The sequence below is a fragment of the Panthera pardus genome, unplaced genomic scaffold (assembly GCF_024362965.1).
Source record: "Panthera pardus isolate Hobbes unplaced genomic scaffold, ASM2436296v1 HiC_scaffold_11, whole genome shotgun sequence".
Taxonomy (NCBI): domain Eukaryota; kingdom Metazoa; phylum Chordata; class Mammalia; order Carnivora; family Felidae; genus Panthera; species Panthera pardus.
This window is the reverse complement of record NW_026526666.1, coordinates 94319642-94372726: the sequence shown is the minus strand read 5'-3', so window position 1 is coordinate 94372726 and position 53085 is coordinate 94319642. Positions and strand designations below refer to the sequence as shown.

Sequence of the window (53085 nt, the reverse complement as noted above, 5' to 3'; positions counted from 1 at the left end):
CTTCCCTACCCGCCCAGTGCCCCGGTGCCCCGGCCAGGTGCCTGTTGGGACACGCTCCCTTAGAGAAACTAACTGCCTCCGTGCTGGGGGCGGAGCAACAGGTTCATATGCAAACGATGGCTTCCTCCTGGCCAATCCTGTGCTCCTAGCTCTGGGAAGGGGCTGGGCTTCCAGGAGTGGAGCCAATGAGCTAGCACCCCGGGCTGGAGAGGCGGGGCCAAGGTCTTTTAAACCACTCGCCAAGGGCTCTGGGAGGCAGTGTTGGCTTTGGTGGCTCAAGTCCGGGTCCAAGGCCAGCATGTCAATGAAGAGGATTGTGCGTGTGTCCCTGGAGCATCCCACCAGCGCCGTGTGTGTGGCTGGCGTGGAGACCCTCGTGGACATTTATGGGTAAGAGCCAGAGGCCTGGGGGTCTGCAGGCCCTTGGTGCTGAGCCCCTTGGGCTGGTCTGGTGCGCTGTGCAGGATTTCCTCGGGGCTCAGGCCTGGCTCGGCTTCCCTCCCCCAAGCCAGGGGAGTTGAGTGTCGGAGACTGCATGGGGGACAGAGAGGTTTGCAGTGTTTGAGCTCTGGTCCAAGGGCCTTTGAGGGTGCTGGGCACGTTGGAGGACCCTGCAGGCTGGATACATACAAATAGGAAGAGGTGTATTCCCCTTGTCCTGGTCCCCAGCCTAGGAGCTCTGCAAACAGCGAGTGTCATTTTTTAAGAAATCATTTATGCTTACGTAGCATTTCCTATGTGCCGAGCACTGTTTTAAGCTTGGCAATCTTCTCGAACTTTAACGCTCGAATCTAGCCACTCGAATCTAGCCTTCACGACACCCCATGAGCTACGTTTGTTACTAGCTTCTCATTTGACCGATGGGGAAACTACGGCACAGCGAGGGCGAGCCATTTGCTCAAGTCAAACAGTTACTAAGCGTCAACGCCAGGATTTAACACCCCCCTCCCCCCCACCCCCTTGGTCAAGTGTCTTATGCTTTTAGCTGTCTGCCACTTGGAGAGGAAGGATCTGGTTTCCTCCAGCCATTCAGAGCCCACACGTTAGGCTCCTACTGTGTGCCATGGCCGTGTCCTTAGAGCCAGTGGCTGGAGGTGGGGCCCCACCTTCTCTCTCTCTCTCTCTCTCAGGCAGAAAAGGAGAGTTTGGGCAGGTTTTAGGAGCTGGGTTCTGGGAACCCCCAGGGAGCCTTTTGGGGAGTCTCCAGGGGTCCCAGCTCCAAGGCTGAGCTGGGGACACAGGCAGTCAGGGGGCTGGGAGGGGAGAAGGCAGAAGCGTGTCACTGTTCCCTTGTCTCAGGTCTCCCACCCTGCCCTGTGAGCCGTCGAGCAGCGCCCTTGGCTTCTACTCACTAGATGCCAGAAGCACACCTTGACTTGCGATGGCGAAAAATGTCTCCAGGCGTTGCCAAACGTGCCCGGTGTGTGTGTGTGTGGGAGGGAACCGGTCCCAGTTGAGGACCAGTATCCCAGAACAAGACTGTACAAATTGGAGCGAACTTAGTTGAAAGCAGAGACGGGGGCGGTCCCAGGACTTTAGATGTAAAGGGGTGAGGGGCTGGTCAGGGGAGGGAACCAAGTCCGGAGCAGGCCCAGCACAGCTAGGTACCGGGAGCTGAAGCCTGGTTGAGTGTGGGTGGGGAGTGAGAATTAGGAAGGGGATTTGGAGGAGGGACAGCCACAGGGGCCGTGTCAGGAGTGACACGGGAGGATGGGCGTCCACGCTGCCTGGCGCCACCCCCTCCTCCAGCGCCGTGTGCCCATGGGGGTGACTCACCTGTGTCGGCAGCCTCATGCCCATCGGGCAGATGTGCCCCCGGTTTGACCTGCTCTGGGAAGGCCAGGGCTGGCTCCTCCCCTGCAGGGCCTCCTTCGAGGAGGGGGGGCGAGTCAGGGCCACGGGAGGCAAAGGCAGCAGCGTCTTGGGGTTCTGTGAATGGACGGGCCATGTTGGGGTTCGGAGAGGAGGCCGTGGGGGGGACGGCCCCAGCGTGCGAGGCAGAGCCTCGGGCACCCTCGAAGGAAGGATTCTTGGGCCTCTATGCCTGGGCCACCTTGGGGGACAGGCGGAGAGCTGTCAGTTCACTCGCTCACACATTCATCAAGTACTTCTTTGGCGTCTGGTGTGGGCCGGGCACGGGGACACAGTGGTGAGCAAGGAGGCGCGGTCCCCGCTCTCTGAGAATCTGTCCCTTCAGAGTTCTTGCAGAGGCTGGACCGCTCCCGGACGGATTCCTGTCTTGCAGGGGGAGCGGGACCAGCTTAGCTCTACGTCCCTTCCGGCTTGGAGAGGTCGTGACTCAGCCCTCCTGGGTGTCCACAGCGTGGGCCAATGAAGGAAGAGGCGGTGGGTGTGCTGGCTCAGCCCTGGCTCTGGGACCTAGCAGCTGTCTGACTTGGGGAGCATCACTTAACCTCTCTGTAGCCTCCTCCGGAGGACGGAGACAATGTTATCAGTGAAGATCCTTACAGACTGCTCCATAGCAGCCACTGCCCCAAGCGCTTTATATATAGTAACTCATTCTCACGATTCTGCCAGGTGGATGCTCTATCATCATCCCCATTTCAGAGATGAGGAAACGGAGGCACAGAGAGGTTAAGTAACTTGCCCCGTGTCACACAGCCTGTGAGGAGCGGCCGAGCCAGGATGCAACCCAAACACTTAGGCCTTCACTTCAAGGGAGTGGGGAGATGGGATGAGATCGTGTGTGTAGAGCATGTTGGGGATGCCTGGCATGTGGGGGACATTCATTTATGGTAACTGCCACCGCTATCACCATCATCATTTTAAGGCTCTGTCCTGGCCCTTTGGACAGCCTCGAGTGTCCCCAGACCTGCCATAGACAAGGGAGCCACCTCTGAACCAAACTGGGAGATGAGACAAGAGGAATGAACATAAACTGAGTGGTCAGGACAGGCTTCCCGGAGGAAGGGTCCCAACCAGAGCCTTGAAGGATGAACACAGGCAACACTCACTGGGGCACTCTGTCTGTGGCAATGGACAAAACTCTGTCTTCTTGCCTTCCATTGAGTTGGAGGTGGCCCAGACTTGATAAGGGGGCTTTGCTTTACCGAGCAGGGTTTCATGGCGCGGGGGCCGGGGGAGGGCGGTGGGGAAAGGGAAGGAAGACTGACACATGGGTGTGGTGAGTCGTGTCCCGGGGATAAATGTGCAGCCAGGGTGGCAAACCACTGCCCTAGTTGGACCAGCCAACAACTCGTGTCACCTCTGGCTCAGCAGAGGTAGTTCAATGGAGTGAAAAGGCAAAGGGCACCCGGGGGCCAGGTACCCTGAGTTTTCGTCCTAGCTCTGTCGCCCTTTGCGATGTCACCTTGAGCAACTTTCTGCTCCTTCCTGGGCCTCAGTTTCCCCACATGTGCCCCGAAGAGGCTGGCACAGATCAGTGGGTTTCGAGCTCTACTCATGGAGGCGTCTGAGCACCCCCCCTGGTTTGACAAAGCGGCTCTCCTCCTTCGACTGGCTCGTGTTAGGTGAGCGTGCCGACCTGCCCGGGCAGAGCCGGGCCCCGGGAGGCTGGTGCATCATCGACTCTCTTAACCATCTGGGCTTCGGGAAGAGGGTTCATGTGGCCGCCATTCCCCAGGGGCGGCACGGACTTGGGACTAAGGAGGGGAGGTGGTCTTCTTGACCCTGGTGGTGGCGAGGCCGTTGGAGGTGGGATCTGGGGACCCCGCTGAACAGGGTGAGGCAGCTGGTGCCGCCACCAGAGTCTGAGCCGTCCGAGCCTTGGTCTCCTCTGCCCCCATGGGCCGTGTCGGTAGGGACCGTGGCGGTCATCTTGTCCACATGTTTCCAGCCCCAAAGACCTCTCCCATCCGTTTCTCGGCTCTCCAATGTCTGGTTTTGTTTTCGCAGAGGCCAAGGCTCCTGGGCCCATGAAAGGAGAGGATGGGCTTGGGTTTGCAGGGGAGCGGGGTGGGGGGGGGGGCAGAGTCGGTTGTGAGTCCTCGCTCTGTCACCTACCAGCTGTGTGACGTTGGGCAGATCTCCTGTCATCTCTGAGCCTGTTTCCTCATCTGTAAAGTGGGGATAATAGTAGCGATGTTGTGTGCCTGTGGGGACTGCCTCTGTCACCATCCGTGTCCTCAGCATTGAAGGGGTGACACAGAGCCTCAAGGGAGACCTGACTTGACTCCCAGGAGGGGGTGGGCTCGCGCTGTGATTCCCACGACGCGTGGGGACACAGCCCACCCTTAGCCGTGGTTCTCAGACGTCACTGGGCATCGGTATGGCTTAAAGCACAGGTCCCAGGGCCCTGCCTACAGCATTTCTGGTTCTGGAATCTGCATTTCCAACGGGTGGGTCTGAGGTTGGCCACCGTGAGGCTGACCAGCTGTCCCGGTTTGCCCCAAACCTAGATTTTAGCACTGAAAGTCCCGTGCCCCAGGAAGCACCCCGGTCCCGGGTCACCCTATAACGTTTTACCCACCATTCGCCACCTCCCAGGCTGGCAGTGCGGGCAGAGTCGTTGGGCCCTCGGGCTGGCCGGGATCGCCGTGTGCGAGGAAAGGCCTTGGAATGTTCTGGGCATGGACGGCCTCGGCGGGGGCGAGCCCGAAGCCCCCAGGGCTGGGCTGGGGCACTGTCTAGAGCGGCGTGCTGGCAGCGCAGGGGGCCCGACCGGAGGAAGAACTCCGTCCGGGTGAGCCTCTGGCTTCTCCTCCTGTCCTCCGTGCGATGGGAAATCCAGACCCTCCCATGTCCGATGCAGGCTCTTCTCCCAGCAGCCACCCCTTGATCGTCCTAACAGCTTCCCTGATGGGGCCTGAGCACTGGACCAGGAGTCTGGAGCCCTACCTTCTAGTCCCTTCTCTCTTGGGCCTCAGTTTCTCCGGAGTGAAGTGAGGCATTGGTCAGGCGCCCCCAACTTCCGCTGATCTTGGATGCACACGGACTCCTTTCATCTTCTCTGCTTTATAGACAGAGACGCTGAGGCAGGGGGAGGCCGGGCCTCTCCCTCACGGTCACACACCTGGCGAGTAGTGGGCCTGGGATTTGAACGTTCAGCAACTGCAGGTTTAGTCCCTCCTGATTAAGAACCTTCGCTGGCTCCTCGTTACAAAGGAATGAAATGAAAGGAGCTCCTCACAGCCCGCACTTACCCTTGACCTCCTAAGGCTCCACCGGGAAAATGCCTTCCCCTCAGACACGTCGTCTCCTTGTTTTTGGTTCCCCTGCCTCCCTCCAGGAGGCTGTCCCCAGAACCACCCCCCACCCCCAGCCCACCCTCTCAAACTGCCTCCATTTGCCCATTTCCTGCTTCCTAATTTACTGTAAGAACCCCTTCCCCCGTCCTGGGAAGGCAGTTTTCCAAGCCCTTCCCATTATTGTGTCTGAGCTTTGCAGTTGCCCATAAGGTCGACCAAGTCGGTGTCATTATCCCACTTTATAGGGAGGCGAGGTGATTTGTTCAGAGTCACTTGGCTTACACGCGACCCAGCCCGGTCTAGGACCTGACTCTTGACTCTGGTCCTGGCACCGCTGAGCTCCCAGCTTCTTCCCCCCGGGCCAGAAGGGATCTTCATCAGGGATCCCCTGGTGCCCCACCCAGGGAGGTGCAAGGGGGCTGGGCTGAGACACCCCAAGCCCAGGGGCTGGGGAGCTGGGTGGGGTTCCACACCAGAAGGACCATCAAAGGTGCTCAGCTCCAGCTCGTGGGCCCCTGGGGTCCAAACAGCAGCTGACGGGTAGGAGAATTTCCATAAAGAGTTTACGAGCCTCCCGGGGAGCTGGAGGCAAGGCACCGCAGGCTGTGGGGCTCAGGGTACATCCTGGGGTGGCCGAGTCCCTTCACACCCGGTCTGTCTCCATGTGTCTCCTGGTGGCTCTCCGTTTTTCTGGGTTTTTCCATATCTCTTTGTCTCTCTCTCTCTCTGTGGCCCTATGCCTCTCTGTCCAGCTTCTCTATGTCCCATGACGGGCTGGCCCACACACCCGGGGGCATCACAGGGCAGAGGGCATCACCAGCCCCAGAAATTACAGGCCTTGGAACTATGGTTGTCAGATAAAATCCAGGATGCCTAGTTAAGTTTGAAATCCAGATAAGCAGTTAATATATTTTTTTTAGCATATCCCAAATATCGCACGGGCCATCCTCCTACTAAAACAATTATTTGTTGCTCATCTGAAATTCCAGTCCACCTGGGTGTTCTCTATTTTTATTTGCTCAACGCAGCTGCCCTGCCTGGGAGGAGAAGCGGGTGTGTCGGCTGGTGAGGACGCCTGGCAGGGTCATGCACTGGACCCGCCTGATGAAGAAGAGCTTGGGCTCGCCTTGTTTCTCTTTTTCTCAAAAAGCCACCTTGGGAAGTGGCCGGCTCCTGCCGGTAGAGGAGCAAAGAGGGCGTCTGGAGGCAGGTCTGCTCTCCTCCAAGCGGAGTAGGGCAAGGAAAGGGCCTGGAATTGAACAGCCAGCTGTGCAACCTTGGGGAAGTCTCTTGCCCATCCTGAGCCTCCGTTCGGTCACATGTAAGAGAGAGTAATCATGCCCTCCTCCCGGGGCCACGGTGGCGATTCAAATCCTGTTTGGAAAAGCCTAGCCGAGACCTGCCTTGGCAACCGTGCAGCCTCCGGGGCTACGATTACTGACGTTACTCCTGGGGAGGTGGTAGGTGAGGATATGCGCTCAGGAGCCGGAAGGCCTGGGCTGGGACCCCAGTCCGGCCGTTTACTAGCTCCATGACCTGGGACAGGTTACTTAGCCTCAGTTTCCCCATCTGTCAAATGGGAGACAGTGATAGTACTCAGTCTCCTGGGTTTATTGAGAGGATTGCACGATGTCATGCACATAAGAACCTTCCGCAGGGCCGGCTGTATAGCAAGAGCTCAACAAGGGTCAGCTACTGCTATCCCCCAGTGCCCCCATGTGCTGCTTCCTCCAGGAAGCACTCTGTTCCCTCTGGCTCATAGTGGCCTCTCCCTACCTGGGATCCCACTGACCAATGACTTCATGAGCCTGAGCCCCCTCTGGCTGCCCTGGGCAGTGCTGTCCTTAACTCCTTGGCGGGATCGAAGGTTCTGGGACGGTGGGGAGGGTAGTGAATGTATCTGCCACAGCCTGGCAATGCTTCAGAGCACAGTGGGAGCCCCTAGACCCCCCCATAGACAGTAAGAAGGTGAACGGATGATTTCGAACAGGACCACCAGACTAGCTGGAGTGGGGGAAACACGTCCCAGGGCCGGATGACATAGGCTTTTGGACCCTCCTGCTTGACTGGATCTGGCCAAGTTTTCCCGGTGACCCTGCCGAGCCGTGGAAGAATTCGGGCTCTGTGTCGGAGCCCTGGGTGCAAAGCTGCCCATGCCGTTTGCTGCTGTGCGACCTTGGGCTTGATCTCTCTAAGCCTCGCTTTCTCACCTTTCCAGTAGAGATGATACCACCCACTCACTTGGCCGACTTGTAAGAACACAAGGAGCTAGGAAACAACGTTCTGCACACAGCGGGCACTGCACAAAATTGGATGCCCTTCCCTGGAGAAGAGCCCAGGGGCATCTTCCTGCCTGCTAAAGAGGGCTGCAATGGGACTGAGGGGAGGGAGACTAATCTTCTTAAAAGCCACAGTCTCAGAATTGCAGGGGGTCCGTTTGCAGGCTGGTGTCCGCTGAGCTCCCTGTGCCCAGCTCCGCACCGGGGAATTATAAAGCATTCAACTGGTCCTAACTTGCAAAGAGCTTGCAGTTTTGTTGGGAGGCAAAGATGCTCCCGAGAGAAGTGTTAATAAACACAGAATGTGGGAATGTGTATGCACTTGTGTGGGGTCCAGGCTTCACTCCCAGGAACTTGCTGTGGGGACGTGAGGCCTGGGGTTGTCAGGGAAGGCTTCCCGGAGGAAGCAAGAGTTTGCGCCAAAGCTCAAGCATCTGAGCGAGTATTGCCCCCTCTGGCCCTTCCCATGGCTTCTTGTCTTTCCCAGGTCGGTACCTGAGGGCACAGAGATGTTCGAGGTCTACGGGACCCCTGGTGTGGACATCTACATCTCTCCTAGTGTGGAGAGGGGCCGGGAGCGTGCAGACGCCAGACGGTGGCACGTTGATACGGGGTTGGAGATCATCGTGGTCATGAACTCGCCCAGCAATGACCTCAATGACAGCCATGTGAGCAGGTCCCCTGGTCTGGGGTGGGGGTGGGGCGCTGAGCTAGCTCCACAAGGGCCAGCACCCTCTGCTTACCCAGATGCCAGGGTAGCATGATGGGTAAGCACCCGGCCCTGGAACCAGGCAGCTCTGCGACTTACAGACATAAGCTATGTGTCTCCTGGCAAGTCACATCAGCCCTCTGGGACTCGGTTTCCCCATCTGTAAAATGGGAATGATCACCGCACCTTCCTCCTGGTGTTGGTCTGGGGCAGAACACGAGCCAACGTTGGCTTCCTTTCTTGTTTCCCGAGACCCCTGTGAGGGGAGATGTCCCAGCTTTTCTGGGCCGGGCCTCAGTTTCCCTACCTGCAGGCTGAGGGCTGAGTAGGTGATCTCTGTCACTCTGGATGAAGGAGAGAGAGCAGAGATGGGAGGAGGATGCTGGCGCCTGGGGAGACCCCCTTCTCCAGGGTGCCTCATCTTTCCTAATCCATTCTTTTCCTGACTCCATTCCCTTTCTCAGAGACACGTAACCTCCTTTCGTCTCCTCTCGGGCTCATTTAGCCACCAATGGCGAGTTTAACAAGCCCTGACTGTAGGCAGTGCTCTGGCTGGGGCAGGGGGCATTTACAAGATGGGAGAGGGACGCCTGGGAGGCTCAGTTGGTTAAGCGTCTGACTCTTGATTTCGGCTCAGGTCACGATCTCCCGATTTGTGAGTCCAAGCCCTACTTCGGGCTCCCGACTAGCAGTGGGGAGCCTGCTTAGGATTCTCTCTCTCTGTGTCCCTCCTCCCCTCGCTCTCACTCTCTCTCTAAAGTAAATAAACTTAAAAAAAAAATGAATAAAAGATGGGAGAAATGGGGTGGCCCTTGAGCTTGGCACAGCTGATGCCCCCATAAAGGGGTGATGGGAGACAGGTGTTGTGGCACGGGAGTGGCAGGTTCCCACCCCATGTCAGGAGCAGTGTTTCAGGAAAGGATCCTTTTAAGACCATTGACCATACGCCACATACTGGGCACCATGATCTCATCCAGCCCTCACGACAGCTCGGAGAGGCGGGGTCTGATCCCCGTTTCACAGGTGGGGCCACCAAGGTTCAGAGTAACTCTGTCCGGGCCACATAGCCCATCAGTAAGAGAGCGAGTATTCGACACAGACCTGCCAGCAATTTCCCTTCATCACCCCCACGTCTTTCCCCATTTGTGTATCGGAGACGAGCCTCTCCGCTGAGCACTGTGACGCAGGTGGGCAGGACTCAAGGGACTCATTTTGCAGATGAGGAAACTGAGAACGAGGCGCGGCTTACCTGAATCTTGCCTGATCTAGTGAGGAGCAGAATTGGTGAGGGTCAGGACAGAGGCCCTGGGGCAGGGCCAGAGGACCAGCCAGCCTGAGAGGGCGCCTAAGAGGGGCTGAGCTGGGGGGCTGTGTAGATGCAAAGGACAAGAGGGATTGAGGAGGGTTGGAGCGTCCTGTCCTTCCCCTTCCCGCACCTTTGGCCTGGAGCCGGGTAATTGTATGGCTGAGGCCACCATCGTTGCTCTGGCTTGACACATGGGGTCAGCAATTGCAGGATTTAGGGGCTCCCAGCACTGAGGGGTGAATGGCTTCTATAAGAGGCTGAACCTTCTGGCTGAGCTGAGGGACCCACATCAGGAGGAACGTGCAAGTGGAGGACTGTGGGTGGAAGGGGCTTTGATCCATGGGCCTTGAACTGTGTTACCCTCAGCCATTGTCAGCCTGGCCTTTTAGCTACTGGGCCCTTGCTGCAGGCCAAGCGCTGTGCTGAGCACATCACACGCCTTCCTTCCTTGATGGTCACACCCTGCAATCAACCCTTTGGGGTGGGAACTATCATTATCCCCACTTGACAGCAGGGGACATTGAGGCCTGAGGACAAGTGGCTCTTCCGGGGATACTCACAAGTGGTGCTTCAGAATCTGAGCCCAGAGCCCTGCACCATCTCACACAATGCCACCTGCCCGCTATTAACAATAGCTGGCATTTCTTGGGCACTACCTACGGGGCGAGTCTTGTACGTGTATTGTTTCTGAGCGGCACTACGATCATCTATGGTAGGGACCTGTATGGCCACTGTTCTGCAGATGAAGAAACGAGACAGCTCAGAAAGGTGAAAGGCCTTGGCCAAGGTCACCGAACCCAGAGGGGCTGGGCTCAAGTCCAAGGCTGTCTGAATCCCACAGATAAGAGAGGATCCATAAACCCTGCCCAGTCAGACCTCCTCATTTTGCACATGGCAAGACATAGATCCAAAGGGGAGGAGGGGCCTGCCAAAAATCACACGGTAGTCATTGGTAGCACCGGGACCCAGGTCTCCAGGGACTCCCTCACAGATGGTTCCCATTTTACAGATGGGCCAACCAAGGCATGGAAGAATAAGTGGCACAGAGAAGGCTAAAGGAAGAGCTGGGTTGGTGAACGCAACTTCAGGGCACAGAGGTTCCCGAGACTCCCTCTCTTCTTTGCTAGGTTCCCCAAGACCTATCCTTTGGGGTGGGGGCTGTTGGCTTCAGCTGGCTTGACTCCGGGCCCATTTCTCTACAGGTTCAGATTTCCTACCACTCCAGCCACGAACCCCTTCCCCTGGCCTATGCGGTGCTCTACCTCACCTGTGTTGGTAAGTTGGGGGGAATGCTGGGGCCTCGGCCAAGAGTGAGAATGGTTGGGAATGACATTGAGCGAGAGTCTTTTTATAAAAATCAACTCATTTTCTTTTAAAAATTAAGGGGCGCCTGGGTGGCTCAGTCGGTTGAGCGGCCAGCTTCAGCTCAGGTCATGATCTTGCGGTCTGTGAGTTCGAGCCCTGCGACGGGCTCTGTGCTGACGGCTCAGAGACTGGAGCCTGTTTCGGATTCTGTGTCTCCCTCTCTCTGACCCTCCTCCGTTCATGCTCTGTCTCTCTCTGTCTCAAAAAATAAATAAAAACGTTAAAAAATAAATAAAAATTAAAAATTAAAACACGACAGGTACATTTAGAAAACTCAAATGGTACAAAAGAGTATATATTGAAAAGTAAACCTCCTTCCCTCCAACCTAAGGCTTCTAATTCCCAAGCCTAGCATCCCTCCAGAGATCTGCTGTGCTCATACAAATGGACGCACACATATCTGTATATTCCCCTTTTTGTAAGCAAAGGGAGGCATACTGTGGATATGGAACTGGACTTTGCTTTTTCCACCTTAAATTTTTTTGTGCTGATTATCCACAGATTGATATATAAATTCCATACAAGAGAAGTCATTTTGATGAATGCGTCAAAGGCTCTAGAGGCAAAGATGAGTAACGTGAAGGAATAGATGGGGAATTTCAACAGAGAGAGAAAAACTATAAAAAGGAGTCAAATGGAAATGCTAGAACTAAAAATCATGGTAACAGAGATTAAAAAATTGTTTTTGGTGAGTTCGTTGGTAGACTTGACACAGCTGAAGAGAGAATCAGTGAACTTGAAGATAGGGCAACAAAAATTACTTAAACTGAAACAAAAAGAGAGGGGAAAGAAGAGTATAACAAACAAAACATTAGAACAGATGCAAGAGCTCTGGAACAGTATCAAACAATCTAAACTCAATTATGTGCCCATTAAAATTCCAACATGACTTTTTTTTTAATGTTTATTTCTGAGAGAGAGAGAGAGAGAGAGAGAGAGAGAGAGAATGAGCAGGGAAAGGGCAGAGAGATGGGGAGACACAGAATCGGAAGCAGGCTCCAGGCTCTGAGCTGTCAGCACAGAGCCCGACGCGGGGCTCGAACCCACGAACCTCGAGGTCATGACCTGAGCCAAAGTTGGACACTTAACCAACTGAGCCACCCAGGTGCCCCACAAATTCCAACATGACTTTTTTATAGATCTTCATAGAGCTGATCCTAAAAGGCATATAACGAGCAAAAGGCAAGAGTGGCCAAGACGTTTTTGAAAAAGAACAAGGTGGAGGTATTCGTGGTACCAGATATCAGGACTTTGTTCAAGCCATAGTACTTGAGGCGGTATGAAATTGATGCAGGGTTAAATGCAAACCAGTGGGACAGAGGAGCACTTGGACACAGAGCCGTGTTCAGATGGTGACCACATGTGAATAAAATGGACATGAAGCCCTACTTCACACCATACTCAAAAATAAATTTCAGATGGAATGAAAATCCTAAAATGAAAATCAAAATTGTAAAGCTTTTAGAAGAGAATATCTTTCCAACCTCAGGGTAGGTGAGATGTTTTTTTAACAAGCAAAACAAAGGCACAGACCATAAGGGAGAAGATTGATACATTAGACTCTATTAAAATTGAAAATTTGTATGTAACAGAGGACAAGTAAAAAGTCAAACTATGGTGGCGCCTGGCTGGCTCAGTCCGTAGAGAATGAGACTCTTGATCTTGGGGTCATGAGTTCAAGCCCCACATTGGGCTTAAATTTACTTAAAAAAAAGAAAAAAAGAAAAAGAAATCAAACTCTGGACCAAGAGAAGAAATTTGCAAAGCATATGGCTGATTCAGTGCATATAGATTACGGAGAACTCCAATCCCTAAGAAAAAGAAAGACAACCTAATGGAAACAGGCAAAAAAAAATATGAACAAGCAATTCGCAGAAGAGAAAGCCTCAGTGATCAGAACCCAGATGGAAAGATGCTTAACTCAGCGTTGCCAAGGATATGGAACCAGGGAGCTCCTTGATGGTGGGTGGGAGTTGGCGCGGGTCCAAGTCCCTGCAGAGCACTTTGCAAGAAAGTTGAAAATGCTCGGTCTGCAGGAGGCGCTGTTAGAAGCAGAATGTGCCTTGTAAATTTGGGGGGTTTATGCTGGGACTAGGGCTTGTCAATTTTGGTAGAGGCTGCCAAGCTGCTCTCCAAACAGACCATCTCACCTCACACAGCTGCCAACAGCATGTGAGATTGCCTTCGCCAACACTGCATTGTCAGCCTTTTCCATTTTGCCCGGGCTGAGAACTTAGTTACCCTGTTTGGCTTTAGTTTGCTTTCCTTTAGTTAGGACTGAGGTTGGGTATCTCCCTGCCTCTCCCTCCCCAAACCCACACCCTTATCCCCTGGAAAATATACATGCACAAAAGTGCATAAAGCTCTGTGTGTGTGTATGTGTGTGTGTGGGGGGGGGTGGATGCACGTGCACGTGTGCACGTGTGTAGCTGGCGAATAATTACAGAGCAAACACTTGAACAACCATCACCCTGGTCAAGAACTAGAACATGAGTGGCACCCCGAAGTCCCCAAATCTGATTATAACTCCCTCCTTCCCCTGGAGCTAACCACTATCTTGTGATAAGTATTTCCATGTTTTTCTTTACGGTTTTCTCACTTGGATATGTATATATAAGGAATATAGTCTATTTTTGCCTCTTTGAGCTTTCCGTGGATGGAACCATATTGAACATATTCTTTGGGGTTGGGCTTCTTTCGCCTCCACTCTGTTTATGAGATTCACCCACCTGTTGCATGGTGGGTGGGTATCTTTTTGCATATTTAAAACTCGTTTCGAGTTTTCCTTCTCTCTCTTTCTCTCCTTCGAATGCTCCGTTTGTGCTGTAAGATCTCCCTGCTTTCTAGGGAGAAACATTGAGAATGTGGGATGGGGGCTGGGATTGGGGAGTATAAGATAAAGCTGATGTTCAGAGAGGCCACAGAGCCAGTAGGTGCCAGAGCCTGGATTCACATCTTCATCGTCTAACACCAACGACCAGGCTCACTGCCCCATCCCCAGCTTCACAGAGACCAAGAATGTCCAGGAGAACCTGGGCTCAGTATAGGGTGGGCCCCAGACAGTGAGGGCTGTATGGATGCAGAAGAGGGAGGAGTCGGGGAAGGCTTCCTGGAGGGGGGGCACCCTTTGACCTGGCCCTTTCCTCTTACCCTCCTTCTTCCCCAAGGCCTCGTTCCCCAGCTCAAGGAAAGGGACTTCAGATGCTTCTACCTCTGGACAGTGTCTTCTTAGAAATGACTTTCTTTGCCCAGTTCTAGATGGGTTCTGAGATTGAGGCTGAGAAACAGAGGCCACAGACCTGTGCTGGACTCCTGGGCACCCCCTAGTAACTTAATCTCCGCCCTCCCCTTGTAGACATCGCTCTGGATTGTGACCTGAACTGTGAGGGCAGACAGAACAGGAGCTTCGTGGACAAGGTAGGGCATCTCGATCTGGGCCCAGAAAGGGGCCTGGAGTTTGGAGTTGACCTAGGTTGGGTTAAGAGGGGCGAGGTCATGACAGGTATCCCCCTTGCCTCCCTGCTGCTGCTGAGGTCACGGGAGCCAAATGGGAGGCAGGCATGACTGGGGATCTTCTTTTACCAGGAGAACAAAAACGTTACCAAGAATTATCAAGTTATATAGATGCCCAGGCCTGGGCTGGGCCTCGCTTTGTGGCAAAAAAGTCCTTTGGGAATTTCAGTCCAGGTCAGGGGTCAGCAAACTTTTTCTGCAACATGAGATAGTAAATATTTTAGGCATTGCAAAGGGTCTCTGTTGCAACTATTCGATTCTGTCATTGTAGTGTCAAAGACCTATAGTTAACATAGAACAAAGGGATGTGACTGTTCCAATAAAGCTTTATTTGCAAAAACAGGCAGTGGGCCAGCTGGGACCCACAGGCCATGGCGTGCCAACCTTCTGATCTAGGTGAGAAGGGAACTCTGCCAAGAATGAAACTGTTCAAGGACTTGGGTCTGGACTGTGGTGGCACTCAGTGCCTTGGGAGGTCAAAGCAAGAGGTCCAGGTGGACCGTAAATGCAAGAGGGAGGGCATTCCAGGTGGAGGGAATAGTGGGAGCCAAGGCCTGGAGCCAGGAATGGATCTGTAATCAGGAGGTTGCCTGTTGAGGAAGGGGACGTTGGCTGGAGACACATCACAGTTGGCCATGAAAGACCACTGCGTGGTTTGGACTTGGGGGTGTGGGCAGTAGGGAGCCATTGCCACATCAGGTGCAGGAAGCGCTTCAGTGAGAGTGGACCTACCCTCACGGGGAGGGTGAAGAGGAAGAGGTGGGGTTAGGAGTTGCGGGGTGGGGGCTCAGGTCCGGTCTGAGCCCCATCAGCAGCTATGCTTTGCTATGGACAGCGGCAGTGGGTCTGGGGGCCCAGTGGCTATGGAGCCATCTTGCTGGTGAACTGTGACAAGGACGATCCGAACTGTTACGACCAGGACAACTGTGACCAGCACGTGCACTGCCTGCAAGGTGAGGGGGAGCCCAGGGTCACCGCTCCGCCTCCCCGCCGGGATTCCCGCCTGTGGCAGGTCCGAAGCTTCCCGACCCCAAGGCCGGCCTCCCTGCCGGGCGTCTATCCCTGGCCTGCATTTTAGGACGTCCCGAGTTCCAAGTCTGTCCCACGCCGCGTGCCACAGCCCCGTGAGGAAGGCCTCGGCGATTGCCTGGGATGCGGGCCAGGCGCCTTACACATGGGTGCACACAGCCTCTCTGAAAGTGGACGCATCTGTCCCTCGTTTCAGAGAGGGGAGCGCTGAGGCTCAGGGAGGGAGGGGACTGTCCGTGCCAGCAGGGAGTGACGGGCTGGGGCACTGAGGCCAGAACCCTCCCCTGCACCCGGCCAGGTAGCCTGCCCGCCCCACACCTTCTCACCTGTCACGTGCCAGGCACTGGGCTGGCCCCTCTGCACTTTCTAGAGTTCTGGGCAGGTGAGGAGGCGTCTTCATGGTTTCCAGTGTTTTCTCAGGGTGGGCGGAGCTGGGGCTCAGACACCCGGGTCCTGGCACCCTCTGCCCTTAGGGGGCGCGGTGGGCAGGAGGAGAAGACAGAGTGTCACAGGCCCCCTGAGCTGCCGCTCCTGTCTGGCTCCACAGACCTGGAAGACATGTCAATCATGGTCCTGCGGACCCAAGGCCCCGCCGCCCTCTTTGACGACCACAGACTTATCCTCCACACCTCCAGCTATGATGCCAAGTGGGCCCGGGTCTTCCACACCTGCGGTGAGTTCATGCCCATCCCCCACACCCCCACTGCTGGGGAGGGGGGCCTCAGTTTCCCCACCTTGGGCCGGAGGGCAGCCCCTGCTCTGGCTTCCAGCCTGCCTTGGGGGTCAGATGAAGCACAGTCAGGTGTGGGAACTTCAAAGCAGGTCCGCTGGGGTCCCCAGGGAACTGTGGCCCAAGGCCATTTGATTGGATGGATCAATTTAAAAAATGTACTTCAAGCACGTTCAGAAATTTTTATTACCCAAACTTTCAAACATACACAAAAGTAGAGAGAATAGTAATGGACCCCCACAGGCCAACCACTCAGATTCGACAATTACCGCTGTCTTGCCTCTCTCGCTCCGTTGATCCTGTTGGCTCAAGTGTTTTGTTTTATTTTATTTTATTATTTCTCATGTTTATTCATTTTTTGAGAGATAGAGACAGAACGTGAACGGGGAGGGGCAGAGAGAGAGGGAGACACAGAATCAGAAGCAGGCTTCAGGCTCTGAGTTGTTAGCACAGAGCCCAGTGCAGGGCTCGAACCCGTGAACTGTGAGATCATGAGCTGAGCTGAAGTCAGATGCTTAACCGACTGAGCCACCCAGGTGCCCCAATGTTTGTTTTATTTTTGAGAGAGAGAGAGAGACAGAGTGTGAGCAGGGGAGGGGTGGAGAGAGAGGGAGACGCAGAATCCAAAGCAGGCTTCAGGCTCTGAGCTGTCAGCATGGAGCCTGAGGCGGGGCTCGAACCCATGAACCGTGAGATCGTGACCTGAGCCGAAGTTAACTGACTGAGCCTCCCAAGCATCCCTATTTGTTTATTTGAGAGAGAGAGAGAGAGAGAGAGAGAGAGAATGAGCAGGGGAGAGGGGCAGAGGGGGAGAGAGAGAGAGAGAGACAGAGTGTGAGCGGGGGAGGAGCAGAGAGAGAGAGAGGGAGACACAGAATCTGAAATGGGCTCCAGGCTCTGAGCTGTCAGCGCAGAGCCCGATGCGGGGCTCGAACTCACGGACCGTGAGATCATGACCTGAGCCGAAGTCAGACGCTCAACCGACTGAGCCACCAGGTGCCCCTGCTGAAGTATTTTAAAGCCACTCCTAGACACTATGGCTAGTGCCCCTGCATAATTCAGCATGCATCTCCCCAAAAAATGACTTTCCAAAAGTGCCCCCCAAAAAATGACTTTCTTCACACAGCCACGATGCTCTTATCACCCGTACGAGCAAGGACATAAAATATCTTTTAAAGATACACGCGCATGCAAGTAATAAAATGCTCATTGTTAACAAGATCAAACACTATAGAAGTATATGTGGCTAAAAAAATGAGAGTTCCCTGGGGCGCCTGGGTGACTCAGTAGGTTGAGCTACCGTCCGACTTCGGCTCAGGTTATGATCTCACTGTTTGTGAGTTCGAGCCCCGCGGCAGGCTCTGTGCGGACAGCTCGGAGCCTGGATCCTGCTTTGGATTCTGTGTCTCCCTCTCTCTCTGCCCCTCCCCCACCCTCTCTCTCTCTCTCTCTCTCTCTCTCTCTCTCTCTCTCTCTCTCTCTCTCTCAAAAATAAATATTAAAATTTCTTATTTTTTTTTCAACTTTTTTTTTTTTTTTTTTTTTTGGGACAGAGAGAGACAGAGCATGAACGGGGGAGGGGCAGAGAGAGAGGGAGACACAGAATCGGAAACAGGCTCCAGGCTCCGAGCCATCAGCCCAGAGCCTGACGCGGGGCTCGAACTCACGGACCGCGAGATCGTGACCTGGCTGAAGTCGGACGCTTAACCGGCTGCGCCACCCAGGCGCCCCTAAAATTTTTTAAATAAAAATGAGAGTTCCCTATCCTCACCCCTAAACCTGACTCTTAACACGTGTTCATCGTTAACGATTCGCTCTGTGTTCTTCGTCACTTGTCTCTGTGCGTGGCGTGCATGTCTTCAGCTTTCCCAGCGGTTTCTCCCACGGAATCCTATACCCGACACCCCTTTCTGTATTTATCCGGCTCCTCCTTGATCTTGTCCACAGCTGCGTGGTATTCCAAAGCGTGGATGTGCTATAACACATCCAGTGCCCTGAACATTGTTCTGACTTTGCAACAGTACAGGCGCCTCGAGGGCACGGGCCTTGCTCCCGATTTGCTCCTGAGTCTAGAACCATGCCCTGTCGGTGCTGAGGAGGTGCCCTGTAAATATTAGTTCAATGACCGGATAAAGAACCAGCGGACGCCCTTGTACGTGTATTTGTACGTACAGATTTCCGTCAACTCCTGGCCACGGGGTTGCTTGCTTAGGAGTAGACGGGACTTTGTGAGAGGTTGCCAGATCGTCCTGTGGAAGGTCTGAACAGCCATCTCAGAAAGGAACAGCCCCTCCCTGGGCCGTGCCCACACTGGGTATCGAGCTCCTGTCGCTCCTTTGCCGGCGGGAGGGCAGAGGTGGGGGCTGCGGTCTGGCTTGAGGCTCTTTGGGGAGGTTGGCGCGGCGGCTTCTTCTTGCGCCCCTGGTGCTCTGCGGGCCCACCTGGGAGTCACGGCCATCCCTTCCGTCCCCGCCCAGGTCCCGAGGACTCGTGCGAGGCCTACAGGCACGTGCTGGGCCAGAACAAGGTGTCGTACGAGGTGCCCCGCTTCCACGGTGACGAGGAGCGCTTCTTCGTGGAGGGGCTCTCCTTCCCTGATGCCAGCTTCACGGGGCTCGTGTCCTTCCACGTCACCCTGCTGGACGACTCCAACGAGGTAGGGGTGGCCAAGGAGGAGTGGGGGGGGGACAGGGCTCCGTCCTGGGGGGGAGGGGCTCCGCTGGCATGAAGGGTCCCAGACCTCTCCACCACCCCGCGGTGCCTCTCTAGAAACTAAGAGGTGCCAGTGGCTTGCCCAGGGTCCACGTGGTCCTTGACTCAGCCGGGCCTCTGGATTCCAAGGCCGGCGCTCTTCCCCTTCTGCTCCTCCCCCTCTGCAGGATTTCTCCGAGTCCCCGATCTTCACTGACACCGTGGTGTTCCGTGTGGCGCCCTGGATTATGACGCCCAGCACCCTGCCGCCCCTGGAGGTATACGTGTGCCGGTGAGTGTGTGTGTGTGTGTGGGGGGGGGCAGCAGGTGTCCTTCTGACCCCGGAGGCCCCTCTGGTCTCCAGACCTGGCTGTGTCCTGAGCCCCTCTCCCTGGGCTTGTCTGCAGCGTGGGGAACAACACGTGTTTTGTGGACGCCGTGGCGGAGCTGGCCAGGAAGGCTGGCTGCAAGCTGACCATCTGCCCGCAGAACGAGAACCGCAATGACCGCTGGATCCAGGTACCATGGACAGCGTCTTGGAGGTTGAGGCTGGCGTATCCCGAGTGGGGGTGGGAGGAGGTCACTTACGAATTCTTTTTTTTTTTTTTTTGTTTTTTTTCAACGTTTTTTTTTGTTTTTTTTTTTTTTAATTTATTTTTGGGACAGAGAGAGACAGAGCATGAACGGGGGAGGGGCAGAGAGAGAGGGAGACACAGAATCGGAAACAGGCTCCAGGCTCCGAGCCATCAGCCCAGAGCCCGACGCGGGGCTCGAACCCACGGACCGCGAGATCGTGACCTGGCTGAAGTCGGACGCTTAACCGACTGCGCCACCCAGGCGCCCCACTTACGAATTCTTAGAAGGACCTGGGGGCTGTGAGTGTCCTCCCCAGGGCGCTCCTTTTTCTCCTTCTAGACCTAGAGCTCTCTCCTTCTCTCCAGAACTTTCCGGAGACCCAGGCACACCCTGACACTAGACTGAACTCCCATTCGCCCACAGGATGTGGGCTAGGCACGGGGCTGGCCCTGAAGGGGATGGCGGGGATGTGGGACACACTCCCTGCCCTCAGCAGCCTGGTCCTGTGGTTCCCCACGGGAGGCAGCTCTGTCCCCCTAGGGACATTTGGCAGCATCTGGGCGAATGTGGGGCTGTCACACCCAGGGTGGAGGTGCTGCTGTCTTCTAGTGGGTGGAGCTCAGAGATGCTGCTAAGCATCCTGCAGGGAATACACAAGAAAGAATGATCCGGCCTTGAGTGTCAGTTGTGCTGCGGCTGAGAAGCCCTGATGTGGTGAATTAGCTGAAGGTGCAGCGGGGATGGGGGTGGGGTGGGGGGCGGGGCAGGGTCGGCCAAGTGCCAGAGGGTTTGGGGGGTGGTGGCATCACCTCTGTCTGGGGGATGGATAAAGACCTCCCAGAGGAGGGACACCTGGGCGGGACCGGATGGGCAATGAGTGCTGCCGTTTATCAAGCGCTTATGGGGGGGGTCATGCGTGGTATCCTTTTCACCTTCTTGACACCTCCCTGCTGTCACCCACCTGAGGAGCCCTCGGGGGGCAAATGCCCAGAGCCACAGAGCTGGTAAGGGCCGTGCTGGGGTTCCGCGATGCTGGTCCTCTGTGAGGACCAGCATGTGCAAGGGCCCAGAGAGGGGAGGCACGAGAAAGAATGTCTGGCACTCTTGTGGGCCAGGGCCAAGGTTCTGTGAAGGGAGGCGCTGAAGCGGGAGACCCTGAATGCCAAGCTCGGAAGCTTTCGTGGCTGGAGGGTCCTCCAGTGAGGTGGAAGCTCGGGGCAGGAGTCTGGAGCAAGATGGGCTGGGTTTGGAGCCCGGCTGTGCCACTGACTAGCTGTGTGCCCTTGGACAATAATTAGACCTCTCTGGTCCTCGCTTTCCTCATCTGTCACATGGGTAACAATAGTGCCTCTGTGCAGGTGTATGATGAGGATTCCTGGAATTCATATTTATAAGGAGCTTAGAACAGGGCCAGGTACGTACCAGTGAGCTTCTCACCGGATATAGAGTTCATCGGTGCTGAGCCACCTCTGCCTCCAGGACCAGAGGGCTTAGGATTGAACTGGGTTGAATGTTGAGCGATCTGAGAAGGAGGCAGATCTCTACCTCCTTGGGTCCCCTCAGCCTTGTCCAGCTGCCAGCCCTTCCTTCATGACTACATGTGGAGGCCAGAGGTGCTGGCTGATGTCCAGTGACTTATTTGTCCAAGTCGGGCCACCCTGAGCTCCTCTCTGTGTCCACTCTGCCCCGATCTGGCACAGGGACACCCCCAGGGTCACATCCACCTTCTCATTCATTCCCTCCTGTCTTGCTGTGTGACCGGAGCAAAAGCGTGCCCTCTCTGAGCCTCCAGCCCCTCCTCCAGCCAGCAGGCATCATACACCCCTACCCTCCTCACCCCGAAGGGCAAGGCAGGCCTGAGACGAAGGACCCACACGAACAGTCTTCTCCAAGGTTCTCGGTGCCAAACGAGCGTGGATTGTCCACACGGCGTCTCTCTCATTCGCAGGACGAGATGGAACTGGGCTATGTTGAGGCGCCACACAAGACCTTCCCGGTGGTCTTTGACTCCCCCAGGAATGGAGAACTACAGGACTTCCCTTACAAAAGGATCCTGGTGAGTGTCAGGCCGCAGGCTGCTGCCCGGCTCTGAGGGCTGAGGGACATTACCCAAGAGCCACACTGGGGTGTAGGGCGTAGGGTCTAGGGGGCTGCACTGGGAACCACGTTCTTTAGGGACAGGAGTGACCAGAAAAAAATACGAGAGATGCCCAGTTACATTTGAATTTCAGATAAGCAACGAGTAACCTTTTGTACCAAGCATCGCACGGGACCTAGTTATACTAAAAGTGTATTTGTTTATCGGAAATTCAAATGTAACTGGGCATCCCATATTTTTATTTCCTAAATCCGGCGGCCCTAGGTAAGGGGGCGGGGGGCGGGCAGTGCCGTTGTTAAGAACACAGGCTCTACAATCAGAACAACCCGGCTCGGTTACTCATATGCATGTGACTTTTCATGAGTCACCTCCCCGCGCTGAGTCTCAGTTTCTTCATCAGCAAAAATGATCTTATAGCCCTGGCCTCACAGGTTTCCCAACATAGGACCCTGCGTGTGTGTGAAATATTGAACAGCTCAGGGGGCGCCTGGGTGGCTCTGTCGGTTGAGCGTCCGACTTCGGCCCAGGTCATGATCTCGCAGTTCGTGAGTTCAAGCCCCGTGTTGGGCTCCGTGCTGACAGCTCAGAGCCTGGAGCCTGCTTCCGATTCTGTGTCTCCCTCTCCCTCTGTCCCTCCCCAGCTCATGCTCTGTCTCTCTAGCTCTCAAAAATAAATAAAAACATTAAAAAAATATATTGAATAGGTCAGACTGAGTCTTAGACTCAGTATTTCCATCTGAAGAACGGGCAGCCACTTCCTGCCCCATCCTCAAGGAGCTCAGAGCCCAGCAAGGTGGTTCAAGCTCTTTCTGGTGACCCCCACCGCTGGCCTGACTCCGTTCCCCTCGCCAGGGTCCAGATTTCGGCTATGTGACACGGGAACCACAAGACAGCTCTGTGAGTGGCCTGGACTCCTTCGGGAACCTGGAGGTCAGCCCCCCAGTGGTGGCCAATGGGAAAGAGTACCCCCTGGGGCGGATCCTCATCGGGGGCAACCTGCCTGGGTGAGAGAGGAGCAGGGAGAGGTGTTCCTGGGGTGGAGGGCGGCGACGGTGGCTGGGGTGGTGAGGGACCATTCTGTTCCTGGGAAAGAACCAGAATGGAAAGATAAAATTCTAGTTCTAGATGTGGGGATGGTGGTACAGCAGGCTGTTCACCAGACACTGTCCACGCTTCACCCTGGGGAGTTTGAAAAGGCCAAACTGGACGTAGACCGAAGAGACCATTCAGTCCAGCCTTTTCATTTCATAAGTGAGCCCAGAGAGGGTGAATGACCTGGTACAGGCCACACAGAATGCACAGTTAGGACGTAACTTAGGTCTTCTGATTCTGAAAATAGACGATACTGCTAATACAATCTATTAATTAATAGTTATGGAAGAAGAAGCCTCAAGTCTCAACAGTCCTGGGGAAATTCTATTTCAAGAGCTTGTTCATACTATGATGTAAATGACTACTATCAGGTATTTTCCTGAGAACAGGAGAAGGAAGGAATAGGACATGGAAAACGAGATGTCCAAAAAAAAAAAGCAAGAAAAGAAAACGAGATGTCATACCACACACACACACACACACACACACACACACACACACACAGAGAGAATAACAGATTATTTGTTGTTCCACATGTGACAGAGATACGGATGTGAAAGAAAAGGAATGATGTGGTAATGGTTATTGGCTGCGGCATTGACCAAGACATCGGGCCAACCAAATTCAACAAAGCAGTTAGGACAGACTTGAGGTCAAATAACAGATGAAGCAAGAGGCTTTGGAGGGGACTAACTGTCCTCAGCACGGGATCCCACGGAAAGAGGAAGTTTGGGCCATGCCAGTAGATACTTCTGCAGAAGGGCAAACGAAGAACGGGGTTTACGTTTGCGAGCATAAGACACTGGGGCTGTGAGGCCTCTTGGGGTGACCTTGTCCACCTCTCTTCCCACTGATGTGCAGGAAGGTGAGGCCCCAGCAAGAGAGACCCAAGTTAAACTCAAAGAAGAGCCGCCTGGCCAGAGGGCACGGGGTAGGGTTGAGTATCAGGCTCTTGGAGAACGTGAGCGTGGGTCTGAGGGCGGCTCGGAGCGTGTGCCTGGATGGCAAGACCTGGTGGGTCACCCGCTGGGTGACTGGGACCGAGCTGTCCTGCCCCTGCACAAGAGCTCACCCTGAGCAGAATGGAAAGAATACGTGCTTGTTGTCTTTCCTGCTTACAAAACGGTGCGTGTCTTTTTGTTTAAAACAACAATCAGACCTTGCGGGCCACCTGGGTGGCTCAGTTGGCTAAACGTCCGGCTCTTGGCTCCGGCTCAGGTCATGATCATACGGTTCATGAGTTCAAGCCCCCGCTTCGGGCTCTGTGTCGGCAGCGTGGTCTGCTCGGGACTCTCTCTCTCTCCGCCCCTCCCCTGCACTCACTCTCTCTCTCTCTCTCTCTCTCTCTCAGAATAAATACAATTTTAAAAGCTCAGATATTGCAGAAAACTTGAACTCTTTCATTCCATTTCTGCATAGACTTTTTAAAGTGAAACAACTCTTTTTAACCCCTCGGGCCGCAGGTCCAGTGGCCGCCGGGTCACGCAGGTGGTGAGGGACTTCCTCCACGCGCAGAGGGTGCAGCCCCCAGTGGAGCTCTTTGTGGACTGGTTGGCCGTGGGCCACGTGGATGAGTTTCTGAGCTTTGTCCCTGCCCCCGACGGGAAGGTAAGGAGCGGGGTTACCGGCCTGTCCCCGGGTGTCTGAGTCAAAGGATGAGCTCCAGGAGGCCAGGGGAGCTCAGGCGCGTCTGCCCTCTCCACACAGGGCTTCCGGATGCTCCTGGCCAGTCCTGGTGCCTGCTTCAAGCTCTTCCAGGAGAAGCAGAAGTGGGGCCACGGCAGGGCCCTCCTGTTCAAAGGGGTTGTCGGTAAGCACCAGGGCCGTGTCCCTCAGCCCAGCCTTCCTGCCCCCTCACCTAAAGCAGGACACGTCATCGGGCTTGAGAGAGGGATGGAAAATTCTAGAGCAGGGCCGTCCCCTAAACCTCAAGAGCCTCACTGCCACTGCGCGCCTTGCCCCACCAGCCCCCACTGCCCGGGGCTGGGGCGGAGATGTGGCCAGCTTCGTGGGTGCGTGACCAGTGTCACCGGACAGGGCCCTCCCCGCAGAAGGTTTAATGCTCTGCTCTCACTCTCTTGAAATTCTTAATAATCTGTGCCTTGTGTGTGAATCCTCCTGCTGCCTCCCAGGGATGAGATCCCTCTGTACCCACCCTCGCTCCCCGGAGCCCCAGCCTACTGGGCCTCCCCCTCCCTGCCCCTGCCCACTGATGGCTGCAGCAGGAGCCCGGGAGTGGGCAGGCCTGGATGCACACACCCCTTGGCATCTGGGAGAGGGGTGCTGGCATTAACTGTCCCTGTCCTGAACTAGCAGTGCCACAGGGGATGTGGTGGGCAGCTTGGAAGGGTGAGCCTCCTGTCCACCGCGCAGAGGCTGCCCTGGCCCTTGGAAAGCACCTGTTGGCCATGGCTCGGGATGGTGGGCCTGTGGGAAGGGAAGCTGTCTGGCTCCGTCTGTGGCTCACGGGCTGGGATGTGTGGCAGCACGTGTGAAGTTCCAGGTGGGGCTCCCAGTGCTGCCGCGAGGGTCCGTGCCCACCACGCGGGCGTCCCATAGCCGAGGGAGCACCACATCCGATAGCAAGTAAAAAACCGACATGCGGGGCACCTGGGTGGCTCCGTCGGTGGAGCGTCCGACTTCAGCTCGGGTCACGATCTCGCGGTTCATGGGTTCGAGCCCCGCGACGGGCTCTGTGCTGACAGCTCGGAGCCTGGAGCCCGCTTCGGATTCTGTGTCTCCCTCTCTGCTCCTCCCCTGCTCATATTCTGTCTCTCTCTCAAAAGTAAATAAAGATAAAAACAAAACAACAACAACAACAAAAAAAACACACCACCTGCTAGGGCAGGAGGGAGACCGCGGAGGAAAGCCAAAGTTATATTTTAGTACTTTTGGTGATACTTTTTTTCCTCTGCTCTTTGAGCAAAGGGCCCCGCATTTGCATTTTGCTTAGAAGGAGCTCTGAGAGAGCTTGCTGGCGTGGGCCACAGTGGATGGGCAAGCTTTTTGGCTCAAATTCTTTTCCCCACCAAGACCGCGTGGCTCCTAGAGGGGCCTTCCTCTCTGACAGGGTCCCTGGGGGTCTCGGGGCAAAAACCTTTGGCTGGGGGGCAGGGGTGGATCATAGATTTTCTTGGCCTCGTAGGTGGTAAATGATATCCTGGGCCAAACCTACCTCCAAGAGAAAAGCTTCTGCAGAACTCAGAAGCTCTCAGGTAGAACTTTCCAGTCCGTTTCTTTGCATTTTAAGATCCTCATCCCCTTCCCGCCACCACCCCGGAGCCCCAGCCGTGAGACGAAAGAAATAGTCTTCCCCGCCCCGTTGTTCCCATAGGGACCATGGTTAATGCCTCTGAGCCCAAACCTTAAAAAGCCTCAAATCCAGGTGTTATGTACCAGGTGGAGGCAAGACCATGTTTATCTTTCCTGGAAGGACCACACTGACCGTGAACGAGACCCAGGAACGGGCCGAGCGGTTACTCCAGCCGCCCAGCTAGGAAGGAGACTGCGGGCGTTCACAGCCGTCAGGCCACCCGCAGCCACCGTGCTGCCCCATCCTGTGGAGCAGTGGCCGTGGAGGCCCAGCACAGCTCGTCAGTCACCCCCCCGTGTCCCACGCCCCAGGCCACGCTCCATGCCCTTTCCCCTGCTGACCTCACAGATTACTGTCCCCTCCCGCTACATACCCAAGAACATGGGGAAGTCGGGGAAGTCACTGGCCCAGGGGGCTCAGCAAGAACGCGACGGAGCTGGGACCGGACCCCAGCTGGCTGACCCCAAGCTGGGCCTCTGGGAAGCCCCTTTGCCAGGCGGTCGCCTTGTGGAGGGCAGGGACAGGGTCCAGTGGTGTCCATCGGGGCTGGCACTGATGGGCAGGTGGGTGACCGGCCCCACTACCGCCCCTTGGCGAAAGGAGTCGCCACCCAGTACCCTGGAACAGGTGGGCATTTCCAGTAAAAGTCATCACCACTTCCCGTGCCCTCAAAGAAAGGTCTAAAGTGCACGGTGCTGTGGTCGCCTGTCCCTCCCACCCCTCCCACGCCCAGGCTCGCACAGTGGCCAGGCTGAGCTCTGCTGGGTGGTGCCTACCCAGTGTCCAGAAAGACCAGAGAGCTGGTCTCACAAGACCAGTAGCTGTGAACTTGGCCTCTGCCCGGCTGCCTCCCAGAGCAGGTGACCCTCACCGCTGGCACTGTTCCTGCCCCTCGTCTAGTGTCGGTCTCTCCCTCACAGGTGACAAGCAGATCAACACCGTCTCCATCAACCAGGTCCTCTCCAATGCAAACCTCATCAGCTACAACAAGTTTGTGCAGGTACAGGGCCAAGGGCTGTGAGCGGAAGGTGGGCGTGGCTGGGGACAGCAACGGGGACAGAGTCTGAGGCTCGGGGTCTGTGAAAGCCCAGGCTGGAAGTGGCCCAGACAGAGGGGCTCCAATCCCTCCTCTGCCCCTGGAGAAATGAAGGGTAAGCTGTGTGCATGTGGGAAGGACGTGCATTCAGGCAGAGGGAACAGCCCACACGATGGCCTTGATGTAGAATGCAGGGGCATGGACTGTCTGGGGACAAGCCAGGGGGTTGTGGAGTGAGGGGAGGCTGGGTCATCAAGTGATGGAGGGGACCACAAGGACTTTGGCTATGGCTCAGAGATATGAGGCCGCCAGGGGATTTGGGCAGAGGAGGGACCCGATCTGATTTATGCTTTGAAAGAATCTCTCCGCTGTTGTGTTGACAATATAGCAATATTTCATAGCAGGGGTGGGTGGGGTGACATCAGATCCCGGCAGGAAATGCTTCAAGCTGGATAACGGTGGAACAGTTTTACCAAGGGAATATTTACAAAGGCACAGGCAGGATTGGAGGAAGTCAGTAAGGGACTGTGCAGTGTCCCCAGGCTAAGGGGAGGGGAGCTGTGGTGACACCTAGACCTGAAGGAATTAGTTGGGGGGGGGGGTACTGGAACTGGGATGGGATGGGTCACCATGAAAAGAGGGCTGTGAGACAGGAGCTGTGACCGTCCTGGCCAGCCTGCAGTGACCTGGCAGTGAGGTAGGTGCAGGAGCAAATATCCCAACTGCACTCTATCACCCCCACCTCCTGTCAGTGCCCCATTGGCTGAATCCGACCAGAAGCCAGAGGGCATGGGAGCCCCTGATTGCCAAGGACCAGCCTCCCAAGGCACAGAGCAGGGGAGAAGGGTACATAGGGGTTCCGGAAGGACAAACAGAATACCCACGCACTCTCTTCTAAGAAGCAAATGCCAAGACGGGGTTCAACATGCAGAGATCCTTTTAGGGACAGTGCCTGTCCCCGAGAAAGAGGAGGGGAGCTGGAGGGACCTGGGAGAGCAGACCCTGAGTGGGGGGGGGGGGGTGGTGCGGAGGGGAGGAAGGCCGAGGGGGGCATCCTGTACTGCCGTGCAGTCTCAGACAAGTTTAGCAAAGCCGTGGAGGTTTCCCCAAGCTGCTGTTGGCCAGCAGAGGAGTCCCCTGTCTCCCAGAAATAGTTTGCCTTAGTGTCCTTGTTGTACTCGCCATTGGCTGTTAGCAACTGGAGGGAGGTGTGGCCTCGGGCGGGAACAAAGGAAGGGTTTCAGAGGGGCAGCAAGGCCCTTGGTCAAGTCTACCAACGCAGCTGGAGGTCATTATGATGGTTGCCACGCGGCCCCAAAGCAGATGCAGCAAGGAGACCAATTAGGAAGCCACTGTTGTCAACCAGGCAGTGGTTGGGGTGGCTGTCACCAGGTGGATGCGGTGGAGGGGATGTGAAGAGGTCACACTGGGGATAGATTCTAGAGGTGGAGCCCACGGCACCTGTTGAAGATGGGTGTGAACGGAGGGGAAAGGAGTCACTGGCACGACAGCAAGGCTTCTGGCACAAGCAGCTGGCTGCAATGACAGAGCTGAAGGACCCCGGGGGGGGGGGGTGGCGGCGCCTGGAGGGGGGAGTAGAAATGAAGAGTTTGTCTTTGGACGCGTTCTATCTGATGTGCCAATTAGACATCCAGGCGAAGATGCCAAGTGGTGGTTGTATGTGTAAATCTGAGTTCCGGAAAGAGAACTCTAGAGAGCTCTAGAGAGTGGCTGGGACACAGACATTTGGGAGTTGTCTGTGTCTAGATGGTATTTTCAAGCATGAGGTTGAAGGAGAGCCCCTAAAGCGTGAAAGATCTAGCGAAGGGAAGAGGGCCAAAGATGGAACGCTCTGGAAAACTCTGGAGCTGGCCCAGCGAGTCGGCTGGGCCTGTGAGGGGTGGGACCCAAGGACAGGTACGTTTTGTGTGGAGAGCTGCTCTACAGGCAACTGGGAAGCCTGTCTCCTTAACCAGACATGACCTCTTGGGTTCCCCCTGACGCACGCTGGCAAGGTCTCTCCAACTCTACCCACCCCACTTAGAGCTGCATCGACTGGAACCGGGAGGTACTGAAGCAGGAGCTGGGCCTGACCGAGCAGGACATCATCGACATCCCTCAGCTTTTCAAGATTGAGAGGAGAAAGGCAGTGGCCTTCTTCCCTGACTTGGTGAGGCCCCTGTTCATGACTTAAATCTGTTTCATCAGATTAGGCTCCATGCTTCTGCTCCCCAGAGGGGCAAGACATTTGGTTGCTGCCGTATTTGGGATTACGGTGACTGATGGGGGTGGCAGAGAGAATCAGGGGTCCCATGATGGTCCCCAGGAGGGCTCTAGCTGGCTGACTATGGAATGTCCTGGCCGCTATGGAATGTTCATTGGCGAAGCCCTTTGTTCAGGGGCCATCAGGGAAGGGCCCTTCACTTCCCCCAGGGACCTACATGATATTTGTGGAGTGAACCAATGATCGCATGAGGTCGTGTGTGCCCCGCAGTGCAGGTCAGCTGAAAGCTCAGATGTCCCTTGTATTCTCTGTCTGAGCCCGCAGCTGTACCCCCATCCACCATATATTTAGAGTACACTGTTTGAGACACAGAAACGATTAAGGCTGCTTGCTGCTTTCAAGGAGGGAGTCTGATCTAGTGAGAGAGAAACTCTCTCCACCTCTCTTAGGGCATACCCCAATGATGTCTTTTGTATAATAAAACCAAGTGGCAGTTGAGAGGTGGGACAAAGCACTTCCAGCCTGAGAGGTAGGACTGGCAATCCAAGAAGGCTTCGTGGAAGCAGTGGTCTTCCGTTGAGTCCTGAGGGCTTTGCCTCTGGACTAGGTAGACTGCTGGGGCCCCACCCCATGTGTCCTGATTGAGCAGGTCCGAGGCAGGGCCTGAGACACTGCTGCTCCTCTAACCAGCACCCAGGTGGCCCTCAGGCTGCTCTCCGGGGACCACACTTTGAGTAGCGTGGCTGTAGATGACCCAGCTCCCCTCCCCTCCTGTCACTCCCCTCCTCCAGCCTCCACCCACCTCCACCCCCCCCCCCCCCACAGAGGAACTCAGCTCACCCATCATCAGGGCCTCGCTGGGGTCCTGTCCACACCACCCTTGCTTCATCTCCCCCATCTCCCTTCCCCTTTCTGGCTGACCTTTCGCCCTCCTCGATTTCCCAATTTGCAAAACTCAGTTTTCCCTCCTTTCATGTTTAAGGCAGGCTTGCAATTATGCAAGTGCCTCTGGTGCTTGCAAGACACGGGGCCACGGGAGCCGGCTTCGGCCAGAGCAGGAGGTCTAATGCAAGGATGCCATGAAAGCTGAGGGCAGAGATGGCTGCAGTGGCGCCTTCAGGAGGGCCTGGGACCATCTCTCATCTCTGCGTCTCCATCATCCGCTCCCTCCCCCTTCCCTTGCCCCAGCTTGGCTTCCTTTGCTTCTCTGTTCCTGGGGAGGAATATAAACATACACAGAGATACAGAGGTAGGCAGAGATCTACCCAGCCGGCCCACTCGGGTCATCTTCAAACACGAGAGAGAGAGAGAATCTGATTGGTCCAGCGTGGGTCAGATGTCTGCCCTGGTCCAATCAGCTCCAACGTAGGAAGCTGGGCTTCTGCGGCACAAACATGGCCGCGGCCACGATCCACCAGTGAGGAGGGCGGTCGCTGGGATTGAAATAAGATGTCCCTGGGAGTTCAGCGGTTGCTCCCTTGGCAATGCACAGCTGGCCAGAGTTCTCCCCCACCGCGGTGCTTCTCCCCTGCGTGCAAGAGTGAGGAGCTGTTTTCAGGGTCGCCTGGAAGACAGACGCAGGTCCGGCCAGGTATGGTGCAGGTGTTGACATGGAGCCGAGGAGGAAGTGTCGCCCCTGACCCGGGACCCCTATTCTTCGCAGGTGAACATGTTGGTGCTGGGGAAGCACCTGGGCATCCCCAAGCCCTTCGGGCCCATCATCAACGGCCGCTGCTGCCTGGAGGAGAAGGTGCAGTCCCTGCTGGAGCCGTTGGGCCTCCACTGCACCTTCATCGACGACTTCACCCCGTACCACATGCTGCACGGGGAGGTGCACTGCGGCACCAACGTGCGCCGGCAGCCCTTCTCCTTCAAGTGGTGGAACATGGTGCCCTGAGCCCATCCCCCCCCCATTGTCGTCTCCCCCTGGGGTGGGACATCGGGGGGCCCTGAACAATAAGCGTCAAGAGACCCCAAGGTTCCAGATAGCACGCCGAGGGTGACTGTCTCTCTCGGAAGCCTTTTCCCTAGAAGTGTTGCAACCCATTTGGTTTTCAGGCTTGATTCTTGTTGGCCTCTCAAGAAGAAAGTCCTCATTTCTTGAAAGCCTCTCATGTGGATCAACAAGACCCATGGGGACTCCTCCAAACTTACCCCTTCTCACCCCCAAATCCTCTGTTTGAGATCTCATGCACTTTGGGGTCTAGAAACATCCATGCATCTCATCTGCCATCTTGGCCTGCGTGTCCTAATGGAGGAAGGACCCACACTTCTGCTTTGGTGTGATTGCCTCTCACCCTGCAGGGGAGCAGCCCTAACGTTAGATCCCTCCACGCAGGAGAGAGTCTACCCATAGCTTCCCCCAGAGGGAAGGAGGTGGGGCCCATTTGGATCAAGGTGGGATCATCCGTCTACCTGCCAAGCTTCTGACCAGATGTTGAACTCTACACCCCACGCAGTGCCCGGCATGAGCTTTCACATAGTTGGTCCTTTCCAGATGTGTCTTGAAGGAATGAATGTTGGCCCTTAGCCTTATCATTGCCCCATCATCTGAATCCAGAAATCTGGCTTTGTGCAAAAACCTCCTGGAATTTCTTGGAGGTGATAGTATGAGTTGGGGGCACTTGGCTGGCTCAGTCGGTGGAGTATGCCGGGGTTGTGGGTTTGAGCCCCACATAGGGTGTAAAGATTACTTAGAAATACATTTTAAAAGAGAAAGTATGTTGGGAATTCCTGGAGATGGGGAAGCCTGCATGTGCAAGGGTGAGACATGTCCTCCACGGTGCATAGGCTGCTTCCTTGGCCCTGCACCTTGTTCTGCAGGAGGGGAGACCCCTGGTAGAATAGGTCCTAGGCTTTCTGTTGCCCTCTGGCCAACGTTTCCATGTCCTGCTGTGCCTCAGGAGAGGGAGCCCAAAGGGGCAGATCCACTAACATAGCTCACAGCGGGACACTCTGGGAATGAACGGCTCTGAGTGCGAGGGGAGGGGCGAGGGGTGGGAGGTTTTCTCCAGATGTGTGCCAGTTACGCATGTGTCCCATATGGGCCCAGCTGGGTTTCTACCAGTGGCTAATAAATCTGCAGCAACACGAATGGTTTGAGTCCAATTTGGGTCCTTCTTTGGGATTAGAACCTGTCGGTAAGAACAGAGAAGTTGCTTGCAGCTGAAGCGTTTGCTTGCCTGGCCCCTGCAGAATTTGGCGCTGCCAGGCCCAAAGTTTGGTAAGTCGGTGAGTTTGCTCCGTCTTGTCCACAGGATGAGTTAGGGCTGCCACGGGCAGTGATCCAGCCACATACATGCAAGCCCAGGGGTCAAGTGCTAGGCTGCCGGGGCCAAGCGAGTGCGGCAGGGCAAGGGTCTGGGCTGTGGCCGGAAGGTTGCGTTGTGAGTGTGGCAATGGGGGAAGCCGAGGTGTGTGCCCTTACCAGAGCGTCCTTCCTGCCCCACAAAAGGCCAGGTGGACTTGTTCTGGAGCCCCAGGAAATCACTCCCTCTGCTCAGCACCCTTCCAACCGCCCCCCCCCCCAACAAGGTGCAGAACAGAAACACACCCACGCTGGCCCCAGGGCTGGGTTGCTTCTGGGTGGTTAGAGAAACTGCTCAGCCTCCCCCTCCAAGCCCCCTCCTCACCACGATTTACTTAGAATCTCTTGAACAGACTCCCAATGCCCCTGTGTGGCCAGATTTTTATCAGAATAAGCCCACCTCCAAGGGAAGCTGGCACAGATTCTGCTGAGAAAATCCTGTTTTGTGAAAGGTGGGGAATGTGGCTTTTCTAGAAGGCAAGTGCTTAGAATTGGGAGAACTGGGGTGAGTTTGCAAGCAGGCTTTTCTCATCACGCCCCCCCCCCCCGCCCATTGCCAGATGCCCTCAGGTTGGACACAAGACAAAGTCCTGGATGTGGACATCTTTGGGGGGTGGAGGCATGATTCTAATGCCTACCACGGCCAGCTAGCCACCACCCCCCTCCCCAACTGGGCTTTCTGGACTCCGTGAGCTGGGCCACACATGTCCCCTCTGAAATCCAGCTCGGCTGCTCCATGAGAGTCACGGGGTCAGCAGGAGAAAGATGTTACCTGTGGACCCTCCCTTCAGGGCTGTTGCTCAGTCCTGGACCATTGGGGGCACTAGGCTGAGACCCGGGATTCCCTGAGTTCAGGCTGGTGGTTCCTAAGAGCACCAGGGGTTGCTTCATCCAGCCTGAGGACCAGCCCCCGCCTCCCGCCCCAGACAGCTGCCTGTGCTGCACTGCGTGTTCCCTTCCAGGGCCTGGAAACCCCCAGGAGGATGGGGCCCCCGGGCCATTTCCCCCAGAACACGCTATGTTTTCTCCGACACAGAGGTTAGCCTTGACCCTGGGAAGGTCAGGTTGGGTGCTCTCAGGCAGGCTGAAGGCTGCTAGGTTGGGTCAGTTATTTATACCCCAGCAAAAGTCTTCCCAGCACCCTTCTGTATCCCTCATCCCTTCACTCAAAATCTATTCAGGGAGGATCTACTGTTTGCCAGGCAAAATCTCCAACCTCGGGAGTTCACATCTAGGGAGGCAGCAAGTAAGGAGACAGAGATCACTAGAAATGATGGCGAGTGCCATGCAGCGGAGCATGAGGAGCAGAGAAGCGAGGTGGGGGCTGCTTTTGCAAGGTGACAGACTCCTCCCAGCAGAGGAGCTATTTGGGCTGAGGCTGAAGAATGCCAGCGAGGGAACAAGCTTCTGGGCGTGGGGACAGGACGAAGCCCGGAGGTAGGGAAGGGAGGGGAGCGTCCGTGGCGTAGCAGGACCAAAAGAAGACCAGGACGGGGTAAGGGTATGGAGTGGGGTGAGTGGGGACGAGGCCCGTTTTCCCAGAGCCCTACGGCGCCCATCTCAAAGCACACTGCCCCTCCCCCCACCCCAGGGTCTAGACCTGGGGGTAGACAGGATGGGGGAAGAGTGTGTCCAGACGCTCTGCCCACGCACCCCAGCCCTCGGGCGAAGCAGCGTGGGGCAGCGGAAAGGCCAAGTGCCTCGGAGTCGGACGATCCGACGCTGAACTTGGCACTTCTCGGCTCTGAACCTCTCGGAGTCTGTTTTCTTCTCTGTAAAATGGGGGTCATGATTGTGCCCGCCTCAGAGAGTTCACACGTGGTTTCAGTAAGACGCTCGGCAGCACACCTCCTGGCACATAGTAAGTGCTCAATAAATAATGCCTGCTGTGGTACAACAGACCCTCCTCAGGCCACTGCTGGGTATAGAGCTCCTAACTCCTGCCTTCGTCTTGGGGACGGAGACCCTTTGAGGCCCCGAGGTCAGATTTGGGAGGAAGGGACGGGAGGGCTGGCCCAGCAACTCTTAACGTGATAGCCCGCTGGTCCCAGCTGCGTGGGATTGACCAGGCTCTGGCCCAGACGGGAAGCGAGGGCCTGTCTTTCCTGTGGGAACCGGCGACGCTCCGTGGCACTGGACCCGCCTGACTCGTGCTTTCTTCAGAATTAGGAATCGGTAACTGCAGGGCCTTGGCAGGAGGTTGCCCAACTCTGTGGTCTCCTATGCCTCGGCCGGCAGCCCCGGAGGACAGAGCGTCAGGCTGGGGCAGCTGGGGCTCCGGGATGGCCCGGAAGGAATTCTGGTCGACTGGGTGCATTCAGAAGCCACCGTTTCCTAAACCATCGGCGTCGTGGCACGTCTCCCACGGCCTAAGGACGGCGAGTGTGAGCCGTGTGCCAGCAGGTGCCGTGCACCTGCCACATAACCATCTCGTTTGCACAGCAGGCTGGCAGGTGGTTATATTATCACCCTCACCTTATAGGCAAGGAAACTGAGGCACAGAGACATGCAGGAACTTGCCCGGGTCACAGAGCCCTTAGGTGGAGAGGACAGGTTTGAGTCCAGACGGGGGACCTCCGTAGCCTGGGTTCTTACGTGGCCACGGTACAGATCCTCACCCCATCCTCACGTTAAGAGTCACCCGGGGAGGCTGGAAACTAGCCGGGCAAAGTCTCCGCCCTTGGAAGGTCGGTCTGGACCTTGGGATGTTGCACGAAGCTGCCTGGTGATTCTGACGGGCAGCCAGAGCAGAGCATCAGTGACCCAGGCCATACCGCCTTCCTAAGCCTGCCCGCCCCTGCCCCTGCCTGGTGGCCGTCTCCGCCACCTAGAATCGGCAAGTTCGGGGGGCTGTGGGACCCCACATCACCCAGGCTGTGGTGGCACCTCCAACAACCAGACAGCTCCTGCTACTTTCAAATTTTCTTGCAGGGCCTGTGGCTCTCAGCGTGCACACAGGATTTCCCGGAAGAGTCATTAAAAATACAGATTTCTGGCCACCCTCACCCGTCAGGCCAGGCCCCCTGAGCCAGATCCCTGGGCCTGGCTATCGGGATGTTGTAAACTTCCCAGATGGTTCTGATGGTTCTGGGTTAAAAATTGCAACGATTTCCTGTTCGTCATGACAAAACATCTGGACATAGTGTGGACGTTTATCAAGAGGGGTCTTTGGATGTTATTATTATTATTTTTTTTAATTTTGAGAAAGAGAGAGAGAGACAGAGTGAGTGGGGGAGAAGGGCAGAGGGAGAGAGAGAGAGAATCTTAAGCAGACTCCGCACTCAGCATGGAGCCCGATGCGGGGCTCGATTCCATGACCCTGGGATCATGACCTGAGCCCCAATCCAGAGTCAGGTGCTCAACCGACTGAGCCACCCAGGCGCCAAGAAGGTGTCTTTGAATTCTGGGGTCGTCCATACCTGGGACTGTTATAGTGTCATTTAATAAGAATGAATGGGAATGATCCCAACTGATGTGGAGGGGTTTCCACAAGGCAGCGAGTGAGAAACCCAAAGCCCAAAATGGCGTGCACACGCTGTGGTCAGCAGGGGCACGGTGCCCTCAAAAGTGCCCCTGCTGTGCGTGTGTGTGTGTGCATTGCTTTATGATTATACAACCATGAAGAAAGCACAGACTGACTACCATGGTGGCAGGGAGGAGGAAGGAGGCAAGCAGATACATAAGGGATAAAAAAGACACCAAGCGGGGGCACCTGGGGGGCTCAGTCAGCCGAGCGGCCAACTCTCGGTCTCAGCTCAGGTCATGATCTTACGGTGTGTGGGTTCAAGCCCCACATCAGGCTCTGCGTCTTCTGTCAGCATGGAGGCTGCTTGGGATTTCTCTCTCCCTCTGTCTCTCTGTAGAAATAAACCAACAAACCAACAAACCCTTAAAAAAAATGTGCCCATTAAAAAAAAATACGCTGCGAGGTGGGTATGATTCGACTACCTGCGTGATTTATGTATTAGAATTACACATGGTGTGTGTATATTCAAACACTTTTTCTTTTTTTTTTTTTAGTGAAAATGAGCTGTGCTTTGGGCCAAAGACTGTGGCCACGCTGGGAAGTCAAAGTACAAGTTGAAGTTTCTGGAGAGTGGACGGGGGAAAATGGCGTTCCCCACCACTGAGACCACAATGGAGGTTCCTCCTCCACGGAGCTCATAGTCTGATGTCCCAAGCAGACAATGCGGTAACCCAGCCCCAAATAACGCTCGGGGCATGAAGGAAACAAACAGGGGCATACAGCTGGGAGCCCCAGGGGACCTACCTCAGACAAGTGGTCAGGGAGGCCTTCCAGGAGGTGGTATCTCAGACTGGATAGAAAGAGTGGGAAGGGGCCACAGTGGAGAGCGCAGCAGGGGCCAGAGCCCCGAATGGGGGGCTGACTCTGTGTGTTCTAGAACCTGGCCAAAGGCCTCCCGGTGTCGGAATGGAGGCAGCTGGCGCAAGGGAGTGTCCTGGGAGAGAAGGCGGGTCCCCATCGCTCTCACAGGGACGAGCTTCGCTGTGGCTCTGAAGCAGGGGGAGCCCTCTGAACAGGGTGCGATGTGGTTTGGTCTAGATTTTTTTTTTTTTTTTAGCGTTTATTTATTTTTGAGACAGAGACAGAGGATGAACAGGGGAGGGTCAGAGAGAGAGGGAGACACAGAATCCGAAACAGGCTCCAGGCTCTGAGCTGTCAGCACAGAGCCCGACGCGGGGCTCGAACTCACGGACCGAGAGATCATGACCTGAGCTGAAGTCAGACGCCTAGCCGACTGAGCCACCCAGGCGCCCCTTGGTCTAGATTTTTTAAGAGAACGTTCTCGACGGGGAACCGGCTTGGCGGTAAGAACTGAGGCGGCCGCAAAGACGGGTCGAAGGGCCGCCACCGTCAGCCGGAGAGCAGGACCGCGTTCAACTCCCCGTTTGTGTGAGAACCGAGGCAACAAGGCGGGTCAGGGGCAACTGCCAGCTTTCCAGGCTTGTTAACTCACCGATTTACTATGCAGTCGATCGCAGCTACAAAAAAGTCTTTATAACGTTCCTGGAGGATTTAAGGGATTCTTATGACAGGACCCGGGTCTACGTGGCCCTGTTTTCTTTGCAAAAGAGAACATTCCAAACCCCTCCGCGGTCCTGCGGGTGACCCTTCCCGCCCGCCTCCCACACCCGGGGCCTGTGGCTACCCTGAACGTTGTGTTTGTCATCACTCCGCCCCTCGTTATGCTTTCACCACTCGCGGCGGCATCTCGGGACCACCTGCTGTTCAGTGCTGCCCGTTTTTAGAGTTCAGACGTTTCCAACCACATTCGTTCCCGTTATTCCGTGTCTTGCTCTTTTCATGCAACACCGTGTTGGTGAGATTCCTTCCCGCTGCCTATCGCCAACCGTTCCTTTGCACGGCTACGTAGTATTCCGTTTCATGAATGGGATTTGGTTATGTCTTTCTGTCAAGGGGTCTTGGGTTCTTTCCATTTTTTAAAAAAATTTTTTTGCTGTAACGAACAACGGGGTTATTGTCAGGATGTTCCCCGGTGTGCAGATTCACGAGTCTCTCTAGCTGAAGTATCTAGAAGGTCTCTAGCCTCCTTGACTGGGGAAGTGGTGATGCGGTGGAGGAGAAAGGGAAGTGGGTGCTTTGGGGGAGGTGGGGAAGCGTTCGTTTCGGGGAGGCTCGCGGTTCCAGCGAATAGACGGTAACACGGGTCACGGCTCAGACGCAGCGCGTGTTTATTTCCTGCTCGTGCCCACAGTCTGAGGTGGGCGTTGTGTGCCCCATGTGTGGGTGCAAGGGACTCTGGGAACGTGGTCCTCGCCAGGGCAGGCGGCCTGCCGAGTCACATCCACATTACAGATGAGGGAAGAGGCTGCTCACCAGCCTTCCCGAGCCCAGAGGAGAAAGAGAGTGGTCCGGGAGAAAGATCCCTCACGGAAGGGACATGCCAGGTCCCAGCGGTGAGCTTTCAACCTGTTCCTTCCTACACCTCCCTCCCTCCCCCCGCCTTGGGACACCGGGCCCTCCTGATAGCTTCCTGGACAGAGATGAAGGGGTCAAGGGTGCCTTCAGTGCAAGCAGACCAAAGTCCCGCGTTGAGGACCCGGTGACCGATGGAGGCGTGCAGTGCCTCCGTGTTTCCTGCCTCCCTGTTTGTGGCGATCGAGCGACTGGTGTGCCAACACGGGAGCGGACTGAGGCTCATCCGCCCGCCTGTACCTGCCCGTTGCTCCTGGGCGAGAGCTCCGCTGACGGAGAGAGAGAGACACTTCCGTCTTGCCTGTTAGATGTTTCCTGAGCACGTGCTATGTGCCCAGGCAATACGCGGCAATGGCCGTAGCCCGGCGAGGAGCCCATCGGGAGCCAGGCCGCCAGGGTGCGCTTCCTGGCTTGGCCGTCGCCAGCTCTGTGACCTTGGGCAGGTCGCTTAACCTCTCTGCGCCTGACTTTCCTCATTGGTAAGGCGGGGATGGTAATAGTCCCCATCTCGGGCTGGTGCTGTGAGCAGAGTCAGAGATGGTCTAAGGTGCTTGGCATGGCGCCCGGTGCTCGGTTGAACGGGAGCCGTAACTTGAGGTCATCGGAAAGACAGGTGTGGTTTGGCTCAGAAGCCCCGATTTGTCTGCACTGCCACCCAAGGAGTCCCTTACCCGCTTTCTCCTGATAATAAGCTTTTTTTTCTTTTTATGCTTAAGAAGTCTGGCTACAGCCAACGCTTTGATGAGCAGAGTGGATGCAAACACCCTCCGCCCACCGGGGGGCGGGCTGTGGAGGGTCCCCTGTGCCCACGACGATGTGCCCGCGGCCACTCCCCTCTGACTTGAAGCTGAAGTCAGTAAGTAGTGGGCAAGTTGTCACAAGGCCAGGGTGCCGAGGGGCTGGCTCCCCGTTCCTCCATCTGGCCACCAAGACTGGGGCCTCCTGGTTCCGAGCGTTTTCTCGTTACGTCGGTGGCGAGGATTTGAGACGGCTTTTGGTGGGATGCCGGGGCGGGGGAGGGGGGCCAGGGGTCCCCCTCGGAGTTCCTAGAAAGGACCGCGCGCTCGAAAACACAGGGTGCGGGGTGCTGGTGTGAGCGCCCCGCAGACGTGTGGGTGTCCTCACCCAGCAGATGAAAAGAAGCGGCCGTTAAGCCGACTCCTGAAGCAATGCGGTCTTTGAAGAGTTCAAGGCCAGCATTAAAGTTCATTCCGCACTTGCTTCTTTGAACTCTCCTTGGGTCTTTAAATGCCTCGGCATCCTGCGAAGCTGCATCTCAGCGGTAATTATCTTAATCGGAAACATCTCAATCACAGAAATGACAGCCGCCCCGGGTAATTCCCAGGGCTCCGGCAAGCAGGGGCCTGAGCAGGGCTGGGCAGGGCATGACTCAGAGATGAGTTTTTATGTGAGTAACACTACCCAGGAAGGTACGGGGCCACTCAGCCCTTATAGTTACATATTTTCTTTTCTTTCTTTCTTTTTTTTTTAATTCCCTTGACGGGAATGATTTTTCAAGGGATTTGAGACCATTTATCATAAGGAAACAGTCAGCAAATTGGTGATTAAAAAATAGAGGAAGGGAAAGACACCAAAGCAGGAAAATTTTAAGAAATAGAGGCCACAGGAAGAAAGGACAAACAAAGATACGAAAGTGTGGTTAAGCTCAGATTTGGGATCTGAGCTTCCCGGCAGACCGTGCAAAAACAGGAAGCAGAATCAGCCATCTTGTTCTCATTATCGGAAGGAAGGCAACGTGCCAGGTGATCCCTGCCACACGTGGGCCCTTATAAAAGGACGTGGAGAGGTCGCTGCCTTCAACCCTCTGTGGCGGCAAATGTGACGAGAGATCTCCTACGTCTGAGCCTCCGTTTCTCATCTGTAAAGTGTGATCGATGCTTGTCTTCCCGGATCGTTCGAGGGACTAGACCCAGGCCTGGCAGACTGGGAGCAGTCGGCAAACGTTCGTTTCTTGACTTTCCGTTCTCCAACCCTGCAGGACCAGTGCCTCATTCATCCTCTCCGTAGCAGCCACTTAATCCTCACCCCTGTTTTATACGGGCGCAGTCATCCCTGTGGCGTGTCCAGCTTCGTGGTAGATTCCAGGGAAGCGAATGCGCAGATGTGGACCCCGCCTTTACGAAGCTCACAGGTGAGGAGCGAAGCAAGGCCACTGGGCAACGGCGGCATGGCAGGATATATACAATGATCAGGGCGTAATGGGAACGTCCGTTTGTTAGCACTGAATCTGAGCTAGGTCCCGGCTTCGACGAGAGCAGCATGGAAAAGGAAGCCTGTAGGCACAGCAGTGAATTCATAAATACAAAAATTGTAAGCAGAACTTCAGCAAACTAAATGCAAAGAGGATACAATATCGGATCAAATTAAGCCGATCCCAGATCGCCTTAGAAAATCAGTCCGATGGCCTCATAAATCAAAGACAATTTACACAATGATCTCAATAAATCAGAAAAGGACAGTTGATAAAGCTTCCATTAAAATGGAAAGTTTTATTTTAATATTTATTTTAGCTTAAAATAAAACTTAAGCTAAGCATAGAAAGGAGCTGCTTTTTAAAAAAATGTTTATTTCTTGAGAGAGACGGAGGGAGAGAGAGACAGAGCATGAGTGGGGGAGGGGCAGAGAGAGAGGGAGACACAGAATCCGAAGCAGGCTCCAGGCTCCCAGCCGTCAGCACAGAGCCGGACGTGGGGCTCGAGCTCACGAACCGTGAGATCATGACCCGAGCCGAAGTCGGACGCTTACCTGACTGAGCCACCCAGGGTCCCCAGGAAGGAGCTGCTTTAACCTGATGAGGAATATCGACAGCAGATGTTCTCACGGCGTGGTCCCCAGACCAGCAGCAGCAGCACTGAGAGGGAACTCCTCCCAAACGAAGCCCTCGGGCCTCCCCCGGACCTACTGAGTCAGAAACTCTGGGGTCAGGGTGTGGACAGGGGCAGTGGGCTGTGTCTGCATGGGCCCTTCGGGTAACTCTAGTGTGGCTGGACTTCAAGAACCACCGGTCTACGAGAAACCCACGTCAACAATTACACTTAATGAGGGAATGTTGAAACCACCCTCCTAGGATCAGAGGATCAGGGCGAGACAAGAGCACTGTGGTCATCACGTCTATTCAGCATTGAGCAGAAAGTTCATGCAGTACAGGTGCAGGTTTTAAGGACCAGAAAGGAATGATTACAGACATAGAAAAATCCAAAAGAATCTGCACGCTGTAAGAATAAGAAGGTTTAGGGGCGCCTGGGTGGCTCAGTGGTTAAGCGTCTAACTTCAGCTCAGGTCATGATCTCATGGTTTGTGAGTTCAAGCCCCACGTCCGGCTCTGTGCTGACAGCTCGGAGCCTGGAGCCTGCTTCTGATCCTGTGTCTCCTTCTCTCTCTGCCCCTCCCTGAGTCATGCTCTGTCTTTCTCTCTCTCTCTCTCAAAAATAAACATTAAAAAAATTAAAATGTATCTAGAGCTGCAAAGAGCCGAGAATAGCTAAGTGACTGTTAAGATGACAGGATGGGAGAATGGGCCCTACCAGGTATTAAGACTTATATTAAAGCTGTAATGATGAAGGCAATGCAGAATTCATGCAGAGGTAGACAAACAGTCTGATTACCCAGATCGGAGGGTCAGAGGTTTTATTATGACCTGGTAGGAGCTGCTGATCAACCCTACCTGTCACCCTTGGCATGTATCACAGTCAGATTTTCTCTGGGTTTGTGGTTTATTTTTTATTCACTTAATCTTTTAATAAATGGAAGTTCCTCATTTTATTTTTAAAAAATTTTTAATGTTTATTTTTGAGAGAGAGACAGAGTGTGAGGGGGGAGGGGCAGAGAGAGAGGGAGACACAGAATGTGAAGCAGGCTCCAGGCTCTGAGCTGCCAGTGCACAGAGCCCGATGTGGGGCTCGATCCCACGAACTGCAGGATCATGACTTGAACCAAAGTCAGATGCTCAACTGACTGAGCCACCCAGGCTTCCGGAAGTTCCTCATTTTAATACAGTTAATCATTCCTTTATCATTGTGTTCTTTGTGGACCACTATCCAGGATAGATAAATAAGTCCTACCGCTCAATAAAAATAAGAAAAAGAGAAACAATCCCATAGGGGGGGAAAAAAGGATAAAACTATAAATAGGCCCGTCACAAAACAGAAAACACAGATTTCCAATAAAGAGATGGAAAGATACTCAGCCTCGTTTGTAACGAGGGAAACTCCGAGGCAAACCACAATGATACGTTATTTCCAGGCTTGGCGGAGAGGCGAAGATAAATGCATAAGGGAGAACTCTTAGCCAGGATGTGGAACAAAGGGAAGGCTCAGAAATTGCTGATGGGGATGAGACTGGTGCGACCACTATGAAAAATAGTTTGCTACGACCCAGTGAATTCAAACTGCCCCACCCTGTGCCAGGAATTCGACTCCTAGGCATGTACCTGCGGGAACGCTTGCACGGCGCCCCGAGAGACGTGACTATTCACGACAGTGGTACTTCCATCATCCCCGGACTGGAAACGCTGCCCATCGCCTGCGGGACGGATCGCTACGTTGTTGGACGTCCATGTGACGGGATATTGGGAAGCAACGGAGATGCACCATATACGACTCCCCCCGGCAACCGGGGCGCGTTTCAAAAATACAACCTTGAGCGAAGGAGGCAAGTCACAAAGGACCGAAGTGCGCTTCCATTGACGTCGAGTCCAAAACCGGACAAAACTAACCAATACGGTAAAAGCTGTAAAGAAAAGCAAAGGAACGATGACGGAAAAATTTGCCGAATTGTTGGTTCAGGGCTGGGACGGGGATGTAGTGAGAGAGGTGTCCCTAAATTGCTTCAAAGATACTGAAGACTTTCTAATTTTTTTTTTTTTAATTTTATTTTAGAGAGAGAGAGAGCCTGAGTGAGGGAGAGGGGGAAAGGGAGAGAGAGAAAATATCTTAAGCAGTCTCCAGGCTCAGCACGACCTGGGACTTGATCCCACGACCCTGGGATCGGGACGCGAGCCGAAGTCAAGAGTTGCTCGCTCACCCGACGGAGCCACCCAGGCGCCCCCTTTCTATTTTTTAGCCTAAGTGGTGTTTGCACGCTGTGTCCACTTTATTACTGTTCCTTAAAACGAGTGCGAGTTCTCTCGCTCCTCCGTATGCATATGAGGTGTCACACACGACTTGGGCTCACGCGTGCAGACAGAAAGGCGGCCGCGGAACGTGAGCGTGAGCAGATCTCGTTCATCAACGCGGCTCACGCTGGCTGGAACGAGATCCCCGCCTCCAGCAGGCAGACAGCAGGGGATCTGCCAGCCCCGGAGGAGGGCCCCTGGCCGTGGCTGCCAGTGCCCCGCCTGCCGTCCCCTCTGTCTTCGGTTCACGGACACCTGGCCTCCAAGAACCAGCACGAGCGCTCTTTGTCTACGAGAGCCTGCTCACCAGATGCCAGGGACGCGAGGCCCTCAGGAGCAGCCCTCGACCTACTACGGCTGAGGGGGATGGGCTGTAAACGGCCCGGCTCCCCTGCCGCTGGGGTGGGCTGGCCGTGGGGTAGGGGCTCCACACTTTCCAGCGCCCCCGGGGTGGGGGGGCGGCCCTGAAGCCCTCAAGTAGTAACCACGGTGACCAGCTGACTCACACACCTTCACCGGCCCCCTTCCCTGTCTCACTTTCCCACCTCGTCCTGGCCTCCTGCACCTCCCAGATAAACAGCTTGCACTCAAGTTCCTGTCCCAGAACGTACAGACAGAGCGAGAGCGAGACAGAGACAGACAGAGACAGAGAGATATCTTCTTAGTCCTGTTTCTTGGACTTTTTTTTTTAATGCTTATTTTTATTTTTTTTATTTAAAAAATTTTTTTTAACGTTTATTTATTTTTGAGACAGAGAGAGACAGAGCATGAACAGGGGAGGGGCAGAGAGAGAGGGAGACACAGAATCTGAAGCAGGCTCCAGGCTCTGAGCTGTCAGCCCAGAGCCCGACGTGGGGCTCGAACTCACGGACTGTGAGATCGTGACCCAAGCTGAAGTCAGACGCTTAACCGACTGAGCCACCCAGGCGCCCCAGTGCTTATTTATTTTTGAGGGAGAGACAGAGTGTGAGCAGGGGAGGGGCAGAGAGAGAGGGAGACACAGAATCTGAAGCAAACTCCCAGCCCTGAGCTGTCAGCACAGAGCCCGACGTGGGACTCGAACCCACGAACCGTGGGATCGTGACCTGAGCCGAAGTCGGATGCTTGACCAACCGAGCCACCCAGGCGCCCCTGTTTCTTGGACTTTTGTTTCGTGTTCCTTGAGGGCAGGACCCTCCGAGCTTCTGTGTCACTAATACCTGGCACACGGCCCTAGCGCAGAGGGGGGCTCAGTGGATGTCTGTTGAATAAACATAAATCAGGGGGCGCCTGGGTGGCTCAGTTAAGCGTCCGACTTCGGCTCGGGTCACGATCTCGCGGTTCATGGGTTTGAGCCCCGCGTCGGGCTCCGTGTGGACAGCTCAGAGCCTGGAGCCTGCTTTCGATTCTGTGTCTCTCTCTCTCTGTTCCTCCCCCGCTCTCACTCTGTCTCTCTCTCTCTCTCTCAAAAATAAAGATTAAAAGAAAAATTTTTTAAGAAAAATAAACAAATCAGAAGACCCAAGAGTCTGGGGGCTTTTATTCTCCCCCCAAGTGGCCAGTAAAGCCTTGTGCTTATGGCTTTCCATCCGCTCGACCTGGATTCAAATCCTAACTTCTTTTACCACCAGGTGCTCTTGTGCCGGTCGCTCAAGTTCTTTGAGCCTCAACTTCCTTGCCTGCAAAATGCCTTCCCGGTGGAGTCATCCTGGGCTCCATTATGGCTCCGTTTATAGGACCGAGAGGCATGTTCAGGCTAAACCCACAAGGCCCCCGAGTGGCAGCTGAAGATGCCTGGACGGTCCTTAGTGAGGAGGGACGCATAAGGGGTCTAGAGCACCAGGAGGAAGAGGTCTTGGCTGGCCTGGCCAAGACCTCTGTGACAGAGTCACCCGGCCCCGCCTTTTGGCTTCCCCGTTGGGTGTGAGTCCACTGAGCAAACAAATTCCGCAGAAGATCATCACCCAAGCCTGGCTGAGAAGAATGTGAGGTGTCAGTGTTATTTTAAACCAGCGCTTGGGTTCAAGTTTTTACGGCCGTGTTATTTTAACGTAGCTCCAGGTGCAACCTCCAAGTCGCTGCTGGAGAGAAGCAATCGCGGTCTAACCAGAAAACGCAAGGTGAGGGGTTTGTGAGGACACAAGTCGCCTGCGGGGCTCCAGCCCCTGGCTCCTAAGGTCTCTCCTGAACGGTATCGCTCATCGACAACGTTGGCACCTGGATGGCAGACATCTGGCACGTGTAGCCACCTCATTAGGCACGAAAGAAACACGAAATACCACCGTCAAAATAGCAGAAGCACCCCCCCCACCCTGCCGCCCAGCCCGAAAGTGTTGTGGGGCAGGCGAGCGAGGTCAGCCGTCTTGGGCAGAAGCGTTTGGACTTGTCTTCGCGGAGACTGGCGTTGCGATGATCTTGCTGTCCTCTGTCTAGTGGGTGTCCTCCCCCGGCGTTGGTTATCGGTGCCTGGTGTTCTGGACAAAACCCAACGTAATCTGCCATGTAACAGGCTAAAGAAGGAAACTCATACCGTCATATTCAATGGGTGCCAAAAGACCATTTGAAAAAATCCAGTAGACATTCATGATTCAAACTCTCCGCAAATTAGAAATAGAGAGAGGCACTGGGGCGCCCGTGGGGCTCAGTCGGTTGAGCCTCCGACCTCGGCTCAGGTCGTGATCTCACGGTTCGTGGGTTCGAGCCCCGCGTCGAGATCTGGGCTCACAGCTCGGAGCCCGGAGCCTGCTTCGGATTCTGGGTCTCCCTCTCTCTCTGCCCCGCCCCCACTCATACTCTGTCTCTCCCTCTCTCTCAAAAATAAATAAACATTAAAAAAAAAAAAAAGGAAGTAGAGAGGCACTTCCTCAACTAGAAAGACCATGCACAAAAAAACCACAAAACCACATCTACAGTTATCAACATACTTCATGGTGAAAGACTGAATGCTTCCCCCCACAAGATTGAGAGAAAGATAAGGATGACCATTCTCACCAGTTATCCAACCTAGCACTGAAAGTTCTAGCCAGTGGGTGACAAAGCAAGAAAAGAAAGATGTACAAACGAGGAAGGAAGAAATAAAACTACCTCCTACCTCTGTTCGCAAATGCCATAATTATCTATGTAGAAAATGCCAAGGAATCTACCAAAAAAAACAAAAAAAAAACCCTCCTAGAACTAATAAGTGAGTTCAGTGAGGTCACAGAATACGAGACCAACACATAAACATCACTTGTGTTTTAATACACTAGCAATGAACACGTGGATACTGGAATTAAAAGTACAAGACCATCTATCTACGACCGCCCCACCAAAATGAAATCCCTAGATAGAAGTCTAACAAACGTGCGCGAGACTTGTATTCTAGAAGCTTCAAAAGGCTGGCGAAAGAAGCTCTAAATAAGTGGAGAGATGCTGTGTTCGTGGGTCGGAAAGCTTGGCATAGTGAAGTGTTAGTCCTCAGCAAACTGATACCCAGGTTTTAATGCAATTGCAGTCAGAATCCCAGCAAGATTGTCTGTAGATATAAGCAAGGTTCTTCTAAAATTACATGGAAAGACAAAAAAACCGGAATAGCTAAAACATTTTTGGAAAAGAATCAAGCGGGAGCCTTTAGTCTACCCAATTTCAAGATACGGCTGTAGTAATCAAGACTGTGCTTGAGGGTTGGGGGATAGATGCGTCGATCGACAGAACAGAACAGAGAACCCAGAAACAGCCTACGCAAGGATGGCCAACTGACTTTTGGGCAACGTTGCAAAGGTGATTCGACGGAGTAAGGATCGTCATTTCGACAAACGGTTGATGGAGTAAGGATGTATCTTAAACAGTTTTCAGTTCAACAAAATACAGAATTTCTTGTGCACCTGCTCTGTACCAGCACTAAGGGTACAGCAATGATCACAAAGGCAAGTCCCTGCTTTGGGGGTGTTGACATTCTCATGGTCACGGTCCCCAAGAGAAATTCTGGGTGTTGGAGAAGGGATGTGGGCACCTGGGGTCGAAGACAGGGTAGAAGGCGGCTCCAGAAAAGACTTGCACCTGGCTGGATCCCCCTCTTTCCTCAAAGATGGCATAGTGGAAGGTCACAGGCTTTCGATGCAGGCGGACCTGTGTCCCATCTCCCAGCTCTGCCCAGATATAATGCTCACCTATCGGTGACTAGTAGGGGTCTTCCCTTCATCTGGCCAATCTGGAAGATCTGGACACCCGGGCTTCAGAGCTCATCAGCCGAGGGACTTGACCAGGAGGCAGCTGTGCGGTGGGCAGAGTGGGACAAGGGGCGAAGGTAAGCCCAAGTGTCCCCACTTGCTGTCTGCATAACCTTGGGCGAGTTACCTAAGCCTTCCAAGACTCAGTTTCCTCATCTGGAAAGTGGGGAGAGCATAACTCAGACATTAAGGTTGATGTGGGGATCTGAGATGAGGTCATGTCAGTGGCCTGGCTCGGGCAGGGTCCGCACCAGAGAGCAGAGCATGTTGGGCAAAGCGGGGTTTGAAACCCACGCAGGGGCCCGGTGACCTTGAGCACGGGGCTTCACTCCTCTGTAGAAACGAGATCCTAAGTCCTGCCCGCTGGGTTAGGGTGAAAATTGGAAATAATATAGCCAAGGACCTGGAGGCAAGTGTGGAACATAGTGCACATGTAATAGACTGCGGTCTCTGTTATCACCCTGGGTCCTTGTAAATCTATTTTCAACAAAGCTTAACAGCCTCTAAGAGAGTGCCGGGCACTTAGGAAGCATCTGATAAGTATTTATTGAGTCAAGAGCCGAGTAAGTGAATCTGAACTCTATCTGTGAACGAACGACCCTGGAGAAATGGCTCGGCTGTCCACCCCGAACATAACATTGCCCTACACCCTGTCCCTGCGTCTCGGAGAGTCCCTGACGCCAGGGCCTCTTCCCCAAACGACATCATCACAACCACCTGGAGAAAGGGCATATATCCAGGCCAGTTGCTGGGGCATCAGCTCAGGTGCCGGGGGGCGTCGGGCAACTCTGAACATTGCCTTACTTCCTGTAAGCTGTGAGCAGCCCCGCTGGTGATTCTGCCTTTCAGTGGGGAGAGGGGCCCCTTCCTGTAGCGGTTCTGGTCTGGGCTTTGAGTCAGCTGCTCTCTTGTGGCAGACCGTTTGCTTCCCAAACTTCACAAGGTCGATGCCATTTTGGAGATAACAGGCCGGGTTCTGAAGGATCCTCATAGGAAGCTGTCCTCAGCGGCCCCACCCCAGGGTCCGGTGCCGGGCTGGGTGCTGGAGAACACTGCAGTCTTCAGCCACAGGGTTTAGTGAGCACCTACGATGAATCGGAAGCTATTCTAGGTGCTGGTGGTGTAGCCAAGACCTATAGAGGCCCTGCTCTCGTGGCTGATTGGGGGATAGACATTTGAACACACACACCTAATAATAAGCTGTAACAAATTTCAGGAAAAAACCAAAATGCCCTGTAGGAGAATGAAGAGAAGGAAAGATCAATCCACAAAATCCCTGTAAGTAGCCACAGACCTGGATGCAATTGTGTATCATAACATGGTTTTTACGCCAGAAATCCACAAACAGCCTTCACGTCCCGCATGGCTGCCGACTAAATCGTGGCTCCCCCCAAATCCATAAGTTGAAGGCCTCACCCGCAGTGTAGTATTTGCACAGGCAGCTTTTGGTAGGTAATCGGGATTAGATGAATCATGAGGGTAGAGACATCAGAGAACTAACGGTCTGGGTTTCTCTCTGTCTCTCCCTCCTCCTCTCTCTCCGAGCCACATGCACAGCAAGAAGATGGCTGTGTGAGAGCCAGGAGGGTCCGCACCTGAACTGATGCCATGATCCAGGACTTACAGTCTCCCGAACTGTGAGAAAATAAATCTCTGTTGTTTAAGGCCCTCGGCCCAGGGTATTTTTGTTACGGCAGCCAAGCTAAGACAGGGAGCGGCCGGGCAATGGTGCAGCTGGGGCGGGTGGTGCCCCAACGACCCCCAGGTCTGTCTGCCCTCGGGCCACCTGCCCATCGCAGAGCCTTTCATCCCTACTCTGCCACACGAGGGCACGGGAGTCTGTAAAAGGGCATCGCGCCCAAGTACGGCTGCTTTCCCCGTGTGAGCGTGTGGAAATGCGTGTGTGTGTGTCACAAGGCTGGTTGCTCACCACAACCCTGTGAAATAGCAAGACACACCCTCTTTTGTTTCCCGTCCTGCCGGTAGCCCCTCTCAGTCTCTGGTGCAGGGTCCTGAGGCTTCTCCCTTCTCTGTCCACACTCATTCCCTGGGGACGCTCTAGACGTTGGCAGACTTGTCATTTCTAAGCCCGATCCTCTCAAACTCCGGGATCATGTGTCCCACGGCCCACGGGACGTCCCCATACAGACTCAGATAGACAGCTCCTGCTCGGTATGGCCGGGACCAAACTCCCGATGGCCACCCCGCCTGCAACTGCCCCTCCCCAGCCCTCCCCGCTCAGTGGGTGCCAGATCTATCCCTCCAGGGGCTCATCCCCACCCCCCCACCCCCCGGACCTTGGATTTCTAGACTCCTCACTTTTCTTGCTGCCCCCCTTCTGGCCCATCTGCAAATCCTATTGGCTGTACTCTCAGGCTATGTCCAGAATCTGACTGCTTCTCACCTCCTCCACTGCCAGCACCCATCATCCACCACCTCCCGGACAGCAGCAGCCTCCTTGCTGCTCTCCCTGTGGTTGACTCCCCCCAGCAGCCAGAGAGATGAGACCATGGGCCTGCCCTGCTCAAAATGTCCCCCTGTCTCCCCAAGTCACTTGGGGTAGAAGCCAAAGTCCTCACAACGCCCGCAAGTCTCTCTGTGCTCCACACCGGCCTCTTATCACTGCCCTCCAGCCCCCCTCCCATTTTGCTGCCTTCCAGCCGCATGGGTCTCCTTGCCCTTTCTTGAACCCTCCAGGCACGTCCCTGCCTCAGGGCCTTTGCACTAGTTGCACTGGCCGGTCCCTCAACCTGGAATGTTCTCCCCCCAGGTATTCTCATTGTCACCTTCCTCCAGTCGGCTGAGATGTCACCTCCTCTGATCACCCTTTTGGAAACTGCAATCTACCCCTTGCCCTGCCCTATTGTTTCATTTTTCCATAACGCTCACATGTTATATAATTCACTTATTATATTTATTGCCTATTGGCTCTCTCTTTCTATTACAAGAAAGTTCCATGAAAGCAAGACTTTTGTCTGTTTTGTTCTCTTTGTATCCTCAGTGCCCAGAGCAGGTCCTGGCAAACAGGAAGCAATCGATAAATGTTTGTTGAATTAACAGAAGTGCTCTGGGCTTGTTCTCTCTGTAGCTTATTCATAGCAAATGTAAACCCTAAAATCCTGAAGCAAAAAAGGGGAGAAGGATAAAGAAGAAAACTACTCCAGGAGACCTAAGGCTCGGGGGTAGAGCCCAACCCTGCCACCGACTTGCTGTGTGAGAGTGGGCATGTCATAGCCCTCTCTGTGCCTAGTCTCCCGTCCACAGGATGACCGGGTCTGGTGGCGAGGGCCTTCTCGAGTCTGACAGTTGACAGCCCCCTCCCTCCGCTTCCCTCCCAAACTCAAACTAGTCCTAACCCTATGACCAGCCAGGGAAATTGGGTTTATTAAGACCTGCTGTGTACAAGTAGCAGTGTAGACGGGTCAGAGCATCAGGTCCGGCCGCATCGGCTTTTGGCTCAGGAAATGGGCTTTGAGCCCCGAGAAGGCTCCTCCTTATGGCTGGTGGAGCCCCGGGAGTATTATTTAGCTTCCCTGTGCCTCAGTTTCTTCTGTAAAATGGGAATAATAATGACACTGACCTCCGAGAGGTGCCGTGAGAACAAAGCGAGGGAATCACGATTGTGTTCCCCCCCCACGGGCCTGCCTCAGCGGGTCATTCCATGCGAGGGGCAGAGACGGCTGCCAGACGCACGGAACATAGCAAGTGGGCCATCATGTGGGTGACCAGCCTGGGGAGACCCGTCCCAAGCCAGCCGTGACCTCCTGGCGACGATCTCCCGAGCCCCCTGCGTTTCTCGCCTCCTCCTGATACAGGTGTTGGGCACGGCGAGGCAAGGTGGGAGGGCCCCAGGTGCGCACGGGGCTGTTATGTGAAGATTCAGACCTACGCTCCCCACCCCCAGGCTTCCTGAGCCCCTGGCCCTTCCCAGGAGCCCGCGGGCGTCAGTGCCCTGATTCTGGCATTGTCACTCGTACAGGCCCGAGGGGCAGCTCCTGGGCTGGGGAGGGTGGAGAGGACACGCCCTGGGGCCTGCGTGGGGAGGGCTAAGCCGCCGGCCCGCAAACCACAGGTGCTGACTCATGGCTCGGCCGGGCCGGGCCTTATAAAGGAACCAGCCGGGCCTTATAAAGGAACCAGCCGAGGGGCTCCCTGCAGCTGGAGGGACGGGCTGGCGGGACTATGGCCCAGGGCACGGTGATCCATGTGGCCCCGGAGGAGCCCACCTATGCCGTGTGTGTCCTGGGCACCGAAAGTCAGCTGGATGTCTACAGGTGAGCGGGGACATTCGGGGCCAGGGGCGGGGACGGGCCCAGTGATGCTGGATGGGCAGGTTCTGCCGACACAGGATGTGTGGTTGGCTGGGGCTTCTGGCCGCAGCCTCCGTAGCTGCCGCCAAGGGAGAAGCCAGAGGGGAAGAGCTGCGTGGCCCCGGGATGTGCCTGGACTCGAGGCGAGGGTTCCCCAGGGCCTCACCGCAAATGAATGACCACAGGGCCAACAGGACCCTCTCCTTTCGCCGTTGAGGCAACGGAGCTCAGAGAGGGTCTGTGACTTGCCTCACGGCACACAGCAGGCCCACGGCCCCGGAAGGAAGGCTAGGGCCTGGACTTCACGACCCACACCTGGTTCAAGGGGCCGTTTGGCAGCCCCCCACCTCTCAGCCGAGCCTCCCTCCAGGTGTGCGTAATAATGCATCCGCGATGGGACAGGCTGTGGCGTGGGAGAGGCTGCGGCCAAGGCCAACTGAGCCTCAGGTTCCTCATCTGTGAAATGGGGATGATATCCACTTCACATGGCGGGTAAAGGGATTAAACGTGAAAGTGTGTAAGAACTCAGCATAGAGCTGGACATACTGTTAGTGGTTTTCACCCATCCATCCATCCATCCAACAAATACCAACGGAACACCTACTATGTGCCAAGCCAGCCCCAGGCTCTGGTTAAACAAGATACGGTCTAGGGACGCTCAGCGAGTGCGCGTGGTCGGTGTCGTTGTCGTCAGTAGAGGTAGCGGCCTCCCCCGGCTTCCTCCCTCCCAGGCCGGACATCTGTGGTCCTCGATGGTGCCCACGGGACTGTCTGGGACATTTCCTTCAAAGTGGCACCTCTGCCTCAACCTGGACCGCGGTAGAGCAGCACCAAAGGGGGGAGCCTCCCGGAGACGTGGAGGGGAAGCGGGAGACCGAGAGGCCGAGGGATAAAGGGAAAAGAGAGGCTGATGTCACCTGAGGCCACCTGCCCCCTCTGAGAGTGAGCTCCTTCTGAGACACAGAGCCCTGTCATTCACCAACCCCCCCCCCCCCACCCCCGGACATCTCACACAGTGATGCCCCAGATTTCCCTCCCTCTGCCCACACATAACTCACT

At 55.1% G+C, this 53085-nt stretch overlaps 2 protein-coding genes across 4 annotated transcripts in view; both read left to right on the top strand.

The window, feature by feature from the left end:
• The first annotated feature begins 268 nt into the window (after nt 1–268).
• PADI3 (peptidyl arginine deiminase 3) lies at nt 269–32223 on the top strand. 2 transcript variants are annotated; one of them, XM_019461533.2, is made up of 16 exons: nt 269–390; nt 7935–8115; nt 10665–10737; nt 14183–14244; nt 15176–15293; nt 15917–16042; nt 18577–18755; nt 18979–19082; nt 19198–19309; nt 21315–21422; nt 22317–22468; nt 24020–24164; nt 24264–24366; nt 26790–26869; nt 28950–29075; nt 30793–32223. In XM_019461533.2, exons 1-16 carry the CDS (start codon nt 299–301, stop codon nt 31024–31026), a joined length of 1995 nt encoding a protein of 664 aa, XP_019317078.2. In that variant the 5' UTR covers nt 269–298; the 3' UTR covers nt 31027–32223. The 2 variants fall into 2 exon arrangements, with proteins under 2 accessions (XP_019317078.2, XP_053754885.1); XM_053898910.1 differs by lacking the exons at nt 7935–8115; nt 10665–10737 and having other exon boundaries at nt 283–390.
• A 19646-nt stretch (nt 32224–51869) lies between these two features.
• Nucleotides 51870–53085, top strand: part of PADI4 (peptidyl arginine deiminase 4) — a 32893-nt gene continuing 31677 nt past the window's right edge. For both annotated transcript variants that reach the window (XM_019461536.2, XM_053898908.1), the window contains exon 1: nt 51870–51990. In XM_019461536.2, the coding sequence (XP_019317081.1) occupies nt 51899–51990 (92 nt within the window). In that variant the 5' untranslated portion in view covers nt 51870–51898. The remainder of the gene's footprint in view (nt 51991–53085) is intronic.

Coding starts and splice junctions, on each gene's coding strand:
- PADI3 (XM_019461533.2), top strand. CDS start 299: ATGTCAATGAAGAGGATTGTGCGTGTGTCCCTGGAGCATCCCACCAGC. Junction 10,738..14,182: donor GCTCTACCTCACCTGTGTTG/GTAAGTTGGGGG, acceptor CTCCCCTTGTAG/ACATCGCTCTGGATTGTGAC. Junction 14,245..15,175: donor ACAGGAGCTTCGTGGACAAG/GTAGGGCATCTC, acceptor TGCTATGGACAG/CGGCAGTGGGTCTGGGGGCC.